This window comes from Falco cherrug (genome assembly GCF_023634085.1).
Source record: "Falco cherrug isolate bFalChe1 chromosome W unlocalized genomic scaffold, bFalChe1.pri SUPER_W_unloc_1, whole genome shotgun sequence".
Classification (NCBI taxonomy): Eukaryota; Metazoa; Chordata; class Aves; order Falconiformes; family Falconidae; genus Falco; species Falco cherrug.
The window spans coordinates 1,052,353-1,124,441 of NW_026599288.1; the positions used below are offsets into that span (position 1 = coordinate 1,052,353).

The 72,089-nt window shown below is 40.9% G+C and overlaps 1 protein-coding gene across 4 annotated transcripts; it reads left to right on the forward strand.

The window, feature by feature from the left end:
• Nucleotides 1–2,510: 2,510 nt before the first annotated feature.
• Nucleotides 2,511–41,282, forward strand: LOC129734835 (ubiquilin-1-like). 4 transcript variants are annotated; one of them, XM_055700129.1, is made up of 11 exons: nucleotides 2,511–2,755; nucleotides 16,974–17,125; nucleotides 20,810–20,925; nucleotides 22,086–22,348; nucleotides 23,161–23,319; nucleotides 24,291–24,531; nucleotides 25,068–25,210; nucleotides 26,233–26,316; nucleotides 30,510–30,625; nucleotides 30,966–31,134; nucleotides 33,568–34,739. In XM_055700129.1, the coding sequence occupies exons 1-11, from the start codon at nucleotides 2,597–2,599 to the stop codon at nucleotides 33,721–33,723; spliced, it is 1,758 nt and encodes a 585-aa protein (XP_055556104.1). In that variant the 5' UTR covers nucleotides 2,511–2,596; the 3' UTR covers nucleotides 33,724–34,739. The 4 variants fall into 4 exon arrangements, with proteins under 4 accessions (XP_055556104.1, XP_055556106.1, XP_055556105.1 ...); XM_055700131.1 differs by lacking the exon at nucleotides 33,568–34,739 and adding an exon at nucleotides 37,268–41,282 and having other exon boundaries at nucleotides 2,533–2,755; XM_055700130.1 differs by having other exon boundaries at nucleotides 2,533–2,755; nucleotides 33,571–34,739.
• The last annotated feature ends 30,807 nt before the right edge of the window (nucleotides 41,283–72,089 follow it).

Genomic DNA, 72,089 nt, shown 5'->3' on the forward strand with positions numbered 1-72,089 from the left:
TGATTCAGATGCGAGTGTAGGGGGAGAATTTGTTTCTGAGGATGTAGAGATAAAATCTATAGTTAAGAGAAAATCAGAACCAGGGCTGGACAGACAGCAAGTGAGACGTGATGTAATTGAGGATTATACCCAACATGAAATTAATGATGTGATTGAACAATTCCAGCAGAAACCAGGGGAATCTTTGCTCACTTGGATGGTGCGGATGTATGACTTAGGAGCATCTGGAATTGCATTGGATGCTGTGGATAGCAAGAAGTTTGTAATGTTGAGTTCTGATTCTTTTGTGCAAGATGTTTTTCAAAATCATTTTCAGGGAGACACTAATTTGTTAGCCTTGGCAGCTGTGGGTTGCAACTGCAAATACCCCATGGAGGGGGATTTTCCAGGAGGAGATTGCCCCTGGTACACATTATGAGATTGCATATAGTGTCTTAAAGAGGAAGGAATGAAAACTGCTATTTTTTTAGGAGATGCTGACATGATGATACAGACTGGGTTAACTGCACCTATTAGAAATAAAATAATCAAAACTGCTCCACCTGCATATAAGAATGTCATTATTACTCTTTTAATAAATGAGACTGGAAGCCACATAGTAGAAGTAATTGAGAAGGTACAACTGGGAGATTTAGGAGAATGGGGTCCAGAGCAAAATGCAGGGTGTGGTGACAGAAATGAAAATAAAGATGGAAATAATAGGATTTCAGGGAGAGGAATGTTTGCTGCCTTGTTAAAGGATGGGGTGACTCGAGATAAGATTGATGGAATTCCTACGAATGAGATGCGGAGGTTATATAAACAGCGAGGATCAGACAGACCAAATAAGAAACTAAATAGTTATAGCCAGCAAAGGTTTGTAGAGTCACCAGAGGATGCAGCTCAGCCTTCTGCACCACCTCTTGAACCTCGACAGGATGCCCCACTCCCCAGCTGGAGGGCCCCCCACTGGAGGGTCAAACATTCCAGGGGACAGGGAGGATTGGGGGCAGTTTGATGATCTGTATCCCTGGCATGGCGCTAAAACCCTCCGTCGACAATTAAAAGAGTTAAAGATGGATTGAAAGGAGGGCCAAGCTCCGATACAAGGGTGGGTTAAAAAAGACAGTCGCCCACATGTGGAGTTGCAAATTTATTGGAAAAATCAATCCCCCAACAAGTTAGAGCCCTTGTAGATACTGGAGCAGAGGCCTCTCTAATTTATGGAAATCCAAAGCAATTTAAAGGTCAAAAAGTTGTTATTACTGGATTAGGAGGGAAACAAATTGAAGCTGTTCAAACTAAAATTGAAATGAAAATAGGAAATTTGTGAAAAAGAACCTATCCAGTTACGATTGTCCCAATCCCTGAATATATTATTGGAATTGATATTTTAAAAGGGTTACCTTTACATTTACAAGGCGGACAATATTGATTTGGAGTGAAGCCATATATTATGGCTAGACCTGTACATATTGCATGCTATTTTTCCTTTATTATAGTGTAATATAATAAACTGCATTTATTCTTATATTTGATTTGGAATTCTTTTTTGCTTGGTATCCAGTCAATCAGCAAAACAGCCATTTTTCACTATTCCAGTTTTAAATGCTTTTAACACATTTTTAATTGGTTTAGTAAAAATTTACTGAACTAATTTAAATAGTTTCTGAGAAATTATCCCAATAGTAGACCAAGCCAACAAATCACTTGGTGAATCAGACTACACTAGGAAAGGGTAATTCCAGGATAACTTAAGGATAAGGAAGAAAAGACATTTGACTCTAGATTTTGAAGCCATCCATGTATTTGATATTAAAACAGGGATAGGATTCTGGAATTTCCTATCTGATGGATAGGAAAATCACTAATGTTTTGGGAAAGGGCCTAATATGGTGATACTAAATTTAATTATGGATTAAGGGAGGTGGTATAGTGTGTGTGTGTTTTCTCTTTTTTGGTCCAAGGTTGAGGAAAATCTGATTCCCAGCTATGAAATGCTTCCACTGTAATTCTATTTTTATAGTAAAAGGTTATTTGAGATATTAAAGTTTTACCTTACCCTTAAGCTGATGCTAAGCAAGTAACCTAGAAGCAAAAGGCAATTTTACAATCTCTCTTTACATAGGCTCAGAAGCTGTATATAATTTTTCTTCCTCCCTTTTTAACATGAAAGTCATACAGGTCATGGTACAGCTTTGTTACTTCATACAATATCATTGTGCATTATATTATATGCAGGTAATAACATCATTATATATAGGACATCAACAGTTTAATATTGTAAAACTCATAAAACTTTTAGTGTATTGTAACTTCAGAGTACTGAAGTCACCCGACTATATCTGAAAAGAAACTTAAAACTTCCGTATGACAGTTTAAGGAACTATTTGTCACTGTCGCTTTCTAAGATTTTAAATCTTCAAACTACCACTCGTAGCGCGCAAGCGCGCCGAAAACGAACCCACGCCCAGGGAGACAGCTTCCCCCTTTCTAGTAACTTCCCCGGTCCAGGACGTCATCAGTGCGTGCCGCGGGTGAGCTGGGTTGTTTTTGTCCGCCTCTGGGAGTGAGCCTGTGACGTGGAGGACTCGTTTGGAGTCAGGCTCCACCCGCCATGTCGGAGAGTGCGGAGAGTTCCGCGGGGGCTCACAGCTCCTCTGAGTCCTCCGCTCAGGGCTTCGCTGTTGCTGAGCCGCGGATCATCAAAATCACGGTGAAGACTCCCAAGGAGAAGGAAGAGTTCGCTGTGCCTGAGACTAGCAGCATCCAGCAGGTGAGGGGTTGGGGGTGAGGGGTTGGGGGTGGGGAGTGCAGCCAGGGGGAAGAGGCCTGGCCTGTGGTTTCCGTCTCCCACGCTGGAGGGTAAGGGCCCTTCGTGATGACAATGTAGTTTCCGCTTATCCGAGCTGTTCTCGGCGCTGTTGGGCGAGTATTAGGGCTGCCTTGGCTTTGTGGGGGGCTGCTGCTAACTGAGGCTATCGGGAGTGTTGAAGAAACCTGCATCGTCTCCTCCGCGGCTCCTCCCAGTTAGGATGCTGAGAGCCGGCCTGGGAGGTGGACGTAGCTCGTTTCGTAATTCTGAATTGCCCTGCCGAGCTGACTCAGTCTGACAGTAGGAGGCTTGCTGGCTAGCTAGTACAACTGTAGAAAGCATATGCAATCACCTACGTGGCAGTGCTATAGTGCCAATAATTATTTTAATCTAAAATTGGCTTTAGAAACAGCAAGTAGGCTATGGCAAAGATCTCTTAATTTTAGAAAAGCCACGTCTTTAGACTGTATAAAGTTTCCACTAAAAACAAAGTACAGCTTCTGCTGTGCTTCAGCGTACTAGTGTTTGATAACTGAATTGTTAGGGCCTTTGTTCTAAGACTTTATGAAAGTTAGTATCTCATTGTCTTTGGTTCAAGAGAAACAGTAGCACCTACTGAATCATTGACACGATTTCCTGCAGCACTTCAGGTTTTTTGGAGGCCTTCCACGTGAGTATTTTCCAGGACTTAATTTGTTTAGATTAGGAGGCTACAAATCATAGGAAAGGTGTGGTCAAAGCATAAGGTAGATATCTATAAAGCCAGTCTCTCCTACTTGTGAAGGATGTAGATATTGTTATGCTAAAATACTTGAAAAGGTGAAGTTCCCTGAAGGAGATTCAGAGCTTACTTCATTTTCTATAAAATTTCTCTGAAATGCAATGTATGCTACTTGTTATCATGTTATTTTTTTGTGCAGTTGGTAACTGCAAACCTCACCAAAAAAAGGTTACATGTTTAAGAGTACAACTGATGTATAGAAATGGAGCTTTAAATCATTAGTTGCTGATGTGTCTTCTGACTCATGTTTTCAGAGGGGAAATGCAAAACGTGAGTTAAAAAGCTCTGAGTGATCTAGCCAGGGTGCTCGCTCTATACATTTAACAGACTCTTGCGCCACCTAGTCGTAAAATTATTTGTATTTGCGTTTTGTTTTTTAAAAAACATGCTGGCTCTAATTTAAGGATCACATTTGTCCTGAAAAGCAGTTTGATTGCAATAATATTGGGGACTTCTGTAATTATAAGAAAACTCATTTAAGATGTGAATTTGTAATATATCTAACTTTTAACAACGTGATTTCAAATATGAGTCCTGATGGGAATATCAGATTTTTCTAGTAGATGGTTGTCTTAAAACCTGAAAGTTATACAAGCTAATAAACCCATAAATTTTTACTGAAAACAACCATAACAATTTAAGTGATTAATAGAACACACTGCTTTAAAATGTTGTCTTCATCTATAGATATTTTAAACTTTAAATATTGTCTTGGTATCCCTTTGAGCTGATGTTAACAGATTAGATTTGCAGTTGAATCTTCCTATGAAGTAAGGCTGCTGCTGCCCCCCCCCCCCCCCCCCCCCCTTGGGTCTGCCATTCTGCCATTTGCTTTGATTCCTGGACAAAGTTACAGCTAGTAGAAAAAACTATACCAGACTGTAGCGTGACTAGTATTGGCTGTTTTTCTTAAACTGTCAAAATTAGTTGTTAATAATAAGCATTATGTAACATAATAACAATAGATGTGATATTTTCAGGGCTGGCTCTAGAAATAGGTTAGCCTCAAATAAATGAAAAAAAGAGCATCTGTTCAAATGCATATGAGATCAGCAAGTGGGTGGTTCTGTTGGTATAGGCAAGTGGACAATGTCCCCCCTATTGAAGGGAGGGGAGGCCTGAAGTCCTAGGAGGGGAGGAATAGCTTTTATTTTGCTGTGTGTTCCTGTAGCTAATATTAGGACTTGGTTTTGTTTACAGTCAGTTCAGAATACAGCCAAAACAAAACCCTAAGACTTTTATCTAAATTTTTGTTTATTTGAGCTAAATTTAGGGCTATGCAAAGTGTATTTAATGTTGCTACATTGATGTAAGTCAGGTTTGCAACAATCCAAAGTTGAGGAAAATTTTTCTGTGTTAGAAGAGTTCAGTAACATAGGGTTTGTTATTGCTGATCCTATGTTGTGCCTCTAAGAACAGGCAGTATGTAGGTTAGAATGGAAAATAACCCTCAAGAACCAAACTGCTCTGGGAGGTGAGTTGACTGTGTCAACCATCTGTCTTTATTTTCCATGGAACTTATTTGATTATGCTGAGCACAGCTTGGCTCAGTATTAGGACAAGGATCAAATATTTGCTTTCTTGACTTTGTATGATACTGAACTTGCAGGCCCATACACTGGTGTACAAAGACTTCTTTCTATTCGTGGTAGGTAAAGATGAATACCTACAAGTTGGCTGATTTGAAATCCCAATACACCGGAGACTTTAGATCAGTTAGCTCTGTCTGGGGTTTTTTTGTTTGTTTTCCTTTATTTTGTGGGTTCTGTGGGCTTGAGTTAACAGTGCCTTTTGGTAGGACTTGTATACACAGAGTGAACAGTCATGTTACAGACTACTCATGCATTACTGTCTCTTTAGTGAATGACTTGAATTCTTTGAGTGATGAGATGTTGGAACAGGTTCCATTAAAAGCAATTTTACTTTCTTAATTTAGTCTGTTTACCCTGTAGGCATTCTTGGAATGCCAACATAGCAACATTAACAGAGTTCAAGATGTTATTGTAATTGATTCACAGTTACTATCCACCAGCATGTATGCAGACTTTAAGATATCAAATTATGTATTTTGTGAACACTGTAACTCTTAGAGAAAAACAGATTGCTTTATATTTTTAATTATTAGGCTAACTGGATATGGCAAATATGTGCTGTTAATTTTAAAAGCCTACCGTTCTTGCAGAGAATTATTGTCAGTTCTATGATTATCTGAAAATGTCAGGGTAATGTCTGTTTGGAAAAGTTAAGGAAATTAAGTTTAGTTCATATAACCATAGAAAACAGTTTATTTTTTTCTCTATTTTTATTTAAGGTCAACCTTTGGTCAGTGAAGAATATAGTTTTCAGTAGTAATAGATAATTAGTTTAAAAATATACATGCTGATAATATACCTGAAAGTTGTGCTTTCTGTACTACAGAATTATAAACAAACTCACCTACTTGTTACCGAAATCTCGGAATGAAGAACTTATCGACACCAATGTGATGTAGATAAGCAGACACTTCTTTATTAACGGCCGGGTGCGTGAGCGAGTCCTCTCACGATCAACGCGCGCCAGGTCCCAAAATCAGATTCCATATATAGAACTTATTCATACATATTCATTAAATATTCATGCATAATCATAACATTTCCCGTAAATCATTTAACATACTCTCCTCCTATATCCTATTATGCACAGTAGAGCTTAGAAAGGTCTAGAAATGGGTCTGGGGTACGATTTGGGTAGGTGGTATATGAGTCGGTGGTCGCGATCTCCCCCTGCCGGAATTACCTTTTATTAAAGTTCACGATTTCTTGGCAGGCAACTACAAGCTGTTCCAGTCGACTCTCCCCAGTTCCCATTAATCTCATATTCTGACATTTCAATACACCTCTACATACAGAAGACTGGTTAAATACAAAGAAACCTTTCAAACCCTAGAGTTATTACCTAAGTTTTAACAATGGTTCCAGCCCCTTCTTCTAGCCTTGGTACAGGATGTACAGAAGATCTCATAACAGCTTTTACTGTGCAGCTATAAGTTTCATTTAAAAATTTTTCTAATCCTTCTATATTTTAATTTTATTAAATGATTTTATAAAATCAATTAATCAAAGTCAATCAATCTTAACTTATTAACAAATCGATAACACACTGGATTGTGTTGGGATTCTGTTGGTTGACAAGTGGACATCTGGTTGGAGTTCTTTGTTTAAAATTTGAATAAATATTATTGTTGAAACTTTAAATCCATAAACCCAGTGTTTCAGATTTGTGCCTGGTTTTCACAATCACAAGTTGGCAGTGTTTGGCATATATGTATACATGTTAAGGAGAGCATTGGGTGATTTGATAGTGGAATGTCTTTCCTAACTTCTGTATGCTTTTAATATTTCTTATAATGCTCTATTTCATAAGGGCAGCTTAATTTCAGTTCTTTTAACATAACCAGTTCTGTCTTCCCTGTAGTCCAGGGATTATTAAACAGTATGATCAAAAGAGGTTGGAATTAATATAGTCCAATCTGTACTACTTTTTCAGTATTACGATCTAGCTTTCTGTTGGCACTAAAGGAACATAAGTGCATGAATTGTTTAATACCAAAGTTAAAGCATTGGTTTTTTCTCTGTCTTATGTCTCAGTGCACTGAAGCACATCATAGATACATCTGTGTGACTGTTTATGGAGTCAACCTTGTAATATGCTCTGATTATTCACACTTCTTTGAAATAAAGAAACCCTGTTTGATTAACTATTCAACACTTAAGTAATTTTCTTTTTCTCAGAGTTTGGAAACTCTATGAAAAGTTATTTAGAACAATGGTAATTTGCTGTTTGATAGCATAGAAACCTTCAGAAGAAAGTATGTTGACTTCCCTGACAGTTGACTTAGATGCATCTTGAAAATATCAGCTATCTAACAGAGGTACTTGGCAAATGTTTTCTGATTGGCAGGTATAATAAAATATGAATACTTTTATTTAAATAATACTCTAAAGTCTCTTTTTTGCAGATACTTTTATGCAGAGTGAGTTTCACTTTGATGTTTCAGTGTAAGGATTGTTGTAGTGGGTTGACCCTGGCTGGCTGTGAGGTGCCCACCAAGCCATTCCATCTCCCCTACTTAACTGCACATGAAAGAAAATATAACAAAAGGTTCATGGGTTGAGATAAGGACAGGGAGACCACTCAGCAGTTATCATTACAGGCAAAACAGACTTGACTTGGGGAAATTAATATCCTACTCCAATTTGATTTGTAATAAAATGAGAAATAAAACCAAATCTTAAAACATCTTCCCTCCACCCTTCCCTTCTTCCCAAGCTCAACTTCATTCCTGAATTCTCTGTCTCCTCCCCCCCCCCCCCCCCCCCAGCGGTGCAGGGGAAAGGGGGTTGCAGTCAGTTCATCACAGTTGCCTCTGCTGTTCCTTCCTCCTTACACTCTTCCCCTGCTCCAGCATGGGGTCCCACCCATGGGAGACAGTTCTCTGTGAGCTTTTCCAATATGGGCCCTTCTCATGGGCTGCAGTTCTTCATGAACTGCTCCAGTGTGGGTCTGTCCCACGGGGTGCAGTCCTTCAGGAATGGACTGCTCCAGTGTGGCTTCCCTTGCAGGGCCACAGGGCCTGCCAGGAGCCTGTTCCAGTATGGGCTCTCCACAGTGTCACAGCCTCCTTCGGGTGCATTCACCTGCGCTGGTGTGGGGTCCTCCATGGGCTGCAGGTGGCTATCTGCTCCACTGTTAACTTCCATGGGCTGCAGGGGACAGCCTGCCTCACCATGGTCCTCACCGCAGGCTGCAGGGGAATCTCTGCTCCAGGTTCTGGAACACCTCCTCCCCCTTCTTCACTGACGTTGGTGTCTGCATAGTTGTTGCTCTCACTTATTCTCACTCCTGTCTCCCAGCTGTTGTTGTGCAGCAGTTTTTACTCCTTAAGTATGTTGTCACAGAGGTGTTACCACTGTCACTGACTGGCTCAGCTTTGGCCAGCAGCAGGTCCATCTTGGAGCCAGCTGGCACTAGCTCTATTTGGCATAGGGGAAGCTTCTGGCATCTTCTCACAGAAGCCACCCCTGTAACTCCATCTGCTACCAAAACCTTGCCATGCAAACCCAATACAATAGTAGGTTATCAAAACACAGCTGTACTGCAAGAATTGCTATCTATACATAATCCTTTTTGTATCCCTTTCCAATCTAAATGAATTGTTCCAGATTAATTTGCTCAGTTTCTATCTGTAGTTTGTGAGGTTCTTTTACAGGGAAAGGAAGTGTTGCTAATTCCTCTTCTGAAGTCAAAGTATAGAGGACTGGAGTGGTTTGCTGAAGGTTGTCTGGAAGGAATAGAACTGGCTAGAACGTAAGTCCTCTTTTCACTAGAAAACACTACCTCAGTGTTTTCTTCTGGACTACTAGCTTTGTAAACTCATCAAGAATTTGAATTTGTTTTTTGAAATAACTTTTTATATAGAGAGATTTGTTTTGATTATGGAGATTTGAGGAAACAATTTGGTTGTGTGATTAGCGTGCATAATTGGCAAGGACTAACTTCTAAGCACAGGAAGATAGTAATTGACAAGTCATGAAAGACTGAAAAGGCTTTTATAGAAGCATTATCTGGGTGAGCTTTCTAGCTATGCTTCATTTGTTGTAAACCATAGGCAGTGTCTAAAGCCCTGTCCTGTGTTCAAAACAGTTTGGTTTGGAAAGCGTCAACAATCTTGTTGCTTGTTTTTGTCACCTAGATAATATTTTTCAAAGCAGTCACAGTTTTAGGAGCCTGTTTTACATTGGTTTTCAGTTGGAGTTGGATGTTTAATTCCTTGAGGCCTCTTTAGGACTGTTAATATAACTTTTTTTTAAAATGTGTTTTATATTAAACCAAGGTTGAGAGGAATTGGAAAGTATCTCTTACTTTTGTTTTCTTTCACAGCACTGTGTCATGTGAATGGGCATTAATACTAGTATAGTTGCTGTTTTTGTTGGCATGCTTTGAGTTAGTACTAAGATCTTGAATCATTATATGGCGGTAACGTCAAAAGATGACAGTTTGGATTTTAAGATTTTCTACTTTACCTAGGATAACTTTTTTTTTAATGGGACCTTCCTGTGCCAACTTATCAGATGGTAACAAGTTAACATTAACTAAATGGAAGGCATATCCTATGAGGAGAAGCTAAGGACTCTGGGTTTGTCTGGTTTAGAGAAAAGGAGGCTGAAGGGCAACCTCATTGCTCTCTACAGCTTCTTGAGGAGGGGAAGTGGAGTGGGAGGTGCTGATCCCTGGTATCCAGCGACAGAACACGTAGGAATGGTTCAAAGTTGTATCAGGGGAGGTTCAGACTTGATATTAGGAAACATTTATTTAAAAAGAAGGTGGCCAAATGTTGCAACGGAGGGAAGACACAGTCACTCAATATGAGTGATCAGCAGACTTCGTTTATTGTCTCTTACAGTCACCTTTTATGCCTTGTTATAATTAGCTCATACATATTACAAAAGTTAAGCTCATTATTGGTTAGTTGCCTAAATACCAAGCCCGCCCCTAGTTTCTCTTCTGTAGTTATCTGTTCCCACCTGCAACATTCTTTTCCCACCAAAATCTTCCTGTTATTGTGTAACAAGGACAGCCAAAGACAGTGTATTTTGCTTTACTTCAGATAAGCTGAGAGGGATGTGCATTTTTGTTCAGCCAGCTGGACTATGTCTATGTGACCCTTTTCAGCTAGCCAGTTATCCACAATTCCCCCGTTTTTATTTTGGGCGACATAGGCCTGGTTGACCATTTTCAATAACAGCATTTTAACACAGGAAAATATACAGCCAACTTATAAAATCTCAGTTCAGAAGTATAATTCCTGAAATACTTGAAAAATAAAGTTAGCTTGAAGCTTTAATTTAGATGCTCTTTCTGTTCCAGTGATATAAAAAGTTTAAAAAATTCAAAGGTAATTTTAAAGTTCTGAACATGGACTAATGCAAGCTCAAAACCCGAAAAGAAACCAAACTGATGTTTGACTAGGAATATTTGCAAATATTTTAGTGGAAAGTCCCTGACCATTAACAATTTTCTGTCCAAATAACAACTGCCCTTAGGCAACCGACCAGTCCATACATTTTCTGAAGAATACCTCATTGATATCAAAGAATTAACAAAGGGAAAAAATTAGTTCTGAGCTATATACATTCATAAGGGGATTTTTCAATAGTTACATACAGATTTACACACTAAGCCATAATGGCTTGTAGGTGATACACACAAGAAGAGTACGTTGCTTATCTGTCTGAATGTCTATGCTAAATTTGACAACTGTGCCACAAGCCAAGCCTACATGGGTGCTGTGTGTTATGCACTTTCCTTAACAAACAGAAGTATAATAGACAAATTCCCAAGATCTAGTCCCCAACCTAATTATATTATTTTGTAGCCAATTAAGGAAAATAACACAAATGTGCATATCTACATGTGCACACACCTTTTAGTTCAGAACCGATCTGTGATAAAAGGCCTTAGCCTTATGGCATCATCGAATCTTAACGAGTACAGTAATTAAAAATGCAGTCTTACTGTAAGTGCGATTTATGCTGACATTCCCTCAAATGCTACACGTGAGTATTTCTCACTCAACTGCCTCAAGGTAAAATAGTAGTATTTGTTAATATGTATTAAAAAATCATTAATTCTCTACAATAGCAGTTGACTTCCATAACACTATGTAAGCAAAAGAGGCTTAAGATGGGTTTTCTGAATACTAACAATTTATTTTAGACTGTCTAAACTCAGGTCTTGAAAGATTTCACTCTGCCAGACATAGAAACACTGTTGCACTCCAGTTGTGATATCCCTTTTCCCAAGTTGTCACATGCACATCTCGCTCAAGCAACATTATTGTCAAAGTTTCTCTCTGCTACATAAAAGCATGTTGCACTTGTAGATATAAAAGACAGCACTCTTACTTAGATTATTACCTCATAATTCTTAGTATACCTTGTATCTCTGATTTCATCACTTCAAAAATTCACCAGAAGCAGATAAAACCACAGCATCAGACTAAACTACACCTTAACTGCTGATTCAAATAAAGGCATTCTCTTCCAGATATGCCTAATGCTTACAAATAATTTTGGCTGGTTTTGATCAAAAAACTATTATTACAATAATGATCAAAAATAATAATCCCGTTTGCAAAATGCCTTTAAGCCAGCCTCCTAGTCCCAACCAATTTCCACATTCAGAATACAGCATAAATACAGAATACAGAATAAATTATCTCCATCAAGGCAAAAAGGCTTCTCTTTAAGCACAGAGATGTTTGCTAGTTCAAGGCAGAAACCCATTTCTTGTAGGGGACATCTGAAGCACTTTTTTTGGTGGGTTCGTAATCAATTCCGTATTTTTCCTTGAGGAGCTTAAGCTGTTCCTCTTGTTTCAGGAGTGTTTCCAACTCTGAGTTGTCGAATAGGTGCGTATTTCCCAAAAATATCATACATTTCCTCCGCTGTGATTTTATACGGCAGGTTCCGAATATAAAGGACCCGATTGACCTCTGGGGGCAGCCAGATGTCAGCTCGCTTGGCCGCTTGCATCGCCATGGCGCCGATCGGAGGGGGGGGGGTGTGGGGGGGTGCCGCCTTGGAGAGAAACCGCGGCCGGGACGGGGCCTGCCGGGCTGCGCGCCGCCGCTCGCCGCTGCCGCGGGGGACCCGGACGCTATCCCATACGCTAATAACCCGGGTAATGCCTTTTTACAATCTATGTCCCGAACGCTCCGCTTTTCTAAAAAGCATATGAGCGAATCGTACGTCGCTTGTCTCTCCATACCTTCGTCAGCGCTGTTGCAGCCTTTGCGAGACTCCGGCGACGCGTGGCCGGCGGGACCCTCTGTAGGCGCTCCCGGGCGCGGGGACTGTGCCCTTCCGCCTCCTGCGCTGCTTTCAGGACCGGTACCCGAATCTCCGTCGAACCGTGGCTCGCAGGTTCAGCCCTCTCTAGGGTCCCTGTTCGGGCGCCATTTGTCGCGACGGAGGGAAGACACAGTCACTCAATATGAGTGATCAGCAGACTTCGTTTATTGTCTCTTATGCCTTGTTATAATTAGCTCATACATATTACAAAAGTTAAGCTCATTATTGGTTAGTTGCCTAAATACCAAGCCCGCCCCTAGTTTCTCTTCTGTAGTTATCTGTTCCCACCTGCAACATTCTTTTCCCACCAAAATCTTCCTGTTATTGTGTAACAAGGACAGCCAAAGACAGTGTATTTTGCTTTACTTCAGATAAGCTGAGAGCGATGTGCATTTTTGTTCAGCCAGCTGGACTATGTCTATGTGACCCTTTTCAGCTAGCCAGTTATCCACAGCCGAACACTGGAACAGGCTTCCTAGAGAGGTGATTCATGCCCCATGCCTGTCGGTGTTTGAGAGGCATTTGGGCAACACCCTTAATAGCATGCTTTAACTTTTGGTCAGGCAGTTGGACTAGATGATCATTGTAGGTCACTTCCAACTGAACTCTTCTAATGTTTAAAGTATGGATCTGCTCTGCAAAGTGACTGTACAGAAGTGTCTCCTTTTTAGTCAGCTGTTCTACTTCATGTGTATACAAAGATATTGGCTTTGTTCATGACAAAATGTTTACTAGAATTCTCAGCTACGAGTGCAAGTTGGATTCTCTTTGTTCCTTCCCCCCCCCCCCCCCCCCCCCCAACTAGGCATTGACAGACTGAATCACCTATGCATGTCAAAAACCTTCGGGGTGGTCAAGTTGAGCAGATGTAATAAGTTCTAACTTGACTTGTGGTGCCTGTTCTGTTACTGTGGAACAAAAGAGCAGAGTTCTGTTAAGAGTATTGGGTTTTAAGATCATGTGAACTTGAGGATATTTGGTATGGAGATCATTGAGTGTGTAAACAAGTGGTGGAGTGCTGCTAAAAACATTCTCAGGGTAAAAACCCTATACTGTTCCTGTCCTTAAAAACAAAAAAACCAAACTCCAACAAACCAACACCATGCAAAGAAACCCAAAAATGGGGAGGGGGGCGAGTTCTTAATAGAAAGAAGTTAACTGAAGGTGAAATGGTAATGCAGGCAAGGGCCTTCAAGACTAGTTTGAGATCTGTTCTAATTCATGTGAAATTGACAAGTTTTTATGCTTTTAGGAGACTATGACCTTGAATTAATTCATTTCAGTTAATGTTTTTTTTTTTTTTCATAGGGAAACTAGGCCTCTGTCCATCTACATGATAATCTTGTGTTTCTGTCTTAATGCCCCTGTGTTTTATTCCCACTGATGCCCCAAACTATTATGTCTAAAATTGATGTGACTTTTTACATTATTGTTATTGTATTCAGTTACTAGAGCAGTACAATCAACTGGCTTCTGTGAACATTAGGTGCTAGGTATGGAGAAACATTACTTTTCTAGAATTTCAAACCCTTTTTAATGTTTCAATAAAACTGAACATGTTTGTGATATTGTAATGGCTACTACTATTGCAATGAAGTCAAGCTTGAATTTTTGAACAGTAAAACAAATTGGCTAAAAGCATTGTAGTATCTACATGTTAATAAAAAGGGAAGAGTTAGTGCAGTAGGAGAATTAGATGGAAATGTTCATCATTCCCAGCCAGCTGCAAGACTTTGAAATTGACCTGCTTCTTGTTTCCTTAAGTGCCAAGCCATTATAAAGCATTATATCTAATTTACTGGTAGTGTTATCTAGTTCAGTTGTACAAATTGAAGATTTAACTACTCCAAAGATTCTTTTCTCACAACTGCCTTAATGTGTATGAATTTGCATTGTTGTCTCCTTTCCCTTCATTTGCTGTCAATTGCATAAGTTTAATTTGGACACTGAGATGATGCGTACAGGTTTGACACTTAAAGTTCCATTTAGGGTAAAGAAAATTGAGCTAGTTGTCTTCACTGCTCACATCTAACAGTTTCCAGAGTCTATGCCGTTTTCATTGCCATGGCACTGGAGCACCTCATTCCCTGAACTCTTTGTTACCAGTAAAAATGGTGGAGTCCTATAAAAGCTACACAGATAAGACCTGGGGGAATAAGAATATAATTGGTAGTCATTACTCTTGTCCTTATGCTGTTTGAATTTAAATAAAGATTTGGGGTGTGTTCCCCCCCCCCCCCATTTGCTACAGGGGAATGATCTTGCATTTTAGTTAAGGTTAACAGTGAGAGATGAAGAATAATGAAGAGGAATCTTTGCCCACAGAGGATGATAAAAAGTCTTCTCTTCCATCCTCCCCAACTTTATTTTGCAATACAACCACTAGTGATTTGTGTCAAACTTCAGCATAGGGCTAATATTTTTCCAGTATTGGCAGAGATTGGATGATGCTGAAGACTGAATTGTATTCTTTTTTTGGTATTTTCTTTTTTCAGAAGCATCATATTAGATACTGACAATTTAAAACAAAAAAACCCCACACTTGTATTGAAAATGGTTTTCAGAATTCTTTTGGACAGATACATAAATGATTCTCTAACCTCCGCCTCAGCAAAAAGTGTGCTGTAGATGTGTGTTCTGGTTTCAGCTGGGATGGAGTTAATTTTCTTCTTAGTAGCTGGTGCAGTGCTGTGTTTTGGATTTGGTGTGAGAACAATGTTGATAGCACACTGATGGTTTTAGTTGTTGCTGGGTAATGTTTATACTAAGTCAAGGACTTCTCAGTTTCTCAGGCCTTGCCAGCAAGATGGCTAGAGGGGTACAAGAAATTGGGAGGGAATACAAGTTAGAACAGCTGACCTGAACTAGCCAAAGAGGTATTCTGTACCATGAGACATCATGCTGAATATATAAACTGGGAGGGGGGGATTGGCCTGGGCAGGAGGATTGCTGCTAGGGGGACTGGCTGGGCATTGGTCAGTGGGTGGTGAGCAGTTGTATTGTGCATCACTTGTTTTTTCTTTTCCCTTTGGGTTTTATGCCTCTCTCCTTCTCCCTTCTTTTTGTTACAATTATTATTATTTACTTTATTTCAATTAGTAAATTGTTCTTATCTCAACCCACAAGTTTTACCTTTTTTCCCTGATTCTCCTCCCCATCCCTCTGAGGGGGGGGGAGGGGGAGGGGGGGAGGGAGCGAGTGGCTGCATGGTACTTGGTTGCCGGCTGAGGTTAAACCGTGAGAAATGGCTTCCTAAAATGGTTGCAAGTCTAAATGTTACTAGTATAAAGGTTGACTTAAAAGATGTTTCTCTGGGAACTGGAACCAACTCTGTGTGAGCAGACTTCTAACTGACCAAATATTACCTTTACCCAGGCACAAAGTTTTGTTACCTCTGTTGTGTCTCAGGCTCGTGGTTTTTTTTTCCTGTGTTATTTCTTTCTATACTATAAACCTTTTTGGTTAGGGACTCGCTTTCAGAGTATAATATAGTGACTGACTCATAATCTTGCAATTACTTACTATTAAATAATTAATAATTGGGGTTCCTCTATGAAAGTTCACGAAGATGTTTGGAATAGGATTTTTTAAAAAATTAAGTTGATCATGCTACTTGAAAAATGTTAAATACTGTGAACTTCTGGAGGGATTCCCAACTGCCTGAGATCCTTTCAGAAATGTTTAGTCTACTGACTAGTCATGTTGAATAAATTGATTCAGTTTTCTTATATTAGCCTTTTTACATTTTGTGAGCTAATTGTTTCTTCTGTGAGAGTACTTTTTTGACTGAGATTCATTATTTTATAGAAGTCAGTCAAAGCATAATGTGCTGGTTATTGGTTAAGAAGGAAGGAAGAAATAAAATTGCTTTTCCAGGTTCAGTTGTTCTAATGAAGGTTTGATTTCACAGTCAACTGAAATGCCATGGGCTGGAAGGACATTTCATGTAGCTGTTGTGAGTTGGATGAGAGAGCAGAGCCACCTAAGAAATAATTTTTGACTGTATGGAAAGGATTGTTCATTTTGACATGTGAAAGGTAGCAGTAATATGTCCAAGAAGAAAGGATTCTGCTCCTTTCAGTGCCTGCACAAATGTGGACTGAATTAACATGTGTTGTTGTATCCTCAGCATGTCAGCAACAGATGGTTTCAATGGCATGTGTACTACTACATATTTATTGCATCATGGGTATGTGCCTGGCTGAAATGAAGGTGTAGTCTTTAAGCAGATGCCAATTTTTTTTTATTGCCAGCTATATACTTAGTGATCTAGATATGAAACATTTTAATTGTACAGAAAAAGAATTACTTGATTTCCTATCTTCCTTTGGATAAAAAGAAAGTTGAGATAACTTAGTGAAGTGTTTCTAGGTTGTATAAAGTGAAACATATTGTGCAAGTGGATTAATATAATAAATATGAGCAAAATAGTTCTTCCTGAAATTATAAAAAACCTAATAGTTCAGTATTCAATTACATAACTATATAATATTAAACTTTTGTTTAGTTCAAGGAAGAAATCTCTAAGCGTTTCAAGTCCCACGCTGATCAGCTTGTTTTGATATTTGCTGGAAAAATTTTAAAAGATCAAGATACTTTGATTCAGCATGGGATTCACGATGGACTTACTGTTCACCTGGTCATCAAAACACAAAACAGGTAACCTGACTGATGAGCAGTTGTCTCATCTCTTAAGTAGTAAAAACCTTCTTAATTCCTAGTGTGTTAGCTTTCTGTTGGGCAAACCTAGGTTTGACTAAAATGTATTCAAAAGCAGTACAAATACCCCTGCTATTGAACAAGAGAAGCAACCCAAATTCTGTAAGATTGTGTCTCTGGATATCATACGTATGCCTTTTGAAAGTTAATGTTATCCTCTAAAATGAGCCATTACTGTTAAATCACTTGAATCTGCTCCTTAGTTACAGTAGGTGCAGAATAAATCTGAAGATAATCTGAACAGTCCCTGATCTGTTTCACTGCGTGGTAGCACCCATGCTTATGCCCCTGCAGTAAACAGGTGTGGCGAGCATATGAATTGTGCAAGCAGCCTTTAGTGCTTGTGCTAGTTTATGATGGCGTTAACTTTGTGTAACTAAATTGTTACCATACTCTTACAGTCTTAAAGAACATTGAAATTCTGAAATTAGTCTTGTGATGAAATAAGACTTTAACTTAATTTTATGTTCAGTGGGGTGTCCTACTAAAAGTGTGGTATGGAATAAATCCTGTATTACAGATCTTGATAGCCTTCTCTTCTTTAAGCCCCAGCATGGAATTAGTAATATTTGAGGGGGTAGGAGTACATCAGGATCCCTAAAGCAACGTAAGGACTGAAAAAACAATTCATTGACAGGCATTCCAGGAATAGGATGAAAAGGTGGTAATGGTTACAGCAATGCCCATCAGTTTTCTTAATGTTAGAAACTATTGTTCTGAAGAAGTGATGAGATTATAGATGTCTGAGAATCGCAGGTTGGTTGAGGTTGGAAGGGACCTCTGGAGGTCATCTGGTCCAACACCCCTGCTCAAGCAGGGCCGCCTAGAGCCAGTTACCGAGGACTATGTCCAGATGGATTGTGAATATCTCCAAGGAGGGAGACTCCACAAGCTCCCTGGGCAACCTGTTCCAGTGCTCAGTCACCCTCACGGTAAAAAAAATCTTTCCTTATGATCAGACAAGAACCTCCTGTGTTTCACTGTGTGCCAGTTACCTCTGATCCTGTCACTGGGCACCACTGACAAGAGCCTGGCTCCGTCATCTTTGCGCCCTCCCTTCAGGTATTTATATACATTAATAATATCCCTGCCCTTAGCCTTCTCTTCTCTAGGCTAACCAGTTTCAGCATTCTCAGTCTTTCCTCATATGAGAGATGCTCCAGTCCTTTCATCATCTTTGTGGCCCTTCATTTGACTCTCTTCGGTATGTCCACATCTTGCATGTACTGGGTAGCCTGGAACTGGACACAGGACTCCAGGTGTGGCCTCAACAGTGCTGAGTAGAGGGGAAGGATCACCTCCCTTGATCTGCTGGCAACATTCTTCTTAATGCAGCCCAGTATACCATTCACCTTTGCTGTGAGGGCACGTTGCTAGCTCATGTTCAACTTGGTGTCCACCGGGACCCCCAGGGCCTTTTCTGCCAAGGTGCTTTCCAACTGGGTGGCACCCATCATATATTAGTGCATGGGATCATTCCTACTCAGGTGTAGGACTTTTCACCACTTCCTCTTGTTGAAATGCACGAGGTTCCTGTCATCCCATTTCTGCAGCCTATTGAGGTCCCTCTGGATGGCAGCATGGTTGTCTGGCCAGACTCCTCCCAGTTCTGAGACATCAGCAATCTCGCTGAGGGGTATACTCTACCCCATCATCCAGATACGGCCCCCCAGGGTCCTCAATCCGGCCCCCAGTATTTACAGGCGCACACACACACACACCCCTGCTGGGGGTTGGGGGGGGAAACCAAGCAGCTGCAGATGACTTCCTGTTACTACATCCGCATGCCGGCCCCCTCTTTAAAAAGTTTGAGGACCCCTGATCCAGATCATTAATGAAGTTAAACAGGACTGGACCCAGTATTGACCCCTGGGGTACTCTGCTAGTTCCTGACTTTCAACTAGACTTTGTGCCACTAGTCATCCCCCTCTGTATCTGGCCATTCAGCCAGTTTTCATTTTGCTCCAGTCCCTACTTCATCAGCTTCTCTAGGAGGATCTTATGGGAGACAGCGTCAAAGGCCTTCCTGAAGTCCAGGTAGAAATTATCTGCTGTTCTCCCCTCATCTACAGGGCAAGTCATTTGATCACAAAAGTTTATCAAGTTGGTCAAGCATGACTTCCCCTTGGTGAATCCATGCTGCCTTCCCAATGGCTTTCATGTCCTTCCTGTGCCTGGAAATAGTTTCCAGGATTAGCTGCTGTGTTACCTTCTTAGGAAAGAAGGTGAGGCTGGATGGTCTGTAGTTCCCTGGGTTTTCCTCCTTGCCCTTCTTGAAGATAGGAGTGACATTTGCTTTTCTCCAGTCCTTGGACACTTCTTCCAGTCACTATGATGAATCAAAGATTATTAAGAGTGGCCTCATGATGGTATCTGCTGGTTCCCTCAGCCCTCCTGGGTGCATTCTATCCAGGCCTATGGACTTATGTATGTACAGTTTGCTTAAGTATTCCCTGATCTGATCCTTTTCTACAAAGGGTATGTCTTCCTTGCTCCAGACTTTTCCCCTGGTCTCAGGGGCCTAGTATTCCTGAAAAAGTCTTGCTAGTAAAGACTGAGGCAAAGAAGGCATTCAGTATTTCAGCCTTTTTGGTTTCCTGTGTACCCAGGTCCCCTGTCTCATTAAGCAGCAGTCCCACATTTTCCCCGAGTTGTCTTTTTGTCTCCTATTTACTTATAGAAGCCCTTCTTATTATCTTTGACATCCTTGGCCAAATTCAATTCAATTTGGGCTTTGTCTTTCCTAACTCTGTATAAGAAAGAGAGACTCGGACAATGTCTTTGTATTCCTCCCAGTTTACCTGTCCTTGTTTCCACTTTCTGTATACTTTCTGTTTGAGTTTGGTCAGGAAGATATCTAGAGATAATAGTTTAATTTTTATTTATTTTTAGAAATAATAAAAATGTAAATTAAGATTCTGAAGTATGATACTGTTCCTGTATTAAATATCATTATTACATTACATTAAATGCCATACCTTGTGCACTGGGTCTGGCTTGTAGGGGGTTTTACTTTCTTCATAGCAGTGTGTATGGTGCAGTGTTTTGGATTTTTCACCTAACAGTGTTGATAACACACAGATGTTTTAACTATTGTTGGATGAACAGTGCTCGCACAGTATCAAGGCCTTCCTCCTCTCTTTCTTGCTTTGTGCCCATTTCCCCCCCCCCCCCTCCCCCCCCAAGAAGGCTAGGGTTGGGAAGGGGACACAGCTGGGACAATTGAAACAAGCTGACCAAAGATATTGCATACCATATCATGTCATGCTAATCAATAAAACTGGGGGGGGGGGGATGACACGGGGATGGACGACAACACATGACACTTTTCCAAAGTAGCTGGTGTCACTTGGAGACTGACTGGACATTGGTCTGCTGGTGGGAGGTGGTAGGCAATTGCCTTTGTGTCACTTGTTTGGTTTGGTTGTTTGTTTTTTTCCTTACCTATTAAACTGTCTTTATCTCAACCCATGAGTTTTTCTTACCTTTGCCCTTCTAGTTCTCTCTCCCATCCTGCCTGGGGTGGGGGGAAAAGACATTGTAACTGGGTGGGCTTTTAACTGGCTGGGGTCAACTTGCCACACCTTGTTCAACTTGTATATTTTTTTAACTTGCTTTTTATAGATTACAAGATCATCCAGGTCAACAAACACACACCACTGGCAGTATTGCTACCACATCAATATCAAGCAATAATACCTCAACACCAACTTCAACAAACAGTAACTCTTTTGGCTTGGGTAAGAATATTTGTGAGGTAATATGGTGGGTATCTTGGTTTCAGGTAAGCATCCCTGGAGCTTTATTCTAATGTAAATGGGACTAAAAAAAAATAATTACTGATTACAGAAATCAGTGGTATTGGTTATAATTTTCTGATCAGTAAGTTATCAGAGGTAAGTTATTTCCTTAATTTTTATGTACAGAACTTCAGGCTTGTGCTGTTTCATCTTCAATAGTAAGGTGCCACTGATCTCATATTCTGGCACTACAGGTAATTAAACTTCCAGTCTCCTCCTCTTCCTTAACAGTGCATTTGAACTGGCCTGAAGAGAGTATTGAAGTTGGACCCATAGCATTATGACTTGGAACGGAAGTAACAAAGTTACTCTTATTCTACAAACCAGTATTTCTCAGGTTCTGAGTCTGATTGCATTATCAGTCCTCTCTTTCAGAAATAGACACAGAAGTCTATTGATTTAAAAATATTCTCTTTCCATAGTTACTGGGGTTTTTTATTCATGCTCTTTAATTATTTGCTTGCTTTTTAAAAAAAAAAAAAACAAAAAAAAACCTGGAAAAACTATATTAAGCAATTGCTTTTTTAAGTTGTAAACAGTTCTCCAGACTGACTAGTACCTTCTAAAAATGTGAAACTTTTGTGTCTTCTGAACTCTGCAAAGGAGGGGAATGTAAAGCATTATTAGTTCTTGTATCAGCAAAAAGAAGAGCTCTCTTCTTTGTTTAGAAATGAGGGTATGCAACATGTTAAGAGATTCCTCATGGCAGTGGTTTGTCTGCCTTGTAATTTATAGACAGACCACTGCCACAAATGTATTGGAAAGTGTTGGGAATTAACCTGCGGCCCCAAAATTCAAACATCCCTTGTACCTCAGCTATAGTAAAGTAGACGAAAAGCTGTTAGAATTGTAACAAGTTATATTTCAGAATGCAGTTTGAATTTCTAGGTGTCTTGTTATGTAAAGCAAACTCTTAGTGGATGACTCAATAGCCTTGCAAAGACAGAATTTCCATTGAGTTTCATTATTTTGAAGTGTGGGTTATGTTTATGTATGTTGTACTTAAAAAGAACCTGGATGTGTTCAGAAATATACTAGAAGCTGAAAGTTTAATTTTTTTTTTTTTCTTCTTCTTCTTCTTTTTTTTTTTCTTCTTAAAGGTGACCTTGGTAGTTTGGCAGGCCTGGGTAGCCTGGGCTTAAATGCATCAAACTTTTCAGAGTTACAAAGTCAGATGCAACGACAACTTATGTCCAACCCAGAAATGATGGTTCAGATAATGGAAAATCCATTTGTTCAGAGCATGCTTTCAAACCCTGACCTGATGAGGCAGTTAATTATGGCTAACCCTCAAATGCAGCAACTGATACAGAGAAATCCAGAAATCAGTCACATGCTGAATAATCCAGATATAATGAGACAGGTATGTAGACAGATCTCTAAGTTTGTGACCTTTGATTATATTGTAACTGAACAAAAGAGCAAGAATTGGATATGCTTAGATGAGTGCCAAAATATTGTTGAGGAATTTAGGCTTGTTAGACAATCTGTAAAAGGTCACTATAGGAAACTGATTTTTTTTTTTATTTCTAGCTGCTGGGGTCTGAAATAAGCTAATTTATTTTAAAAATGCAGTACAGTTTTGAAAGATGCTGAAGACTGTATAATCATATCTTCCAAATTTAGAGTTGGATGCCACTTGGAATCTTCTGTTTAGTCAACAGTGAGTTTACTATAAAGCAATAATTCTCAAAAATACTGCTTATTTCTAGTTTATGTAACTGTGGGTACTTTTGCTTCTAAAGTTATGTGTTATGTAAGGTATGCCTTATGTGGTAGAAGGCATCAAGAAACAAATGGAGGCTTTAGAAAATTAACACGATCTTAAAAAATAAATATCTTATAAACTGAATGCTGTACTGTAGAAATAGTAGTAATATATTGTGTTGAGAAGAGAAAAGAAAGAACAGGATGGTACATTCAAGGGTTTTTTTCTTCTGTTTAGTTAAAGCTTTCTGACTCAGCCAGCATACTGACAGTTGTGGCAGAATGTTGGCTAAATATCAAATTCTATTGACTCCCCTCCCACTAGGCTGACATCTTGACTTGGCTTTAATCCTAACTTCAAATGGAGTTAGACATTATTAACTGAGATACTGTTAAATGCTGATGCTTTCACTTTAGAATGGAATTTTTTTTTTCTAATAATACAAATTAAATGTTCTACTTCATTAGACACTGGAACTTGCTAGAAACCCTGCAATGATGCAGGAAATGATGCGAAACCAAGACCGAGCCTTGAGCAACCTTGAAAGTATACCAGGTGGCTACAATGCTTTGCGACGTATGTACACAGATATTCAGGAGCCAATGTTGAATGCAGCACAGGAACAGGTGAGAAATGGTTGTAGGGGCCACTGAAAGTAAATGTTCTTTGGTTGGTTGGTTTTTTGTTTGATTTTGGTGGGGTTTGAATTTTTTGCATATGTGTACTTGACAAAACTTAATTTCTTGAAGTCAGTGTGGCTTGTTCCTATGCTCTTTTAAATTTGAAGGAATAAAGATTGTTTTGTGAGTTTGATAAGCTATGTTAATGTTATTTTTTTGTTATATTGTGGCAATTGAGGCATGGATTTTGCAAGGATGGTGAAGCAAAGACCTTTATTGTTAGTTAGTTACAGCTTTTATAAGTTTATACTCTGCACATGTGCTTTATTATTGGTCAAACTCTACTGTCCACACGCCCAGCCGTTGTTCACTATAGGCTACTCTCTGCTGTTCATGCTGTTTCCTTATCTTCTAGAGGTGAGATCACATTCCTCTTTTGTCTCTGTTTCATCCAGGTTTCTTCTCATACTCCCTCAAAGTTATTTACTACTTTGCTGCAGGATCACAGCTGCACATTATCAATGTCAAACAACCCACTGTCTCCATACTCTATATTATATATATTCTAAATTGATGTATAATTCTTGGATTTATAAAATTCCTGAGGTCCAGGAAAATTTAGTGTGTTTAGTAACTTGGAACCTAAGGTGGGAAGAAAAAAGGCTTTGAAATTTTTCTAAGTTGGAAACCACTATGCGCGATATCTTACTGTGCTCAAAGTGCTAGTGTAGTAGCAAACGCTGTGTTTAAAATGAGGGGTGATTATCTCCAAGAACAACAAAATAAGTTAATATCTCTTTCAATGTTGGTATTTTTTCAGAATATTAACAATGGCTTATTTTAAGACAGGGATCATAATTGATTAAGAGCCATCAACATTTATCTTCATGTATAATTTTGGAAATGTACTTGCCATTTGTAGCAGACTTAAAAATAGTTGACTAACAGATGATATGTGTTTGTTTCTCCTTCTGTAGTTTGGAGGTAACCCATTTGCCTCCTTAGTAAGCAATGCATCATCAGGAGGGGACAGTCATCCATCTCGTACAGAAAATAGAGATCCTCTACCAAATCCCTGGGCTCCTCAGTCCAGCTCTCAGAGTTCCACAAGTACCAGCACCAGTGATGAGAGCAGTGGCAGTAGTGATGTTGGAAATAGCACCTCTGCTAGTATGGGACAGAGCTCAACTATACCAAATTTGGGATCTGGACTAGGAGGTGTGGCTTTTATTGCAATTGTATATATTTGCAAATATTCAGGAGTTTGCTGAAATGATTCTCTTATTAGAAAGAGATATTTTGATTCAAAGTTTGTATTGCTGTTTATTTCCATTGATATTAGTCAAATGTTCCAAGTCGTCCATAGAAGAACAAACATGAAACGTAAACCAAGAGTACTAACAATACTTGTGTACTGCCTTAAAATAACAGAAGTAGGGAATCTGTAGGTGAATGATGACGATACTTTTTTTTCTGTCTGGAGACAAACAGGAAAACAGCTAATGTAGATACTTAGTGGGACTGCTTATTGGATATGACCTCTGGCTTAACTTGTTTCTAGGGCAGATGCATCTGTGTGAGCAGAACCACGCTGAGATATATTTAAGGGGCTAAAGCTCGTTAAAAAACCCCAAAACCCAACAACACCCTCCCCCAAACCACACATTTGTATCCCAGTTCTAGGCAGTCTAATTACTTTAGTAACAATCTTGACTATAATCAAAGTGACCTTGTGACCTTTTACTTTTTTAAAGTTGGTATGTTCAACACACCAGGAATGCAGAGCTTGTTACAGCAGATAACGGAAAATCCACAACTTATGCAAAATATGTTGTCTGCACCATATATGAGAAGCATGATGCAGTCATTGAGCCAGAATCCTGATCTTGCAGTACAGGTAAATGCTTTTGGTGTAGCAATGTGTTGTGTGCACTGAAGTGAAAAAAGGAGTTGAATTTATGATACAGTTATATTTACAATACAGAGTAATTGTGTTTGTCTGTTGTGAATAGTCCAGTTTTTAAAGTATGTTAATGCCTGACTTATTGAAATTATTACCATAGTTACCTTTAGCAATCTGTTGCAGTAAGTTTCAATTTCTAGTTGGACATCATGTCAGGCATTCTCTTGTAACAACTTGTAAGTTTGTGTATGTTTCATATAGCCCTATAATTTTGTGGCCTAGCATAAGAACCAAATAAATAAATGCTTTGATTATAAATTAAGGTAGATGTGCTAGTAAATAAATACCCACCCTAGCTTGGGAGGACAGAAGTGGTAGGGAAGGAGTTGATGCCATATCTAGCTGTTATTCTGGCTTTCATTTTTCATCTGTGATCCTTGCTCACAATAAAAGTGCTGATACTTAATGCCGTTTTATAAATGGTATTGTAGAAGTGCTTTCCAATTTTACTTACAGCAATAATATCCAAAGTCAAATCTTGAACTGAGATAATAAGTGTTTAATATACAAAGATAATATTAACTGGAAAATATCCCAGGCTTTTTGCAGATGATGTTTACAGGGAAACCATCACACCTGTAGTGGAGGTTGACCAGAAAAGGCTTTTCATGTTGCATAAATGAGGTTGCTTTGGTGAGGATCTGGCAAGGATAAACTTCAAAAGTTTAACACACACCCCCAAAACCCACAACAAAAAATACACCCAAAAATACCAAACAAAAAAAACCCCAACTCCGCACCACCAATTATTTCAGTCAGTTTTCAGGCTGGTGGTTTGTTGTTTCAGAACAAGTTTTGGCCGAAGGAGAAGTGGGAGATAATAGTCTATGATAACCTCAGAGAAATTATCTTGTTATTTGATTCATATATGGTAAAGAGTTGTCTTAAAATCCACTCTAGTATTTTCTTTTTGATCTACTGCTTAATCTATGATGATAAATGTTTTTGTTCCATAGATGATGTTGAATAATCCTTTATTTGCTGGAAATCCTCAACTTCAAGAGCAAATGAGACAACAGCTTCCTACTTTCCTTCAACAAGTAAGATGAGATACTAAGTGTTGTTAATAAACGTCCGTCATTCAGCAAGCAATTTTTGCAATAAACTGGTGCCTTTCCTTGATTCGCAATAAACTGGTGCCTTAAAGCTAGACTCTGTTATGTGTATTCTCATTAGCTTTAGACACTGAGTTGCATTATCCCTTGATTTATCTCCTCATCCCTTTCAAAAATTAAATCTGGCTTTTAGTGGATTTTTTTTGTCTGTGACTAGCACGACTGCTTTGATTTGCTGTTGTGTCTTTGCTTAGAAGAAATGACTTGTTCTTACTGTGCAACAGCCAGAGAACACCTATTTCCTACATGATTTCTTTTTACAAATTAAAGAAAGATTATTACTTATCCCACTACTAACATAAGCTTTTACGGTACTTTTCTTGTACCTCCTCCACCCTGCCCTGGTTGTTCGGGGTAAAGAAATCTTAGACATGCCTTAAAAGAGGCAAGTCATAAGCTAATTCAAAAGTAGTGGAGTGGGTTCTGAAGATATTTAACTGTAAACATTGCCTTACCACCAGCTTTCCCTCTTACACCGCTGTGGTTGTAACCCCGGTATTTGCTTTATCTTAACCATCACAGTGTATACTGGGACTGTGTCCTTTAAATAGGACTAAGAAAAATTTTTAGGAATTTAAAAATTTAATCCAGTGCATGAGTTCCATCATTAGGCACTCCTTAAAAATCAAAGTAAATATGTGTGTTTCCAGGATCTCATTGCAAGTAGACAGTGTTATGAGTAAATAAATAACAAGATGGATTCTATGCCATTGAAAATTGCCAAATGCTCTAATCTACCTAGATCCCTCTGCAAGGCCTCTTGTCCCTCAAGAGAGTCACCAGCACCTCCCACCTCAGTATCATTGGCAAACTTGCTAATGGTGCATTCAACTCCTGCATCCAGATCACTGATAAAAATATTGAACAGAACTGGCCCTAGAATTGAGCCCTGAGGAACATTGCTGGTGACGGGTCACCAGCCAGATGTAGCCCCATTCACTACAACACTTTGAGCCCTGCCCTTCAGCCAATTCTTCACCCAGTGCATCATGTACCTGCTCATCTCACAGTTGGACAACTTGTCCAGAAGGATGCTGTGAGGGACAATATCAAAAGCCTTCCTAAAATCCAGAAAAACTACATCCACTGCCTTCACTTCATCCACTAAGGTGACCATATCATAGAAGGATATCCAATTAGTTAGACACACTTTCCCTTTGTGAACCCATGTTGACTGTGCCTGATAATTGCATTGTCCTTTAAATGCCTTTCAGTAGTACTCAGTATGATATTCTCCATAATCTTTCCATGAAGTGAGCTTAGACTAACAGGTCTCTAGTTTCCTGGGTGTTCCCTCATGCCCTTCTTGCAAATTGGAGTAATGTTGGCTAGCTTCCAGTCAGCAGGGACCTCCCCAGGCTCCCCAGACCTTTGGTAGATGATCGAGAGGGGTCCTGCCATAACATCTGCTAGCTCCTTTGGTACTCTGGGATGAATCCCATCAGGCCCCGTGGAGTTGTGAACATTCAGCTAATACAACTAGTCCCTTACAATTTCAGTGTCCACAAATAGAAAGTCACTGTTGCCATGGTCGTGGTCCTCCGACTCGGAGGACCACTGGGCAGCCCAAGGTCTGTCATTTTAATATTAAAGGCTGATGCAAAATAAGCATTGACTGCCTCTGCTTTTTCTTAATCCCTATTAGTCAGGTGACCATCTTCAACAAGTATCGGTCCAATGTTTTCTTTAGACCAACTCTTTCTATTAACATACTTAAAAAAGCCCTTGTTAGGTATCTGACACAACGCTGGCCAGTTTCAACTCTACTTGAGCTTTGGCCTTTTGTTTCTTCTCCCTGCGTATATGAACCATGCCTCTGTTATCTTCCTGCGGAGCCTGACCTTGCTTCCAGATATCATACAATTTCTTTTTTTCTCTTTTGCTCCATGAAGAGTTTCCTGTTCAGCCAAGCTGGTCTTCTGCCCAGCTTGCTTGACTTATGACACAGTGGCATTGTCTCTGCCTGTGCTTTTAAAAGGTGGTTCTTAAAGACTGACCAGCACTCATGGGCTCCCTCAAAAACAGATCCCCTGGGTACTCTACTAAGTAGCTCCCTGAATATCTTAAAGTTTGCTCTCCTGAAGACTAGGGTAGCAACTCTGCTGTCCTTTTTTCTCATTACAGTGAAAATTTTAAATTCAGCCATTTTGTGATCACTGTGGTCAAGACAGCCACCTACCATCACACCTCCCACGAGTCCTTCTCTATTCACAAACAACAAGTCTAGGAGGGCATCTTTCCTAGTTGGCTCACTGAATACTTATGATAAGAAGTTATCTTCCACAAACTTGAAGAATTTCCCAGACTTGCTTATCACAGCAGTATGGTATTCCCAAGTTGATGTCTGGGAAGTTGAAATCTCCCATAAGGACAAGGGCTTCTGTTCCTGAAATTTCTCCTAATTGCCTATAGCATAACTCATCAGTACTATCATCCTGGCTGAGTGATCGGTAGTGGACACCTGCTGCTATGACATCAGCTTTGTTTTCCATCCCCCTAATCTTTACCCAGGTGCTCTTAATGCTTTTGTATCTCTTTCCATTAATATCACCTTGGGGTTTATCTGTATAGCTAGATTTCTGCTGTCTTCCCCATGTTAGGTCAGATGATCGACAACATTAACAGATTAAGTAAACTGGAGAAATACCTGGATGTTCTCAGAATGTTGGCAGTATCACAGCCCATACTTCCTCGTTCATCTGTTGCCATTATATTATGGGATTGGGTGATGGAAACTATGGAATGTTCCTCAGTATAATGGAAAGCACTTGCAATAAATGGCCAGTTGCTCAGTACAACTAGGAAAAACACATCTGTGAGCTACTCTTTCTACTCTTTTTTATATAAGTTTTACCCAGAATTGCTGCTACTTTACAGCTGGAATTAAAAACATTAATAGAGATCCAAGTCATCTAAGTGTTCAGATGATCGTGGGGGTCAGTTTTCTGTAAAAACAACTCTAAATATCAGACAGTAAAACATGGCTTAAAGGCTATTTTTTTAAACAAAGTAACTACAGTAGCTTACTTCAGTGAATCTGGTATGCTTTTCTCCTTTAAAGATTTGGATTCATTTCACCAGCTATACATCGTTACTCTCTTCTGACTTCTATCATGAAGGTACAAATCCAAGAGACCAATGGAAAGTATTTAAAAACTTGCTGTGCTCAGGTCTCATTACACACCCACGTTTCAGGACAGAATCAATACTTGATCTTTGTGCCCTGTTCTGCTCTTCTGTTTTGTACTAGAGGAAGCTTAACCTTAATTTGTGCAGTTCTTTGAATCAAAAAATGTTTTTGCAGCAGAAGGAATTTGGTCTAATTACCAAGTGAAGGCTGCTGAGATTAATCAGCCTGTCTGCTATTTGAAGCAGGTCTGGCTACCAAGACTTATAACTGAAACAAAGAACTTGTCACTTACATGTGGCATCTATAAGCAGAGGTGAGCATAAGCCATTAGTTTTGGTTTTGTATCTTAAAATAGCCTGGTTTTTAGACACTTAATTTCACAAATCAAAAGTATGCCTTTTTATCTGTGGGTGCAAAAGCCAGTTTTTGGTTGAATTTGCAGTAGAATGAGGGTCCTCAAATATATGTTTGCTAGTATGTTTTGCAGACTATTTATGTGTCTGTAGGTGTTGATTGTACTACAGATATGAACACATGCACAAATTATCGTGATCAAATCGCTGTAGTCTGAATTTAGCTAGAAAAAGGTGTTTTATAACTTTCTGTATTAGATATCCACTAGTTAGGTTTCACTGTATTCAGACCTGTTGCTTACCAGGAGTGTGATATAGGAGACTAATTTAGAATTATGTTGAACTAATATACTCCTGTGGCTTTGGAAGATGATAAAGTCTATTAGAAGAAATAATAAAAAATAATTTTCCTTATGTTCTTCTTATTTGAAAGGAGTCTAGAGAGCTTATTGATCACTTCCTGTGAAAGTTTTCTCAAAAAAAATTATCTGAAGGAATTAATGTAAACATTCAAATATACAGTTGAGAAACAGCAAGTTCTGAAAGGATATCAGATTCTATAAAACATCTAGTGATAAAGACCAACTTTGAATGTCTGTATATTATTCAATTATGAGTTTCTCTCCTGTTTTTAGATGCAGAATCCTGACACGTTATCAGCTATGTCAAACCCTAGAGCAATGCAGGCTTTGCTACAGATTCAGCAGGGCTTGCAGACACTAGCAACAGAAGCACCAGGACTTATACCAGGGTAAGAATTGGTCATACAAATTTATACAAAACTTTTCTATTGTGTTGGGGGTTTTTCAGCTTTTTGTTTTCAGCATGTAGTGGTTTATCTGTTTTTTACAGACTATGCCTCTTGCATTTTTTTAGCTTCACTAAACTTGTTTTAGAATCTGTCACACTTTTGTCTGCAACATACTTCTAAGTAATGATGGCTATGGTCTGTGTTTTGGTGCTTTACTTAAGTTATCATCCATTTTTTATTTGACAGAATTTTTACTTAGTAATTACATATAATGGGAAGAGACATTACAATTAAGCCATTTTCTATGTTAGCGATGTATTACCCTTTGTCATTTGTGCAGATTCAGTCCTGGTTTAGGTGGATTGGGAAGCACTGGAGCTCCTATAGGGTCCGTTGTACCTAGTTCTGTTCCCAGTGAAAATACAAGTCTAACATCAGGGGCTGCTGAACCTGATCACCAGCAGTTTGTCCAACAAATGTTGCAGGTGCTTGCTGGTGCAAATGCTCAGGTAAAGTAGATAACTATTCTAGTGTGTGGGGGGTGTTTGTTGGTTTTGGGTGGTTGTTTTGTTGTTGTGGGGTGGTTGGGTTTTTTTGGTTCTTTTTGGTTTGTTTCTTTTTTTTAATATCTAGCTCCCCCCCCGTGTAAACCAATAGGATGCTTCTGGTCAAAGGAGAGCAGAGGAAGTTTAAAAGTGATGTTCTAAATGTGCAAATAAATGCTGGAAAAACATCACGTTTGAGTAAAAGTGTCCTCTGAATGGTTGATTGCTGTACACCTATCTTTGTACTCTTGAGTTTCTGAAATGCCCGGAAAGAAGCAGATTAAAGTGTTAAAGGGAAAACTGGTTCCCTGGCAAGTGAAATGTGGGCTCAGACAAGAACTTAAGTGTACTGAACATCATTATCTCTGTACCTTGTATCTGTGTTGCTGGTTGTTGCTCTGTAGCTGTGACAGCTCAGGTCATTTGGGGCCTGAATTTGTAGCATCCTTCCCTGATATCCTGCAGGTCCAGACTGCACAGTGTACATTGTGTTAACATACCAATTGTGATTCAGGCTTTCTGGATAGCTCCAGAAGTCAAGCAAAGGTGGCAGCTTTGTAGGTAAATGTAGGGTGGTGAGCAAGACCGGCTTTAAAGGGGACACACCCGTAACAGTGAAGAGGTATCTCAAAAGCGCTGTGTGAAACAGCACCATTACAGTGTGGTACATATCCAGTGGTAATGGTAGGCTGCTGGTAAAAGGGACAGTCCTGCTCTTACCTCCTCTGCTGCCACAGAATAAAGCAGTTCAGCTTGCTGATCTGACAGAAAAATGTTATTTTATGTAACCATGAGAAAGTGGTGGTAGGCATAGCTATAGGAAGCCATGTTCCCATAGATATTTTTATGCTACCAATTCAGTATTCTGTTTGGTTTTGCTTGGGGGAAGAAGGAATGCTTAAATTTCAGCCAGTATATTTGCATTTTATTGGTTTGGAAGTATATACAGTTTTTAAATACTGGTAGGAATTTCTTAATGGATGAAACTTTAAGTAGAACAAAAGGAAAATTAGCAGTAGCTGCCAAAATCTTGTGCTGATATGTAAACTGTCTTACTCATTTAAAAAAAGTGGCTTTTCAGTATTACTCTGACCCCATATACCTAAAGCATATTATTTTCCTATAATTGTTCTGTTTCAAAAATGACTCTTGAGTTGAAGATCACAGGATCATTTAGGTTGGAAAAGACCTTTGAGATCATCAAGTCCAACCATTAACCCAGGACTGCCAAGTCCACCACTAAACCATGTCCCTAAGCACTGCATCTACGCATTTTTTTAAACACTTCCAGGGATGGTGATTCTAGCACCTCCCTGGGCAGCCTGTTCCAATGCTTGACCACCCTTTCAGTGAAGAAATTTTTCCTAATATCCAATCTAAACCTCCCATGGCATAACTTGAGGCCTTTTCCTCTTGCCTTGTCACTTGTTATCTGGGAGAAGAGACCTACCCCCACCTGCCTACAACCTCCTTTCAGGTAGTTGTAGAGAGCAATAAGGTCCCCCTGAGTCTATTCCTCTCCAGGCTAAACACCCCCAGTTCCCTCAGCCGTTCCTCATAAGAATTGTTTTCTGGACACTTCACCAGCTTTGTTGCCCTTCTCTGGACATGCTCCAGCACCTCAATGTCTTTTTTGTAGTGAGGGGCCCAAAAGTGAACACAGTATTCGAGGTGCAGCCTCACCAGTGCTGAGTACAAAGGGATAATCGCTTCTCTTGTCCTGCTGACCACACTGTTTTGGATACAAGCCAGGATGCTGTTGGCCTTTTTGGCCACCTGGGCACACTGCTGTCTCATGTTCAGCTGGCTTGTCAACCAGCACTCCCAGGTCCTTTTCCACCAGGCAGCTTTCCAGCCACTCTTGCCCAAGCCTATAGCGTTGCATGAGGTTGTTGTGACCCAAGTGCAGGACCTACAATATGCATCGTACAACTGAGATTGAGAGTTTTGCCAAAAACAAATACTTGGAGCATTAAATAGGTAGCTTATGTCAAGGGGAAAAAAGTCTACCGTATTTGCTGTTGCTAACAGTGAAATTCTCAAAATCCTGCTGTCCCACATTACTAGATTAGACTCTTTCATTAAAAAAAAGTCTGTATGCACGTCTTTAAGAAACTGTTCTTGGGACACATTTATCAGATTTAACTGTTCCTTTTTTATCAAACAAGCAGCCACTCTTGTAGTTCAAAAATGTCACATAAGTGAAGATACTCTTAAAATTGTTTGATCAGTAATTCAGTTGTGAATGAAATTTGTCATAGTCTAGTTTGGGGAACTTTAAAAAGATGCATTCAAAAATTAGTAAAGACAAGAAGTGGTTCATAACCAACTATGTTTAAAACCTGTACTTTGCCAAATGTGTATTATGCTTTCATAGCTTGAGATTTTTCTTCTTAGCAGTTACAAAATCCAGAAGTTAGATTTCAGCAACAACTGGAGCAGCTGAGTGCAATGGGCTTTTTGAACCATGAAGCAAACTTACAAGCTTTAATAGCAACAGGAGGAGATATCAGTGCAGCTATTGAAAGGCTGCTTGGTGCTCAGCCTTCATAGCAGTGTTTCTTTAACTTGAAAAAATGTAATTTATTTTTGATAACAGCTCTTAAATCTTTAAAATAGTTGCTTTATTTCATTCTGATTCTTGGGATTGTCTTGTTATAACTAAAATCAGTCATGCATTTTAAGGTCAAGTGCAGTATTTTCTTCAAATGGGGAATTGATGCTTTTTTTGCTCTGTTGCATGCATCACTCTTGTTCATTCTTTCTTTTTTTTTTTTTTTTTAAACAATATCAGCTTTCAGAGTTGGTTGAGCAGGCTTTATCTGACTTCCAACTGTCCAATTTATCTACTACTAAACCATTAGCCTTCAGTAGTAATTTATGTAGAATATAAATTAAAAAGGAAACAACTGAAGGTGGTAATTTGTGGGTGCCAGTGCTGCTTATGGTAATTTCAGCATGTATTTTTTTGCTAGCAAAATGCTGTAAGATTTATACTGCTTGAGTAATCTACTATTTTTGCTTTTATTTGTATGATATATAAACACAATATATACAATGGAGACAGCTCATTTCTAGAAATTTAATTTCATTCTATTGCAATGTATATAAGTAACCAAAAATGGTCAGGGGGAAAAAAAGTAGTAAGACATAGTTTTTAGTGTAGAATCTTCCAGCAACTTTGATAAACATCTCAGAAAAATTGCTTAGGCAAGGTAATTTAAAATATACTAGAATTGCTGTACTAGTTATATCTTCACATCTAGCCATAAAGAAACTTGCACTGTAACATTGTCTCGTTACAGTTAATCTGTAACAGTGTTGCAAATTACCTTTGTGCAAATTAAAGGAGTGCTGCATTGTGCTCTGAAACTGCTTTGAAGGCATTTTGGCTTGTTCCATTGAGGTTCTAACATGCATTATGATTTGTAATTGGAAACATTACATTCAGCCATTATCATGTGATATTCTAATTACTTTTAATCACCATGTAAAAAAATACTGTATATGTCTTGAGTTTTTATTGGTAATTACCTCTTGTGCGCAGATAATAAATTAATTAAAAAGTATTTAAGCATTTTGTTTCAGTGTGTTTGCAATTGGTGCCTATCCAGGATTTGAGATGACTGACCTTTCAGTGTTAGCTCTGGGACTATTTACAGACTTTGGGCTAAGATTAACAAACAATACTTGGAGTATAAAGTGGAAGACAGAGGGAGGGTTATATAATACTGAGGAATATTTAGATAAAGTGAAAGTAGTGAAATAAAGAATTTTGCTGTGTGTTACTGAATAGCATTTACTTTTTATTGGTCTTTGGTGTCAGTGTAATTGTGAACATTCTGATTTAATTCCTGTATGCATTAAACACTTCATCTGAACAATCTTTTTTTTTTTTTTGGTACAAATATAAAGCCAGTTTGCTCTATAAAAAACATTGCTTGCAAATGGTTTAAACTTACTGGCCTTGACTCAAAATTGCTAATGAGTTAAATGAAACAATTTTATAACAGGATATAAAGGAGGATGTTGAGCACGCTTTCTTTTACATACAATGAAATTAATAAAACTAGGCAAAGCCAAGCATGCACATTTTACAGGGAGTAACTTGTATTCTTCTCTGAGAAGTTTTTGCTGTCCAGTAATCTTGTCTCGTACTTCAGCAGTAACTAAATAGATCAAATACTGCTGATGTATAGTATTGGGTAAAGTTCAAGAAAATGTCTTAGTTGGCAAGCCTCTCTGGATCAAAGTCTCATAGATACAGCAACATAGATTATTAAATAAATAAAAATAGAATCTCCTGGTGATTTGAGTTTTATATGATCAAAGCCTTTTAAAATACTTAAAGTTTGGGTACGAAATTATTATTACTCTTCTTTCCTAGCCAATGATAGTAAACCTGCAAGGGACTAGACCTTCATAAAGCCTTCTGTTTGGGTAGGTAGCTTTCACTTTCCCATCACAGCCTCATACTCAGTGCAGTGATAGCAGGTAGTTTCTGTAGAATAATCACTACTTTTTCACAATTAGTCTTAGGATCATCGAAGTAACTAATTTGACTTGACCTTATAGTATGCATTATAGGGATTTTGCTTTAAAAAGGTGAGACCTCCAGTCATTCAGAAGGTATATCATTCTAAGAATACAATCCATAACTTGCAAAAAGGCCACTGTCGAATGGAAAGGGCAGAGCTGAAGTAGGGGAGGGGAGTGATTTTTGCCAAGCTTTACTAAGATGCCAAAGCACTGAATCTGAACTCCATGAACATTCTTTGACACAGGATCTAGTTCACTTATGTAAGTAAAATGGATATGTGATATTTGAAGTCAGATTCTATTAGAATGTAAGAAAAAGTAGAATTTAGCCTAAACTGTACAATGAACTGTTGAGCTAATTTTACTACTTGAGGTACTATTGTCAGCTATTAATAACAATTAGTAACTGAGTAGCGGTAAAACACTGAGATATCTTTAGTGTATGAGGAATTTTGGTTTTGTTTGATGAGACCTTAATTGTTAAAAGTGGCAGTAGGCAGAACGAGGTTTGTAGTAGGGGTAAAAATTTACTGGTTTTAATAATAAAAGATACATCACACTTGTTTGGTTTAATGGCATAGTAGAATCTTTGCACACACTCTCTCCACTGTCTCTCTGGCCTTTTAGGCACTTGCTTTTGAAAACATCCAATTCCTTTTGGGTATAAAGGTTTGAAATTTAATATTACTGTTTGGTAATATGTCATGCAGCTTCTTTCCTATCAATGTGTAATTTCCCGAATTATTTAGTTTTATTGTGTCTGAAAAAAAATTAAGCATAAATCTGCATTTAATAGTGGGTATATTAGAAAAGCTCTTTGCTTGTAAAGTTATACTGGGAAATATGAAGATTTCATTAAAAGCCAAGGTACCACAAGAGGGTGCCATTTCCTTAATTTTCATAGTGACTAAATTTGCATGGCAATGTTAAAAATAATCCATGTGCAACTGCATATGGGGATGTTTCTATTCAGGTCTGACTTGTAGAATCTTACAGAAACTATCTGCAGAGTTTTCATGAAGTTAAGCAAAAGAAGCATCTCTTCTGTAACAAGGACTTTGTAAAAAAAACCCCAACATTTTAGCAATTGAAAAGAGGATTTTAACCTAAAATTCTGTGAGTTATGTAGCTGACTGTTCAGAATTTTTTTATCACAAAAAGTTGAAATACATATTCGAAGTTGTTTGATCTTAGGTTTTAAAGCAGCTGCATGAAAACTTCTCCGTAAGTATATATTGGACTGGGTATAGGCTGAGATGGAAGAGTAAAGAAACATAGGAAAGGGAAGTAAAGGGGAAGGTCCAACTCTGAAAAGAATGAGAATGAGTTTGTGTTATGGGCTTTTTGAGTGTTTTTGTTTGTTTTAAAGAAGGAAATATCCATCAGTCCTGTACTAGCTGATTTGCTCTCCACTGCATTTCATCAATGGGTATGCTTTATATGTGAAAGATGCTAATTCAAAGCCAATATGATGCCCCTTTACACTAAGCTTTCCAGAGAGTCGTATTTTGTATATTGTCTCACTCCCTCCCACCCCCCACCCCTTTTTTTTTTCCAGCTTGGTCTCCAGTGCATATAACAAAAGTTCATAAAGTCTTAGCACCCAGGTGAAGTTGGCAAAGACAAATACAGAAGTTACAACTTTTCAAAATCTGTTAGTGAGCCAGCAGTAGTGTCAGGAACAGAACTTCATCATTCAAGCTCCTGCCTTTTATACTTGCAGAAAAAGAAATATATTGCTTTTTACAAAGCAGTAAAATATTTAATCACTGTGCCCCTCTCTGTGTTTGACAGAATGAAAATTAAAACTTAAGAATTTCAATTCCTGTGTGAACCTTGATGGGATTTTCAAAAGCAGGCTTGGCTCAGATACAAATGGCAATTTTAACTTCATAGGGAGAAGTGTTTAAACAATGGTGATAGTTTTTGAAAACTTCATCTTGCGTGTCCTTTACAGTCATGATAGAAATATTAAGAGTAATAAACCAGCTCCTAATATTGTAATTTATTTAAATGTTGTGAAAAATAAGTTGTTTTGATTAACCTGAAAAATGTCTTAATGAATGCTTATTTTCTTTAGACTGACTGGGGGGGGAAGTATGGAGTTTTGGGTTTTTTGACGGAGTTTTGGGTTTTTTGACAGAGTTTTGAAATCAAATTTATAATGCAGGTAAAGATGTGATTTGAAAGTGAAATCAAGATAGATTTTAGCAGGAGACGGGCTATCTTGGAGTTTCTATATTAGCCACCATTCTTTCACTCCAATTAAATTCTAATATAGCATAAGGAAGTGCCATGAGCACTTCCTTAATTCCTGAGAACAGAAGTAACTAAATATCTTTAGAAACTCTGATCCATCATCTATAGAATTTTTATATTGAACTGTCTAGAGAATGTCTGCTGTACAGTAGAGTTCTGTTATTAAAAGTATACTTTCAACACCTGTTGAGATTTAACTGTAATGTTAAATGTCGTGTTTGTTATGTCTGCTCTAACCCTGTGCAGTGGCAGTACTGCACTGTGCTCATTCAAGTTATACAAGGGATCGAATGTAGTTAAACTAATGGCCTGTGTGTATATTTATTTATTTTTACTGGCAAGGTTTCCTAAAATAAAGAAATAAAAGCATTAAAACTGTGGATGTGGTGTGTTACACCAAAAAGCAGATCTGGAATTAGTTGTCATCATAAATAAGTGACTGAAATGTCTGTAGTCAAATTAAAATTAGGTATAAACCTATTCAAGAATCATAACACATTTCTCATGTTTTGACTCACAAGGAAATGAGAACATGTCATAATTAGTGTTATCATCTATGTGAGCCAGTCAGCCTCAGCTACTTATCAGTAATTAAACCTTGTAATTAGGCACTGTTAATGTATACTTGATTTTTGCAAAATTTATGGAGATGGGCAGTGACCTTGGGCGGCAGACATGTTACAAGAAGCAATGGATCGTGTTCCAACATAATCTAAATTTCTCAGTAAATTAACCCCCACTCCACCAAGGTATGATCACCTGATGTGCACATGCAATGGCCATGGTGTGAAGCCAGACTAAGGAGAGCTTTGGGGGAGCAAGAGATGCAGAGCAAGCTGGGTCTATTGGGTTTATAGGGCAAGGTTTTGGTAGTAGCTGCAGGGGTGGCTTCTGAGAGAAGAGAACATGTTGGATAGAGCCAGTTTCAGCTGATTCCAAGATGGACCTGCTAGTGGCCAAAGCTGAGCCCATCAGTGAAGTTGGTGGTGCCTCTGTGATAACATTTAAGAAAGGGTTAAAAAAGGAGGAAAAAACCCCAAACCTGTGCAGCAGCTATAAGAGGGAGAAATGAGAGAAACCACTGCAGGACACCAAGGTCAGTGAAGAAGGGAGAGGAGGTGTTCCAGGTGCCAGAGCAGAGATTCCCCTGCTGCCAATGGTGAAGCAGGTTGTTGCCCTGCAACCCATGGAGGACTATGTTGAAGCAGATATCTACACTCCAGCCTGTGGCCAGAGCAGGTGGATGTGCCCTGAAGGAAGCTGTGACCCCATGGAGAGCCCATGCTGGAGCAGGTTTTTCTGTGATGGTGTGGGGGACCTACGCTGGAGCAGTCTGTTCCTGAAGGACTGCACCCTGTGGAAAAAAACCCATGCTGGAGCAGTTGAGCAGTTTGTGAAGAACTGCAGCCTGTGGGAAGAATCCATGTTGGAGCAGTTTGTGAAGGACTGTTTCCCATGGAAAGGACCCCACACCTGGAGCAGGAGAAAAAGTATGAGGAAAGGAGAGGCAGAGATGAAGAGATGAAGTGTTATGAACTGACAGCAACCCTCACTCCCCATCCACATGCACTGCCTGGGTAGGGGGAGTTAGAGTTGAGAATAAATGAGCCTGTGAAGAAGGGGGGGAAGATGTTTTTAGTTTTGTTTTTGTTTCTTACTGTCCTACTCTATTTTTAATTGGCAATAATTTGAATTAATTTTCCCTAAGTCTGTTTTGACTGTGACAGCAATTGGTGAGTGATCTCTCTGTCTTTATCTGGAGACATGAGCTTTTTTTCCATTATTTTTCTCCTCCTGTCCTGTTGAGAAGGGGAGTGATAGAGCAGCTTGATGGGCACCTAGCAGCTAGCCAAGATGAACCCACCACACTGGGCTAGACATGAAGTTTTGGTAGAATAACTTTTAATATTATTTGTGTAAGCAGGGTAGACCTATATGCTATGGGAGATAAGTGGTTGATGGTATGTAGGATAGGTGGTTTGCTTCCCCTTCTATCTACTCCCCAAAAATGGATCCCAGGATCCAAGAAGTGACACAGCATGCTTGTAGCAGGCTAAAAGGAAAGGGCATCTGGTTGTAATGCTCTTTCTATTTGCAGTAAAGGTACAAACAAGTGAAATGAAGCATCACAGAAATGTAGTTCTGACCAGAGAAACTTCATGGATGAATCTTAGCTTTAGCTAGCTGTGTCAAGTGCCATTTTCCATGGCTTTCAGTAGGTATCTTGTCAAGCAGTCTTTCCCCTTCTCAATCTGACTTTCAAATCCTAGACACTTCTGAATAGGAATTAAATTCCCCCAAAGGCTGAGCCCCAATAGTTCAGCATATTCCTGCCACATGAAACTCACAAAATTTATTCTTCTGTCTCCTGGCCTGTTGAAACATCAAGAGGAAAGCTAATATTGGAGATAATCTAAAAAGATGTGGACAAGTATGGATAACACAAATTCAGCATTATGAAGATGCTAGAGCTATTTGGAACTTGCTTCTGATTCCTCTTTACAGAGAAGGCTTGTTACGTGTTTAGTATAACATACTAAATTAAAGCGGAGTGAAAAATAAAATATTTGAGTTTATAGCTGCATATTTTGCTATTACTTTCAAGTTTCAAAAAACTTCTTTTGAATTATCTTTGGTTTTGTCTGAACAGTTGTCCTGGTTTTGGCTGGGATAGAGTTAATTTTCTTCCTAGTAGCTGGTACAGTGCTGTGTTTGGATTTAATATGAGAATAATATTGATAACACACTGATGTTTTAGTTGTTGCTAAGTAGTGCTTACTCTAAATCAAGGACTTTTCAGTTTCCCATGCTCTGCCAGAGAGCAGGTGCACAAGAAGCTGGGAGGGAGCAGAGCCAGGACAGCTGACCTGAACTAGGCAAGGGATATTCCATATACCATAGAATGCCATGCTCAGTATATAAACTGGGAGGAGTTGGCTGGGGCCTGCTGATCGCTGCTCGGGGACTGGCTGGGCATTGGTCAGCAGGTGGTGAGCAACTGTTTTGTGCATCACTTGTGGGTTTTGGGTCTTTTTTTCCTCTGGGGTTTAATTCCTCTCTCATTCTCTTTCCTTTTCATTACAATTGTTGTCCTTCCTGTTGTTGTTATAATTATTTACTTTATTTCAATTATTAAATTGTTCTTATCTCAACCCACAATTTTTTCCTATTCTCCTCATCGCACTGGGGGAGGGGGAGTGAGCAAGTAGCTGCATGGTACTTCATTGCCAGCTGGGGTTAAACTACAACAACAGTTGAAGTAGGACTATGTGAGCTTAGGAAATGTGTAATAAATAAAATTCAAGTTTGAATAATGAATTGGTCGGCTGATTTAATTTTTTTAAGATCAATATTTCTAAAGAGATTCAATCATGATTGTCAAATGCCTAATCATTTTGGGCTGTATTGAAACTAATATTTTAGAAAACATTATATTGTAGTCATTATTAGTATATTCTGTGGTTATGCTGTCTGGTAGTAGCTAATGTTACGTTTATTACTGAACCGGATCCTTGAAATAATCTTTATATAGACAGTAGAAAAACAGCTATCATTTGCAGCATTTTTCCCTACACTGTTATTCAGGGGTTAGCTTACTGTTAGCGATTATTATGATATCTTAGATTAGTGAAAACATAATGGCTTTACTAATTGCAGAATATTATACTACTGCATACATTTCTGTTTTGGAATGCAATGGGGAAAACAATTTTTTTTTGTCCTTAGCACAAATTCATTAAAGATAGAGGTTTTTTTACCTGTTCAATATATCATGCAGTGCACAAGGTCAGGGAATCCTGTTCTAGAAACAAAACAAGTTAGTTCAGAAATGTTTGTGAAATGTATTTGAAACAATCACTTCTAAAGCATTTGACTGGAAATGAAAATTAGTATTATAATGCCCACCAAGTTCAGTTTTGTGTCTGTCTTCCTAATGTAGATTTGCTACTGCTGCCTGAAGGCTAACAAGAAGTGCTAGACACTTTATCAATAAAAGGGTTTTAGTGAAATAGTACTTTTTGATATAACAAATACCTAGAAGTATCTGTTAGAAGCCACAATTGTGCAACACCTTTGCTCAGTAGTTTAGCAAATGCAATGTGATTGATCAGTTTTTCAATATAAACTAATTTTAAGTGTTAAGCTCCCAGCAACTTTTGTCATACCTACCAAGCATTAAACTACTGCTCCTATTTCATTGTTCAACACAGTTATTGCTGGGTAAGTGCAGCAAATGACAATGTGGACAAATAAATGCAATTGATAGTCATTATTGATATTGTCACAACTTCCCCCTGGTATTCAAGGCCCTCACAATTTTGCATGACTGATGTTTCAGGAGAGATATTTCCCTCTTGCTTAGCATCATATGCCAATGGTTTATTCATTCAATTTTGCAATGCTGCCATACATGAGATACTGGCTTATATGAACTTCCAACCATTAATGAAAGATGTCTTTAGTAAGAATTGTACTGGGTCTGGCTGAGATGAAGTTATCACAGAATCGCAGGTTGGTTGAGGTTGGAAGGGACCTCTGGAGGTCATCTGGTCCAACACCCCTGCTCAAGCAGGGCCGCCTAGAGCCAGTTACCGAGGACTATGTCCAGATGGATTGTGAATATCTCCAAGGAGGGAGACTCCACAAGCTCCCTGGGCAACCTGTTCCAGTGCTCAGTCACCCTCACGGTAAAAAAAATCTTTCCTTATGATCAGACAAGAACCTCCTGTGTTTCACTGTGTGCCAGTTACCTCTGATCCTGTCACTGGGCACCACTGACAAGAGCCTGGCTCCGTCATCTTTGCGCCCTCCCTTCAGGTATTTATATACATTTGTCGCGACGGAGGGAAGACACAGTCACTCAATATGAGTGATCAGCAGACTTCGTTTATTGTCTCTTACAGTCACCTTTTATGCCTTGTTATAATTAGCTCATACATATTACAAAAGTTAAGCTCATTATTGGTTAGTTGCCTAAATACCAAGCCCACCCCTAGTTTCTCTTCTGTAGTTTTCTGTTCCCACCTGCAACATTCTTTTCCCACCAAAATCTTCCTGTTATTGTGTAACAAGAACAGCCAAGGACAGTGTATTTTTGCTTTACTTCAGATAAGCTGAGAGCGATGTGCATTTTTGTCCAGCCAGCTGGACTATGTCTATGTGACCCTTTTCAGCTAGCCAGTTATCCACAATTCCCCCGTTTTTATTTTGGGCGACATAGGCTTGGTTGACAATCTTCAATAACAGCGTTTTAACACAAGAAAACTACATATCTAAGCACTACTAAAACTATTACCATAATGATCAAAAAAAAGAATAATAATAATCCCGTTTGCTATGAGATTGTATCTTTGCTGTCAAAAGTTCGAGTTTTTCATGCATGGTCCTCTGTGTGTGGGATTGGAACAGATGTCGAATAGATTCCAGAACAGGGCCCATCGCAAAGTGCTGGCAAAGCAGCGTTCTCGCATCGAGCTCCTCCAGCGTGCTCTACAGCAGGTTTTACCCAACGGCTGGGAACCCAAATAGTGCCTGAATTGGTAGAAATACAGACATAACCACGCCCCACATAAATCACCTCCACAGGACCTACCCATTGTCCTGTTTTTGCATCCTTATACAGTACTTTCATGTGTGGTGGCCTGGGGGGTTCTGAGCCAGCATGGTGCCTTATTATAGGCGGCTCATTACTGTCCCCAAACACACACAAATGATTAAGCACAAAAAGGGCTTTCACCACCCTTTCTCTTACATCCTGAATCTCTTTGAACTTTTCTATATAGCGTTTTAGCGTCCCGTTAGCCCGCTCTACAATTGCTTGTCCAGTTGGAGAATGAGGGATTGCAGTAACATGTTTAATATTCCACATTTGCATAAAGCGTTTGAGCAGTCCGCTACCATATGCAGGACCGTTATCAGTTTTAATAGTAATAGGCACCCCTAAAACAGCAAAGCAACTAGTTAAATGCCGGCGCACGTCCCGGACCTTTTCCCCGGGCTGTGGTGTGGCCCATAACATATGGCTATAGGTGTCTATAGTAACATGCACATATTTCAATCGACCGAATGCAGGAACATGAGTAACATCCATCTGCCAAACATCATTAGACTGTAGTCCTCGCGGGTTGACCCCGCAACCGAGCCCTAAGCCTGAGTTATGGTGACTACATATAGGGCAAGCCTTCACAATGGCCCGAGCCTCCTCCATAGACAGTTTGTAGGCTCGTGCCAATCCCTTCGCATTTTGATGGAAGATCGAATGGGCTTCTCGGGCTCGACAATGTGGTGCTAATGGGGGTTCAGTAGTGATTGCGACGAGACGATCAGCTTGAGCATTGCCCTCTCCGAGGCCTTCTTCCCACTGGTGGCTTCGGATATGGATCACCGCATACGATTCCGATCTCTGTGCGATTGCAAGCTGCAAGCTCACAAGTAGTTCTGTCAAGCGTTGATTCTTTAATTCACGCACGCTTGCATCTTCAATCCGGCTGACTATGCCGGCAACATAGAGAGAATCTGTGACTACATTCAGTGGGACATCTCTCCATCTAATAAATGTCCAGACCACTGCATAGAGTTCTAGCGTCTGTAGAGAATCCTTTGGCTGCGCTTGTAGAATTTGGTGTTGCCACCCTTGCTTATCTTTCCATGTTATGGCAGCGGTCCTAGAGCGTCGACCCGCATCAGTAAAGGCCGTGAGAGCGTGTGGGATAGGCTGGCTGGATCGCTTCGGCTTAACAATCCAGCCCATGTTCTCCATCCACGACAGGATGGGCGATGGGAGTGGTTTCACTATTATTGCTGCTCCATCGTGGAGTAATGCAGCCTGCAGTTCCTCGGAGTTCTGCAAGTACCACTCCAAGTCGATCTGTCTCATCGGCACCCATATCGTGCCAGGAGGAGTGCCATCCACCTGTAAAATACGACAGCGACCTTTCTTGATCAGCTCCGTCAGCGTCGAGATCTTGTCTTGTATTGTGCGTCGTGGTTGCAGTGGGGGAGCTATCCATTCCAATACGATGGTGGAGTACTCCCCTTTCTCCCCCGTTTTTATTTTTTTCTGTGTTAGAGCACCCATGAGGTACTGAGTGCCACACAAGATAGTCAAATCGATGGGTAACCCTACAACACGCCGATGCATGGAGCGCGCAGTCACCATTGAAGCTATTTGTTATAACGTTTGTTCTTGCTGTTCAGTAAGCTGTACTGGGGTTGAAGGATCTGTCCCTCTCAACAGGGGGCGTAGTTGATTTAACAGTTCATTGGGGATGCCCACTACAGGCCGGAGCCATTGCAGATCACCGAGCAGTTGTTGGGCGTCGTGAAGGGTTTGGATATCCAAGTGGAGTGACAACTTTTGAGGCTGAATTGTTGTATCAGTAATGCGCCACCCCAGATACTTCCAGGGGCTTGATTCTTGCACCTTTTCGGGTGCTACTACCAATCCCCTAAGCTTGAGTTGTTCAGTTAAAACCTGTTTTTGTCGTAAAGAGAAGGGTGTTGGCTGGGCTAACAAGATGTCATCCATATAATGGTAGATTAAAGTCTTAGCCCAGCGTTGTCGCAAAGGTTGTAGTGTGGCAGCAACATAGAGTTGACACAAGGTGGGCGAATTTCTCATTCCTTGTGGGAGGACCGTCCATTCAAAGCGTTGGTCCGGTCCCTCCCGGTTGATCGCGGGTAAGGTAAAGGCAAATCTGCGCTGATCATCTTCATGTAAAGCAATTGTGAAAAAGCAGTCTTTCAAATCTACAATGAGTAAATGCCACCCTTCCGGTATCATAGCTGGGTTGGGTAATCCGGGTTGTAAGGCCCCCATATCATGCATCTGTTTGTTTACCGCTCGCAGATCATGAAGCAATCGATATTTTCCAGACTTTTTCTTGATAACAAAGATGGGGGTATTCCAGGGGCTCGTTGACAGACGCAAATGACCTTGTTGATACTGCTCTTTAACCAGTTCATGCGCCTGTTCTAGACTTTCCCTTTTTAACGGCCACTGCTCTATCCACACTGGTTCCTCTGTCTTCCATCGGAGTGGGATCGGGAAAGTCCAAGCAATGGCCGCTCCTAGAAAGGGAGGTCTGAAGTGAGGACCATCCCCATTTGGGCCAAGATATCGCGGCCAATCAAAGCATGCACCCCCTCAGGCAACGGAATAATTGAGACACAACAGTTTATAACTTTGTCAGCTATAGTCCATCGCAGAAGGGGGGATTTGCGAGCGAGGGTCAATCCCCCCACTCCTGCAACTGTAGCATTGGTCGTACAGGTTGGCCAATGCGCCGGCCATTTGTGTGCACTGATTATAGAGACATCAGCGCCAGTATCCAACAGCGCAGTAATCGAGAGAGTCTGGTCTCCATACTGCACTGTGACCGATCGCCGTGGTCGTTGTTGCAAGCCAATAGTCAATAAAGCCATTTGCCCTGTAGACCCAAAGTTACCTTGTCCTCGAGGTTGTTCTTGCAGTGGTTGGAGGGTGCCTGCAAGATGCGGTAGTGGAATCAGCTGGGCTATCTTGGTCCCGTTAGGTATAAAGAGTGGGGGAAACAGCGTCTGAGCCATAATATGAATTTCTCCGTGAAAGCCCTTATAATCAGTCCCACCAAAACATTGAGTCCCAACATGGTGGCTGATGAACACCCGATGAGTAATGCTCCAACAGCTTGTCCGCCTATACAAACTGGGCCTTGTATGCCAGTAGCAAGTTTTGTAGGCTTTGAGTCCAAGAGGGTACAATCTACTGTTGTTGCCAGGTCCAAGCCGAGGCTTCCGCTGGTTGCAGGTCGGAGAGGAAAGGATTTTGTGCTGCTGGGCAGGCAGCCGCTTTTTGTGTCAGCGCGGGGCGGCTCTTCCCGCTGGGTTGCCCGTTTCCCGATCGACGACAAGCAGCTTCATTGTGAGTGTCCGAGCGGCAGTTTCGGCACCATACGGAGTTGGCATTGCAGTCCCGTCTCACGTGTCCGGTGGCACCGCAACGGAAGCACCGTAGACGAGATGGGCCGCGGTCATTTGATCGCCCAGCAAAGGCTTGCAAAGGAGCAAGGGCTGCTAAGACCTGACTCTGGGTAGACTGCGCCTGCTCTTTTAAAGCACTCCCTAGTTCTTTTATTGCCTCGACTAACATAGCCTGGGGCCCGACTGGCACTTGTGCCATTCTTTCCAAAGCTTCTTCTATGGTCCATGTCCCTGGTAGCGTAGCTAGGATGTTACGTGTGGCTGGGTTACAATTCTGTATGGCACACTGCTTTAAAATGGAGCCTTTGAGATAGTCTTGCACCCCAGCCACCTGTATGGCGTTTGCTACCCGATCAATAAATAACCCAAATGGCTCCTCTCTTCCCTGTTTGATTCCCATATAGGAAGGGATTCCCCCGGGCTCCTTTATACGGTCAAGCGCTAGTCTAGCTAGCCTCATCGCTTCCTTTGCCTTATCCGGTCCCATCAGTGCCTGCGCTTCGGTTCTAAAATAGGGTCCTAAACCCATCAGCTCCTGTAGAGTAACCCCATGCAGTGGGTCCCCTGGCTGTCTAACCACTGCTACCGATTCCTGACAAGCAGCCTGCCAATGAGCGTTAAACAGAAGCTGCTGATGTTGGCTCAAGATTAACTTCATTATACTGCGTATGTCACTCGGGAGTAAGATATTAGTTCCCCAAAGATAATCTAACATTTGCCTGGTGGGTTCCCCTTTTAAACCTGACTCACTCACCGTAGCCCGTAGCTGAGTTAATAATTTCCAATCTAAGTTAGTGAGAGAAACCGTGATATTCCCCTGCGCATCTGGCTGTGAATACGTGACCGGGAAAGCCTCATGCACGATTCCCGCGGCAAAATCGCGTTCACCCTCAAGCATAGCACTGTCTGCTATCTGCTTCCAGACCTTTTGCCTATTTTGGGCAACCTGAAGGCATTCTGCAGAAGGATTCGTACATTCCCTACTCTCTACGGGGTTTTTACGGTCTATCTCTTCGCTTACGTCATCATTCCCCGACGGGGGGGGGGCTGAGGGATTCAACGAGGGCGGCGACGGGAAGGGCGACTGGTCCCAGCTTCCCGCAGCCCCCTGCTGAACCGTCAGCGTACGCACCGAGGGAGGCAGCGGGCAATCGGGGGGGGAAGCCGATTCCCCCTGCCGTGCGGCTACTGCAGTCCCGCTTGCAACTCCCAGCCGCCCAGAGGCAGCAGCAGCCGCTCTCTGTTCGGCTCGATGTTGCAAAAGGGCATTAGTGACAGCCTGCCACGGTTTCATCAGTTTTTTGGCAGTTTTATTGTCGGCTATTACTTCGGCAAACAGTGTGTCCCCATAATTACGCCACTCTGCATGCTCGAAAACCGTATCTGGATTCCCAAAATGACCCCTCGCTACCCCATAAGCTAATAACCCTGGTAATTCCTTTTTACAATCTATGCCCCGAATGCTCCGCTTTTCTAAAAAGCCTTTGAGCAAATCATACGTCGCTTGTCTCTCCATACCGTCGTCAGCGCTTTTGCAGCCTTTGCGAGACTCCGGCGACGCGTGGCCGGCGGGACCCTCTGTAGGTGCTCCCGGGCGCGGGGACTGTGCCCTTCCGCCTCCTGCGCTGCTTTCAGGACCGGTACCCGAATCTCCGTCGAACCGTGGCTCGCAGGTTCAGCCCTCTCTAGGGTCCCTGTTCGGGCGCCATTTGTCGCGACGGAGGGAAGACACAGTCACTCAATATGAGTGATCAGCAGACTTCGTTTATTGTCTCTTACAGTCACCTTTTATGCCTTCTTATAATTAGCTCATACATATTACAAAAGTTAAGCTCATTATTGGTTAGTTGCCTAAATACCAAGCCCACTCCTAGTTTCTCTTCTGTAGTTTTCTGTTCCCACCTGCAACATTCTTTTCCCACCAAAATCTTCCTGTTATTGTGTAACAAGGACAGCCAAAGACAGTGTATTTTGCTTTACTTCAGATAAGCTGAGAGCGATGTGCATTTTTGTCCAGCCAGCTGGACTATGTCTATGTGACCCTTTTCAGCTAGCCAGTTATCCACATACATTAATAATATCCCTGCCCTTAGCCTTCTCTTCTCTAGGCTAACCAGTTTCAGCATTCTCAGTCTTTCCTCATATGAGAGATGCTCCAGTCCTTTCATCATCTTTGTGGCCCTTCATTTGACTCTCTTCGGTATGTCCACGTCTTGCATGTACTGGGTAGCCTGGAACTGGACACAGGACTCCAGGTGTGGCCTCAACAGTGCTGAGTAGAGGGGAAGGATCACCTCCCTTGATCTGCTGGCAACATTCTTCTTAATGCAGCCCAGTATACCATTCACCTTTGCTGTGAGGGCACGTTGCTAGCTCATGTTCAACTTGGTGTCCACCAACTCGTTTCTCCAACCTGTTGAGGTCCAAGTTTTGTGTCATCAGCAGATTAGCTAATCAAGATCCCAGAATTTGTCAATACCTAAAAAATTACAGGCCTCTTGCACCACAGTATGAATCCTGGGCTGCATAAAAAAAAAAAAAAAAAAAGCGTGGCCAGCAGGTTGAGGGAGGGGATTCTCCCCCTCTGCTCTCAAGTGAACCCACCTGGAGTACTGCATCCAGCTCTGGAGTCCTCAGCACAGGAAAGACATGGACCTGTTAGAGTAGGTCCAGAGGAGGGCCATGAAAATGATCATAGGGCTGGAACACCATCTCCTATGAAGACAGGCTGAGAGAGTTGGGCTTGTTCAGCCTGGAGAAGAGAAGGCTCCAGGGAGGCCTTATTGCAGCCTTTCAGTACTTAAAGGTGGCCTATAAGAAAGATGGAGAAAGACTTTTTACCAGGGTCTGAAATGACAGAAGTGGCAATGGTTTTAAACTGAGAGAGGGTATGTTTAGATTGGAAAGAAGGAAGCATTTGTTATGATGAGGGTGGTGAGACACTAGAACAGGTTTCCCAGAGAAGCTGTGCGTGCTCCATCATTGGAGGTGTTCAAAGTCAGGTTGGATGGGGCTTTGAGCAACCTGGTCTAGTTAAAGTTGTCCCTGCCCATGGCAGGGGAATTGGTCTAGATGATCTTTAAAGGTCTGTCCTGGTTTCAGCTGGGATGGAGTTAATTTTCTTCTTAGTAGCTAGTACAGTGCTGTGTTTTGGATTTGGTGTGAGAACAATGTTGATAACACACTGATGGTTTTAGTTGTTGCTGGGTAATGTTTATACTAAGTCAAGGACTTCTCAGTTTCTTGGGCCCTGCCAATGAGAAGGCTGGAGTGGCACAGGAAATTGGGAGGGGACACAGCCAGGTCAACTGACCTGAACTAGCCAAAGAAGTATTCCATACCATGGGATGTCGTGCTTGGTATAAAAACTTGGGGGGGTTAGTTGGGACCTGCCAATCATTGCTAGGGACCTGGCTGAGCATCGGTCAGCGGGTGGTGAGCAGCTGTACTGAGCATCACTTGTTTTCCTTTCTCTCTTTTCCTTTGGATTTTATCCTTTCCCCAACCTTTCCATTATTAACTATTATTATTGTTCTTTCATTTTTATTCTATTTCAATTATTAAATTGTTCTTATCTAAACCCTCAAGTTTTACACTCCTTTCTGATTCTCCTCCCCACCTGTGGGAGAGGAAGATAGAGAATGTCTGATTATTACTGACAAGAGGTAAGATAGATGTATGAGAGGAGGATGGAGAATGTCTGATCTGACAGGAGATAAGAGAACAACTGGGTCTTATGAAGGAAAGTAAGAAAGATAAACATGGTTATCTAGCCAAAAGTTCTTTGCATGCTTGTAATGATATATAGCTATGTAACTGCATGAACAGTTTCCGCCCTGAGCCTGGTGGTACCTACAACTGGAATTTGTATCCTGGCTCAGAGATATAAATATGACCTTCTCTGTGCAATACAGTGTCTCTGGTTGCACCACAACCTGAGTCTGTGCCTTCATACACCACACCCACCCCTCTGGGGAGGGAGTGAACAAGCGGCTGCGTGGTGCTTGGTTGCCGGCCAGGGTTAAACCACAACAAGGTCTCTTCCAACCCAAACCATTCTATGATTCTATGCATGTAATGATGCTTAATCATAACTACAAAGTAAGCTTAATAAGAAACAGCAACAATTGATGTGTAATGGTTGTTCTTTCAGTCAATTTAGAGTATACAGCACTGGTGATAGGCACCCAAATTCAATTTAATGAGGACACAGACTGAACTGTTAAATTGTAATTGTTATGCTATGATGTGGTGACGCAGGTCGAGGTGGACTGAAAAAACACTATGTCTGTGTGGCTGGGTTCGGACAAAATGACAAAATGGCCTTTATTGTTTATACAAATTACTTAGTACATGTGTCAGACCCTAATAGGCTTTCTGTGTTCTTCTTCTTGCTTGCTATTTGCTGTTGCTGTAGGTGCCCGTATGCTGCGTTTCTAAGTTCCGGTTCTTCACATCCTGTTTACATACCTGACAATTTGTGGCTGTCTTAAAGGTACACGACTAAGACTTTGAAGTCAACTAACTACTCTGCAGACCTGCTGCAGACCCCAACAATTCCCCCTTTTTGTTTTTGAACAGCTAGTACCAGGTTTGCCATGTGCTGCGGGGCCCTTGCAAACACGACAGCAACCAAGGCAATAGCAAACAAACAATACTGCCAATTGAGTGAATCGATGCCAAAAAGGCTGACATTTTCTCAGATTTTGATAACATGTTGCTTCAATGGGGCGCCTAAAATCCACGCAGCACATACCATCCAAATCCTCACAGCCATGTCCTTGAGCCAACAACAAAACCCCAATAGTTGCTCTGTTTTGTATGTACTAGTGGCAAATCATCAGCTAACAATCCCAAAACACTAGAGGTTTGACTCACATTCTTGACTGCCTAACAAACAAGGTGATTTAACTCTTTAATACTTTCCCTGCTGCTGCTCCAGATAAGAGAAGAATGGCTGCAATATGTTCCCATCAGTTCCATAAATCAACTACATCATTACACGCTTCATCCAAAATTATATTGCTTTTAATCGCATTATGCTCATCAACATGTTCACGTGTTGATTTATGTGGGTGTCATGGTCCCATCATAGCCTCCTACTACATTAGCATCTACATAAAGACAATTATCAACATTCAAAGTGCCAACAATATCAACTTCTTGTGGGTTAACATTATACAGAGGCAACCAATTATCCCAAATATCAAGGCTTTCAGTAAGATCCTTCGAAGAGGGTCCCCCGTGGAGAGTCGGCCAAGTCACGACAATCATACCAATATGCCTACATGCCGTGCTCACTTTATTAAACAAACAGGTCATGCTTATAACTTAAACTGACCGCTCACTCGACTTTACACACAGCTGATTGGATAAAAGTCTCTAGGCCACGTGGGGTCCATGTTGCTGACTGGTGGGCATGCTGCAGGCGCCTGATCAGAGTGTGCTGATGAGAGTGTGTTGATTTTGCGGTTCCTAGGACTTGCTCTGCACCTGGCTTCTTGTTTGTACATAGCTTGTTTTCCTTCTCCCACTGCTTGTTCCCAGGACTAATTAAAACTGCTCTGCAGCTTCAACTAACAGGCCTGGGTTGTCCAACCCAGACAATGGTAACATATGTCCTTGGGCCTTTAAAAATCCTTCTACAGGGACAGAGCGTGGCCAGGGATTCCTTTGTATCCTGTCAGTGGGCCATGTTATTTAGGGCATTTGACTTTGCTCCACATATGAAAGACAGACTCCACAATCTCATAGATCACGGAGGGCACTGCGCACCTTTGATGAAACATGTAATGACCGAGTTGACCTACAGTCTGTAACAGCAAATGTCCTGGCCTCCATATTTATGCCGGGGGCAATGCCTGCATTAAATGCTAAGAATATACGAAGGTTAGCGTGCTGGGGAGAGAAACAATTTAATCTTACATCGCAGATTTTAAGTTCGTTATTGCTTGATGTAGATAGTGTTAGGCATGCTATGTTACAAAATAGAGCTGCAATAAATTTTTTGTTATTAGCACATGGCCATGGTTGTGAGGATTTTGAAGGGATGTGTTGTATGAACCTTTCCAATCATTCCATATCTATGCACAAGAAGTTGTCACAACTGCAGGGAAACACGAAGCATATTCTTGCTGATGATAATCCCTTTGATGAATGGTTGAGAGGATTGGGGATAACAGGTTGGTTAAAGACATTGTTGATGGAAGGAATATGCTTTGTTATAATCATTGTTGTAATGTTTTTAGTTTTTAGCTGTTTATTTTCTTGTGTGAAGAAAGTGTTAACATCTATTGTGAAAAAGACATGGGTTGTCCAAAAAGAAAAAGGGGGATATATAGAGGAATTTTTAAATGACTGAGGACATATGTTACCATTGTCTGGGTTGGACAACCCAGGCCTGTTAGTTGAAGCTGCAGAGCAACTTTAAATTGTCCTTGAAACAAGCAGTGTGAGAAAGAAAACAAGCTATGCACAAACAAGAAGCCAGGTGCAGAGCAAGTCCTGGGAACTGCGAAATCAACACACTCTCATCGGCACACTCTGGTGAGCATGCTGCAGGCACCTGATCAATCAGCGACACGGACGCCCGCGTGACCAGAAACTTTTATCTAATCACCTGTGTGTAAAGTCGTGTGAGCGGTCGGTTTAAGTTATAAATATGACCTGTTTGTTTAATAAAGTGAGCACGGCATGTAGCCATATTGGTGTGATTGTCGTGACTTGGCCGACTCTCCACGGGGGACCCTCTTCGAGTAATATATTAATATATAGGAGAATTGACAAAATGTCATACCCTCTCAAGCCCCTGGAGAGGAGCTGGTACTAGTGCCTGTCCATCGTGTAAACGCTGTTGTTTATTTTTAAGGGTTAAGTGTTCTAAATGTTTTAAGTATATTACTTCCCCAGGAGGAGGATAGGAACACTATCTAAATAACAGCTTAGTTTTGGTGTATTCGATGCAGAGCCACCACCCCCTTATATAACCTACCCTGGGTAAGGTTTTATTGTTGTCAATTTAATCAAGAAGCATTTTTAGGAAATAAGAGACAGTAATAAGCTATCCACAATATATACCAAAATTTTTGGGACATAGCATACAAATTATCTCATCTGGCTGTTTAAAAGAGACCATCCCTTAAGATTAAAGAAGAGGGCAAGACCGGATAGGGAACCAGTGCTGTGGCTTGGAAGGTCTGCTAAGGGCTGCAACCCCTTCGGGCTGTGACCGCCGATCACTGTGGCCCTTACTGGACCTCTTTTAGTCCTACTTGGGGTGAGTTCCTTAACCCAGGCTACGACAAACAACTGCAATCAATGTATAGTAACTACTAGAAGGGGATGGGTAAGTTCCCAAATCTTGGTGTATCATATAGTCTATGACTGTAAAGACCAAAAAATAGGAAGCTGCATTCATAACGAAACCCAGTATGCTCTATGCAGAAAATATAACAGGACCGTATGCTATGATCCAAAAGAACTCCCTTATCAATATTGGGTGGAAATGAAGACAAATTCGGAAGTAGGTAGATTAATTGTAACAAGTGAGGTTATAACCAATTTGAACACATCGGTGTCAGTAATCTTTCATGCATGTGATATTATAGATGATGATCTAGACACTAATTGTGGGAGTTTAGAGTGGACACGGTACTATAGTAATCAACCAAAATACATCTGCCCTGGCGGATGTCAATGTCAAATAAATCCTGATTATGTACCTATTCAAACACCGAGGTATCAATCGGCACACCTATGTGGAAGAAGGGGATGGTCCTGTGTAAGGATACTGCAGGCTGGGGATATGATAATCAATGTGGAAATTTACAAGCTTCGATGACAAGGGTACAAACAGACAGTAACTGTACAACCCGTACCTGCAATCTAGTAAATTTAACTCTTATAAATTTAGAAATTTGGAAACAGAAGAAAGTAACCAAAATTGGACTTAAGATATATGGACCTGGAGAAGACCCGGGTATAGTTATTAATATTGAAATCAAAGAAAGGATAAAAGAGTCAGTGCAACATAGACTGTTATTCAACTCATTTTATCATGAAATAGAAACAGGAGTAAAATATGAAATTCCCACAGTTGCTAAAAATTTATTTATAAATCTTGCTGAAAACATTGCCAAGTCATTGAATATAACTAATTGTTATGTTTGTGGTGGAACAAATTGAGGTGAACGATGGCCATGGGAGGCTATGGAGAGCAACATAAGCAATCCCCAAGTATGGGAAACAATGAGAAAGGGTAATAGAAAACAACAAGGGGTACTCCAAATGAGTATAATTGGAAGGAGTTGTTGGCAAAATATAAAAAACGAAGGAAGCCAAGTAGGTAACCTGGAGTGTGAAGGAGGTTACTTATGGAACGAAACTCAGAATAGCTGGGATAAATGGTGAAACCCACTGGAAATGAATAATCAATTTAAGAATTGGACCAATGGAAAAAACATACCAAATGGTTGGCCAACTCCTGAAGGACATTATTGGATTTGTGGCAAACTAGCCTATGCATATTTACCAAAGAATTGGACAGAATCCTGTGTATTAAGAACTATAAGACCCATTTTTTTCCTGTTACCCATAAATCGGGGAGAGCGATTAGGAGTCCCAGTATATGCTGAAGCTGATGAGCTAAGAAAAAGGCGCCATAAATGAAGCTTACAAATAGGAAATTGGAAAGATAATGAATGGCCTCCTGAGAGAATCATTGCCTATTATGATCCAGCTATGTGGGCAGAAGATGGATCCTGGGGTTATAGGACCCCAATATATATGCTTAATAGAATAATTAGGCTACAAGTTGTAGTAGAAATAGTTGTAAATAAAACTGGAGATGCACTGGGATTAATTGCAAAGCAAAATACCAAGATGAGAACCGCTTTTTATCAAAATTGCTTAGCTTTGGGTTATTTGTTAGCACAAGAAGGAGTCGTCTGCGGAAAATTTAACCTTAGTAATTGTTGTTTAGAGATTGATGATGAAGGAAAAGCTGTAAATGAGCTGATAAAAGAAATGAAGAAAACTGCACATGTCCCAGTTCAAACTTGGAATGGAATCAATCTAGGAGGATTATGGGGAAGCTTTATGGGTGGTGATTGGCTTACTAAAATCGGGATAATTGTATTTGGGATATGTGGAGGATTGTTAATTATTCCATGTTTAATACCTTGTTTTACCAGATTAATATACTCGGTTATACAAGGGATGCAAATATCTGCGGTACCTGTTGACCCAGAACCAGGGAAAGAGAAAACCCATTCCCTGATGATAATAAAAACAAAAGAAGATCCAAAATTGATACCAATTCGACAAGTGTTGACTTGATTGGAAATGAAAACACGAATCAATACCATAAAAAAGATGGGGAATTGTGAAATGTGTTCATTTGATTCGTGTCAATATAGAACAATGCTAGGACCACATGATGAAATGTAACCTTCTGTCTTACATACCCTTGTATAACCACACGCTTAAGAAAAACAGAGTGATCAATATATATAGTTCCTGTATCTTACAAAGAACATCTGGCTACATAGCTAGTTCCTGTATCTTACAAAGGACATCTGGTTACACACCCTGATATGCTGGCTAAAACTGGCTTGACTGCTAACCGAATAGTGTTAAGTAAGTTACAGGGCGCATGCGTAAAATCTAGGGTCATCCTAAGGGTGAGCCGAGGAAGACTGCTGACTTCATCCACCGACCACCAGATAGGAGTTAAGAAGACCCTTGGAGATAGAAAGAGAATGCGCCATGAAGTACACACCTATTCCAAGGATCCATTTACATAAACCAACCCTTTCTTAGAAAAAGCTATGAATATGTATTAGTTTAGGAAATGTAAACCTAAAATAAATTTTGTATGGTGCGCATCTTGGTGGAACAGAGACTCACAGTGCACCCAGCGCTGTTTGCTTGCCTCTATTTGCTTAATAAATTGCAAACTTTGATTGTAATCCTATTTTGGGACTAAGTCATTTATCACAGCAAGCAAGAAGAACACAAAAAGCCTATCAGGGTCTGACACATGTACTGTCTAAGATACATATATAATTTGTATAAACAATAAAGGCCATTTTGTCATTTTGTCTGAACCCAGCCACGCAGACATAGTGTTTTTCAGTCTGCCTCGACCTGTGTCACCACATTTGGTGACTGCGACGTGCCAATGTGATCCCAGTAAAGGGTATCAAAAAGAGACCCTGAGACTGTGCCGATGTGACCCCGGTAAGGGGTGTCAGGAGCAGATCCTGAGACTGACCAGCGAGTTGCTGGGGAGGCGGAGCCTGGTGAAGAGGAATAGCGCAGTGAGCAGCTGCAAGGCCCCAGGAGAACTGACACCGGTAAGGTGAGCCACCAGGGACAACATGGGGAGTAAGTTATCTAAAGAAGATACCATGGTGCTATCAATGTGGAAATTAGTATTAGAGAAGCGTGGAATTACTTTAGATGGGCTTTGGTTAAAAAATATGTTATTGTGGGCCAAAACACATGGAGTGGAAGCGTCCCCCGTGACTGCTCTTAGTGTGTTGACCTGGGACAATTTAGGATCAACACTGTCAGAAGCTCTGGAGAAAGGGGACAAAGAGGCGTCAGAGCTTTTGCCTACATGGGGACTGCTTAGACATGCTGTAGGGGGCTTCAAAAATCATCAAGGCATGAGTGGGGGCTTGCAAAGTCCGCAAGACACAAGTAGGGGCTTGAAAAGTCAGCAAGATGTGAGTGGGAGCTTGAAAAGTCAGCAAAATGCGAATGGGGGTGTATCATTCAAACCTCCCCTGTACCCCCCTCCAGAATACAGACAAGAGGATGAGGGGGTGGGGGAGGGGGAGAGTCTGTGTCCCTTACCAGATGCCACTCCCCAATGCCCCGAATCCCCTAAATCTGATACCGAGGACGAGGACTACAAGCAGAAACCTCGGCGGACTGATCCCAGCCCCTCTGACTCCCCCCGACATTTGTGCCAGCCCACACTCCTTCCTCCTCCGGCTGCTCCGCCCCTCCCGCCCGCCCCCTCTGCTCCACCCCTGCCTGCGCAGGATGGAAATGCCGAAAACCCGGATTCGGATCCAGCTACGACAACGTTACCAGTCACAGGCAATGAAGAAGGTGGAGGTGGTAGAAATCCAGTTTCCAGTGTCACGGTAATGCCGCGCGACCCTCGGCAATTTTGGCAGGCTATAAGAGATGGGGCATTAAAAGAGGGAAACTGGAATTTAGCAGAACAGATAGGCGGACCGCTCCTTGATCTTATTACTCCTTCCACCGCTGCGCCGCATGCATATCCTATTGTACTGGGTAATGTGGCTGCTGGTAATCCTCACGTTCATGCACCATTTGCTTGGAAAGTAGTGCAGGACTTGGAAAAAACTGTTTCTAAGTACGGGGTGACTGTGTTCTGTCACGCAGAAAAGCTGTTTATAATCTACTGTATTACAACGATTGAAATGTATTTTGCTATTAAAAAAAAAAAAGGAAAAAAGAAAGAAAAAAAAAGGGGGGGGGGGGGGAGGGAATGGGGAATGAAGGGAATGACCCCAGAAGCACGATTAGAGAAAGCATGTTATGTTTTGAACTTTCTGAAAATCTCTGCCGACCATGCAGTGCCTCCCATTGTGCAGCACTTTGTGTCAATTGGTGACAAGCAGCAAAAGTACGAAGGTGTCTTAGTACACATGAAAGACTCTCGTACTGGGCATTGGTTGGGACCGCATGAATTGTTAACTCAGGGGAGAGATTATGCTCGTGTTTCTACAGATGAAGGTCCGCGATGGATACCTGCTCGCTGTATGCAGCCTGAGCTTAGTGTGCCAGACTGTGGGAGCACTGCTGCCGCCAGTCAACCCAACAACTAATGTGTGGTCTCCTTACTGAACCAGTCCTTGTTTGGTGTGCCCTTCCTCAAAACTGACTTGCAGACATTATTTCAAAAAAGCGAATGTACAATCTTTACAAAGAGTTTGGGGAATGAAGGATTGTAGAGGGATTTTTAAAGGACCGAGGACATATGTTACCATTGTCAGGGCTGGACAACCCAGGCCTGTTAGTTGAAGCTGCAGAGCAACGTTAAATTGTCCTGGGAACAAGCAGTGTGAGAAAGAAAACAAGCTGTGCACAAACAAGAAGCCAGGTGCAGAGCAAGTCCTGGGAAACACAAAATCAACACACTCTCATCGGCACACTCTGGTCAGGCACCTGCAGCATGCTCACCGATCAGCCACACGGATGCCCGCGTGACCAGAAACTTTTATCCAATCACCTGTGTGTAAAGTCAGGTGAGCAGTTGGTTTAAGTTATAAATATAACCTGTTTGTTTAATAAAGTGAGCACGGCATGTAGCTATATTGGTGTGATTGTCGTGACTTGGCCGACTCTCTACGGGGGACCCTCTTCGTCTGGCGCCCAAACAGGGACCCATTTATTCGCTTAAATGTGGTTCGCTTAAATGCGGTTTAGCTTAAACGCTGAATTCTCTGTGCATCGGACCCGAAGGGAAGTTGTCCGATTAGGGAGCTGGAGGTCGGAGGCGGGCGGAACCTGGAAGGCGAAAAGCGGAGTCCAGAGTTTGGTGTAGAGCTGCAGATCGCACCCCTGCCGGAGGTAAGACCACGTCAAGTAAATTGTGGCAGGGCTCCCCGCTGATTTCCTCTCTGAGAGATGGGGGGGCACTACGGAAGACCGCAACGAGTGTGGCGGGGCTCCCCGTTTATATCCTTTCTGTGAGAGGGGGGAACTCTGAGGAAGACTGCGATGGAATTAGTCGCGGCAATTAAACTGTTAACTAGCATCCTCTTTAAGAGAGGAGAGAGCCTTAAAGAAACAGAAGTGGAGACCTTAGTTCACTGGGCAACGAAAAAAGAATAAGATCCCCGAGCCCGTGTTATTGTTTAGCATTATGGAATGGAGAGAAGTTGGAAATTGCCTCTGGGATACTACGATCGAGGGAGGTAAAGAAGGTAAAGAAGCTAAAGCGTTAGGAGCTACATGGCAGTCTATAATTAACACTCTGGAAACTAGGAAGGCGGAAAAAAAAAGTAACGGCAGCAGCTATAGAAGCGTTGGGAGGAGATGTGGTAGAAAAATCAACAGAACAGAAGGGTGATTCACCTAAGACATCTCTTTTGGCTACATTTTTCGGAGTTCAGACTTATTTGAAGCTGATACAAGAATATAATCCATATAATGATAACAATATACTTGTGGAAATTGTTCCCATACAGGTGACAATGCCTTTGCTACATACCATTGACATATAGCAGGACTGTTTTTTATACCCTGCGGCAACACCGTCTATTGGTATCACCTACAAGGAGTCATTGTTTCTGCTAGGTATCAAAAAAGCAAATTTACATTTATCAGCTTCATGTAAAGGAAAGAACAAACAGGACATTGAAGGACTATCTGCAGAAATTTGCGGACATTCCAGATCCAAAGGAGCGTCTACACAGAACCTTGTTTGTTCTCAATCACTTGTGTGTGTTTGGGGACGATTCAGAACCCCCAGCTATCATTCATGCTACTTGTGTAAATACTGCAGCCCCAAGAACTGAATTATCTGTTTATTATAGAAATCCGTGGTCAGGGGAATGGGAAGGTCCTGCCCCTGTTTTGTTTAATGGTCGAGGTTATATGTGTGTTTCCACCCCTACAGGTCCAGTATGGGCACCCAGTAAATGGACACATGCTGATATCACTAATCATAAAACTGGTACTGGAAGCTTGCCAGCGGGAGCTACATCGGCGGCATCTAGCCACACAGCCTCCGGTGTTGGAGGCATCGCTGCTGTTACAGAAGAGGACAATCTGGGCCTCCCCGAGGAATGCATGTGACCAGCTACAGGCAGAACTAGAGAACAGAACTCTGCACTATTCCTTACATGCCTGTGACTGTGGACAAAGGGAATGTGGCTGGGTTCTATTACTTTGTGGCTTATGTAAACTTGTATGGTGGGTCTGTGTATATACCTTGCAAACGGATTTAGGGTGTTTACAGTGTAAATGGAAAATTAGAGAGAGGAATCCTTTTTGGGAATTGCAAGAAGGCATTAGAGGAGACCACCGGTTTGCTCAAGATCTGTTTGCCCTGTTTGAAGCTACTGAAAGCGCAAATCGAGCACAGTGGCAGCGGCGGGTTTGCAGATATTTGGACGGCCTTGGGCTGCTACATTAGACTAAAATTATAAGTAGGGAGTGTGGTAAAGATATTTTTATACCCCAAAAATATGCTGCCCCTGCCAAAAGGTGGGGGAAGGCTCAGAATGAAGGCAAGGAGAGCTCACAGAAAGTAACGTTTCATTTAAGCATGCTCAAATGGTGGATTTGGTTTATGGTCTTGATGAATGTGTTACCCGTTGGCCAAAGTATTTTTAACATCTTGCCTAGAACAAACATATGGGTGACATGGGCAAATATCACAGGGGTAACAGACTTTTGTTTAGGTTTGCAGCAAGCAGACAACCCCTTTAGAACTTGCTTAATTGGTATTCCCCTGCAGGAGAATGAAGCGGACTTTGATGGTTTTCGGAATGTCAAAACAGTGAATCTGACTTCCAATGAAAAGGGAACATGCCTGAGTCCGAATGGGCAATTTGTTTGGCCTTCTATGCGTAATGCAGCGTGGCAGAAAACGGTTATTGAAAATTTGAATCGACCATATCATTTGCCATTGCAGGAGTTAGACCTATTGGGTAGCATTACGCCTGTTAAGTACGTTAACGTGACTGCAACGGGAATGCCAGAATGCGAGGACACGGTACCACCACTTCAACCTGCAAATGGCACTGGAGTAATTTGGTTTGGTGAACCGTGGCAATTGTGGCTAGCATGACAAGGTGAATGGGAGTTTGATACATAGTTTCAAAATTTAACCGGTTCACCTAACTGGGGTGAACTGAAAGCTGGAGGGTTACATGTAAATGTATCAGGGGGCTATCAGTTGCCACCGGGAGTCTTTTTGATATGTGGAGATAGAGCATGGCCAGGGATTCCTTTGAATCCTGTCGGTGGACCATGTTATTTAGGGTGTTTAACTTTGTTTGCTCCACATATGAAAGACTTATTGAAAATGACTCCACAATTTCATAGATCACGGAGGGCACTGCGCACCTTTGATGAAACATGTAATGACCGAGTCGATCTGCAGTCTGTAACAACAAATGTCCTAGCCTCCATATTTATGCCAGGAGCAATGACTGCATTAAACGCTAAGAATATACGAAGGTTAGCGTGTTGGGGAGAGAAGCAATTTAATCTTACATCGTAGATTTTAAGTTCATTACCGCTTGACGTAGATAGTGTTAGGCATGCTACATTACAAAATAGAGCTGCAATAGATTTTTTGTTATTAGCACATGGACACGGTTGTGAGGATTTTGAAGGGATGTGTTGTGTGAACCTTTCCGATCATTCCATATCTATCCACAAGAAGTTGTCACAACTGCAGGGAAACATGAAGCATATTCTTGCTGATGATAATCCCTTTGATGAATGGTTGAGAGGATTGGGCATAACAGGTTGGTTAAAGACATTATTGATGGAAGGAATACGCTTTGTTATAATCATTATAGTAATGCTTTTAGTTTTTAGCTGTGTTTTTTCTTTATTAAAGAGATTAGTTTTTAACATAACCAATCAGGCCTGGCTTGTGCAAAAGAAAAAAGGGGGAATTGCAGAAGAATGGCTGCAGAAGCATGGCTTTAGAATCTCTGAAGATCTGCACAATCCAGGCCTGGTATTACAATAGGCCTGTAATCAGAATTGTACTGAAGTTGCTGTGCTGAAGTTAACAAGAAAGGTAGCCTTGAGCTATTCTTGAATCCTGAGACCAAGTAATTATGTTATGCCAACAGGCCGTGGCTGTAACAAGATACAGCTGCTGGGAAAGCAGGTGCAGGGCCAAGAAAGATAGGGACCGGTATAGGAAAATAGGGAGTAACAAACTACAAGGCTGAAGCACAGCAACTCAATTAGCTACATGGATAGAATGCTTATTTTAGTCATGATAATTAGGGGTGTGAGAACCGCGCGTGTTTATAGACTACTAACCAATTATATTTTTGCTTTACGAATATGCATGTGTATTGGTTCTATATAAGTAGTGTTAGAAACTAATAAAGTTGAGCAAGATGCATAACTCATATTGAGCGTCTTCTTGACTTTGGCGAACCCTTCTTCCAACATTTATCAGCTTCATGTAAAGGAATACTGAAAAAACAATCTTTTAAACCTATTACCAAAATGTCCCAGTTTCACAGGATCATTGTCGGGGAAGGCATGCCCGATTGCAGGGCTCCCATTCCCTCCATTACATCATTTGCTTTCCTTAAATCTTGTAACAAGCGCCATTTGCCCTATTTCTTTTTTATCACAAACACAGGGGTATTCCAAGGACTATGGGAAGGTTCTTAGGTGACCTTGTGCTAATTGTTCTTTGACTAATTGCTGGAGGGCTACACATTTTTCCTCAGGGAGGGGCCACTGTTCCACCCAAACAGGGGTATCTGTCTTCCAAGTCAAAGGCAGAGTAGGTCTTTGTACACCCTCCATCACAATGGCCCCTATTAAAAATCCTTCTGGGTACCAATGATGAATCCCCACTGTCCCAAAATGTCCCATCCCCACAAATTCATAGGGACAGATTGTTGCTGTCTGGCCCTCAGGGTTTTGAACCTGCACCATATACTGATTTTGGACACTCTGTGTCACACCACCCACTCCCGCGAATATGGAACCTGCCAAACAGACAGGCCGAGAACAAGGCCAGATGCACACAGATATAATAGTTACATCTGCTCCCATGTCAATCATTCCAGTCACCCATATTGCGGAAGGGGTCCCTTTGGCAAAGGTGATTTTACAGGTTAGAGTTGGTCAAGCATTTTATACACTCAGAGTCCAGAAAATTTGTGGTGTTCCTGTCAAACCAAACCCTTCTTTGCCCTGGACTTTGTCATGGGCATAATTAACTTGCACCCAGAAAGGAATTAATTGTGCAATCCAACTACCTTCAGGAATTGACACCGGGGGGGTGTTGGTGGTGGTGTGTGTGTGTGTCCACACCATTGCTTCAATCTGACCCATATAATCAGCATCAATGACTCCTGGCAAGACAAACAAACTTTGTAACGTTACACTACAGCATCCAAGCAACAGCACACTCAATTTATTGCTGATGGGTCCCACAGCATTTAGTGGGACCTTACGTACTTTATCATCCTCTATTGTGATGGCGGCTGCTGTGGTAACATCCAATCCAGCGCTCCCTGAAGTTCGGGCTGCGAGTTGACTGCATAAGCCTGGAATTGTTGTGGAGGATTCACTTGTATCATCACACTGTTTCCACCCCCCCACATTCCTCCCCCTGTTTCCCTACTTGCAGGTGGCAACAGAATGCAACTGTCCTTGAGTGTTAAATTTAGATCTACAGTATTTTGCAAAACGCCCTGGTTTGTTACATCAACAGCATACCAAACCAGAGCCATCAGTCCTTCCCAGCCTCGATCTCTTTAGGTGACCTTCTTGCCCACATGTGTAACAACGGCAGACAACCCTGACTGCATCAGCAAAGGTCTTTGCCAGACGCTCCATTCGGAAGACAGCAGTTCCCACCTTCCCACATACATCCATTAATTCTATTAAAGTGGGATTACGATTCGCCATGCCTGCAATCATCTTTCTACAATCCTCATTTGCATTGTCCTTAGCTAATTGAACTAACAATGCTTCCTTAGCTGCCCCATTCTGTATTTGCTTGTCCAAGGTGTCTCTCAACCTATCCAGGAATGACACATATCCCTCGTTTGGGCCTTGTTTTATTGTGGTCCATGACTGTTGTGGAGCACCATGATCCGGGACCTGCAATAAATCTTGGAGAGCTAACTTTTCCCTGCTGCAGGACTAAAGGATGTAAGCGAGCTTGTAACTGAGGAGAATTAACTGGAGCCTCCCCCATCAATTGTGGAATCCCCGTCCCAAAACGTGGATCATCCTGGAGGTATTCTAAATTCATCAGTGATTGCTCATTTGCAAAGTGCCTCCAATTTGACTCAAACATTAACATTTGCATAGGGGTCAATATAATTTGCACAATTGAACGGCAATCATGAGCAGTAATCTCTGCTGTGAAAATACTACGTAACAACAACTGAGCATAAGGTGAGCCTATTCCACACTGTATACAGGTTGGTCTTAAGTCTTTTATCACTCCCCAGTTAAAAGGTTCCCTGCTCGGGGGGGGAATCTTTACCATCCTTTCAAAGCACTGGGCAGGCTAACACCCTGCCCCCCATGGCAGTTGAACACAGATATCCCCTTCCACAAGTGTTTGCTCCCGCATCTTTTTCAAGAATTTGGCAGGATCTGGTCCCGATGCTGTAATTTGGGCTGGTTGTTGAACACGACCCAAGGTCTCCTCCGATAAATCTATCACAGATGGCTTGGGATCACAGTCAGGCAATGGGACAATGACCAGATCTCCCTGCCACTCCAAAGGGAACCAACTCTGTCCACTTGACCCGGCACCGCTCTGCTCCTCCTGCCGGCCTTGACTGCGTGAATCAGGTGATGGCAGAGAATCCGATGGTGCCGAAAGTACCTTATTGGGCATCATCTCTGCAACCAGGGATGTGGCTATTTCAACCGCAGCCTTTGTCTCCTTGTCTGCTTCTGATTGTTCTAGTAAATTGAAGACCAACCTCCATGATGCCAATGACACTGTAGCAATTTGTCCCCTCTCGTGGCAGCCCCCAAAAGTAACAATCCAGTACTTTGCTATACCTGAATGCTGGAGACATTTTTTACTCCAATGGACAAATTATTCCTTTTACACCACCCTAGCAGAGTTCTTATTACAATCTCATCATACTTTATGCCTTTACCTACAGATATGTCTACTAGCATTGTTAATACAGGGTTTGTCTCACTGTCCACATCTGATTGTTCTAGCGAATCTATGATCAGTCTCCATGCTGTTAACAAAGCTGTAGCAATTTTGTCTCCTCTCAAAGCAGCCTCAAGAAGTACCTTTCCAATGCTTTGCCATGTCTGAATGCTGAAAACCTTTTTCACTGTAACTGGCAAATCATACTTTTTACACCATACTAGCAGAATTCTTATTGCCATTTTGTCATATTTTACACCTCTTTTTTCAAATATATCCATAAGCATTGCAAATATAGAATTTGTCTCCCTGTCCACATTTAATTGTTCTAGTAGCTCTAAGACTAATCTCCATGTTGTTAGCAATGTTATTGCAATTTTATCACCCCTCGAGGCAGCCTCAAAAAGAGATTTTCCAGCATTTTGCCATGTCTGAACACTGGAGACATTTTTTTGGCATAATTAACACATCATTTACTTTGCACCATGCTAGCAAAGTTCTTATTGCCTTCTTGTTATACTTTACACTTCTTTTTTCAATTATGTCTCTAAGCATTGTTAACATAGCATTTTCTTTTTCTGCACCCATATCAATTAGTCCCCATCTACATTGAGCACCAAAAGTTGCTGTTTGAGTTAAGATAGACAACAAATATTACAATACACCCACATCAATGTTGTCAACAGCTCTCCTATCACAGTGTCTGTTACGGGTCACAGGTTCTCCCACTTGTCTCAGCTATGCTGGGCACCAGTTGTTGTAGTCTGAATCCAACTCAGCCTCACACAGAGCACCAATTGCTGCAGCACAAACTAGTAGGCTGCAACAAGGCTTTCATCACCAGTCAGATTCTACTGCCCATGCTGTAGCTCTTTCCTCCAAAGGCCAGACCACACTGCTGCTCTCCCTCAATCTGACACCACCCCCATCCTCAGGGCTATTTAACCACTTAGTGGAATGAGCTACACCTGCTCATCATCCATGTCAATCAACCCACTGCCGCTGAGGCAAGGCCACAGCTGCATGTTATCAATGCTGATCAACCCACTGCCTTCATTCCGCTACAAAAACCAACTCTAGTTTAGACAAAGGTCAGGGAACAACTGAGTTTGCTCAAAGACAGAAGGCAAAAAAGTTCAGAGTGAGGGAGACTACCAAGCCTTCCTCCCCGTGGCCCCCACCAAGAGGGCACTACACATGCACAGTTGGGAGGGACTTATGGAAATGACTTCTGGGAGCTAGTTTTAATATGAAGTGAGGCTAGGTTATGTATATGTATAGGCATATTTGGAAATCTTGTGTATATGTAACATTTGTTTGTATAAAATTAGGCAAGTTGCTGTGGCTTTGGTGGGACTAACACACCCCACCCCTCCCCACGTGCTCAGTGCATATATACTTATTTTGCAATCTGATAGGGTTGTGGAGTGTGATCCTGCATGCCAATAGGGGTTCCAATATTTGTGAGTATATACGTGCTAACTCAATGTGTGTGAAGACATTGTTTTATCTTGGGTGGGCCAACTAATGACAAGTTGAGTCTAATATAAAGGAAAAATATAAATTCTTCCCTTACACAGTCTCAAAGGGGGGATTTGATGCAAGAACTATTTTCTTTAAAGAAATGCATAAATATCTATAATGAAAAAAAAGTCAAAGGAATTTAAAAAACAGACGATGCTAATTAACCCTTACAAACAGTTAACAAGAGATGGCCTTGGGAGAGAGAATAGATATCATAAATACCTCAAGCTAAGAAATAACAGGATGAGTTTAAGGAGAACCAAATGGTTAATAAGGCCAAACAGAAAATTATTTGACCTATGTGTGAACTATTCTAATTAGCATACTAAAAGATACACCCTGGAGCAAAAAAAGCCGACAATAACAAAGCCCCCTCCCCGCAGAACATGCCTAGTGAAAAGAAAGAATACCTTACCTTTAAAGAACAATGAGGCTCATAAGAACTAATGAGAATTTAGTGTGACTAAATGTAATTGTAAACAATTGTTTAAAGCGTATAAAACATTTTGCCGTGTGTTAAGTGGTGTGCTAGCTTTGTGGATTTACAACCTAGCACCTATCTCTGCGCAGACATGAAAAAATTCTGTGTGTGGATGGGCTCTTGCACACTGGGTGAAGAACCCAGATTTGGGATAACAGTATGATGAAAAGTGGGAGGATCATAAAGTGTGTCTTTAAATATATGTCAGTAAACACTTCAACAGAAAAATAAGTGATAATTTGATAGCAAGAAATATAAACAAGGAAATAAATTAATGTTAGAAAAGAGAAGTCTGATTAAGTTGGTAATGTATTGGGGGGAGAAAGGGTACTTTAGTACTGTGGTTTTTTTCCAGAAAGCCAATATTGTATCACAATCTCCATTTTTTAAAAAAATTATGTTTTCACTTAAGTGATGGCACTGTCTTGTTTAAAAACAGACCTTCCAACTGGGATTAGAGACACATCAAATTAACTGAGCTAATGTTACAAGTTTTTAGGTAATTGCAAAGCTGGCTAATTCTACCTCTGTTGGTAATACAAATACAGCAGTTCCCTGGGTATTTAAATGATGAAATATAAATAACATTGAATTATGTTTTTATTTTGCACAAAGTTGTCCTTAACATATTTATTAACGTTTTTTAATATTGAGTGCATTGAATTGGGAGTATTAGCTGTATCAGGTACCAGAACTACACTAGGAATAGGAACTGGTCTGACTTCATTTGTGCAACTTGACTATAGCAGAAAACATCACCTTGTAATCTAAAGATACCCTGCTTATTTGCCTCTCACAGAAAACTGAAGATAAATTTATAGCATCAAATGACTTAGTTTAAACCAACTTGAAGTCTTTTTGTTGTACAATCTCAGTAATTATGGAAGTGTTGGTACATATCAAAGGGGTGGTTATGCTTCCAATCCTAAGACTTTAAAGAAATAACATTCCGTGGCCTTAGATGAGGTAAATTAGTGTCTCCCTTGTCCTTTTTACCGATATATTTTAATTTTAGGGGGATTCCCTCCGTTCTCCCCAATAAAGTGTTCTGCTATTTAAAGGCAATGGAAAAACACTGCTTCCATGCCACCAGAAGGGGAAGAAATTTGTTTTAAAAAAGAAATTACCTATTTTAAATTTTCTTTTAAAGTTCAGATTATGGGGAGGGGAAGTACCAACCAGCAATTCCCACTGTCAACTCCACACCATCATATTTTTAGAGCTTCTGTATCTCTAGCACTTTAATTTTATCAAATGAAAAAAATGTAATGTTGTAGGTTTTTCCAACAGAAGTAATCTCTGCCCTTCATCAGGATTTTTTTCTACTGCTATGAAAGGAAGAAATCTGAAATGCTTTTAGCAAGGGGGCTAAGCTGTTTCTAAGGACAGTAAATGATCCCTTTTTCCTCCAGGTTATAGACAAAGAAGATCAGGGTAGAAGAAAAATTAATTTACATGGTTTTGACTACAATTTTACTTTTAAAATGGGAAAAACGTTGGTTTCATCCTTCTTTTTTTTTTTTTTTTTTCCATAGAAAAAGATTGGTTCTCTTTAATAATTAAAAAAGGTTAATGTTTCACAAATATGTTACTGGTATCTCATTTTGCTAACTGGGACAATGCATTTCAGTGGCAGTGTATTTTAACATATGTTTATTAAGTTTTCTCATTTTCACAAAATTTAAGCAATGTTAATATATAATGTGGATCATTTATTACCTATAGTTTGTGCTATTTGTGTGTAAAAGAAGCCTTGGTTGTTTGACTCTGGCCAACAGTCAAACCTCCACACAGATGCTTGTCTACTCCCCTCTCCCACAGGATGGGGAGAAAATGGAAGGAAAGCAAGAAGACTTGTGGATCAGTATAATGACAGGGGGAAAAAAAGCTGTGCATGCAAACAAAGAAAATTAAGGAATTAATTCACGTCTTCCCATTGCCAGGCGGATGGTTAGCAATTTCCAAGAAAGCAGGGTTCAATCATGTGTAATGGTTGCTTGAGAAGACAAATGCCATAACTCTGAATGTTGTTGTTGTTTCCCTCTCTCCCCCCCCCCCCCTTTCTTCCCCCAGATTTTATTGCTGAGCATGATGTCATATGGTATGGAATATCCCTTTGGTCAGTTGGGGTCAGCTGTCCTGGTTGTGTCCCCTCCCAGTCTCTTGCCCACCCCCAGCCTACTTGCTTTGGCAGGGCCCAAGTGGGAAAGAGACAAAGCCTTGATGCTGTACAAGCACTGTTCAGCAGTAGCCATAATATTGGTGTGTCATCAACATTGTTTTAAACATAAATGCAAAGCAGAGCACCATACAGACTACTATGAAGAAAGTTAACCTCATCTCAGCCAGACTGAGCACAGCTAGTAACATAAAATCTAGTTAACATGCATAGGGAAGAGAAAATAACTTTCAAAAAATATGCTTTCAATTTGAAACATATTGACTTAGTTAATACAATATTATCTATAGCAGTGAACTGAACTAATTGGTTTGTATTATCATGGGCTTCAAGATTTTAAAACTAGAATCACAGCCTTTCACCTATTTTCTTTTTCATGAATTGTAACAGGAAAATAAGGTTTCCAGTCTTTTAAAATCCTAGTTGTTTTTCAGCTTTGAATGAAGTAGCTGAAATTTTAAATGAAGCAAATATTCACTATGCACCTGTGGAACAATCTGTTCCTGTCAAAAACTGGTATAGCATTTCAATATATCCTGGCTTCAGCTGCTTTGTCTTTGACTTCTCTTTCAGAGATTTGATTTTTCTTTAACACTTCAAATACTACTGAATATTTTTGTAGTTTAAATTAACTGTTTACTAGATTACTACTTTGCACAGAATGTCAGATTTCATATTTAAGTATAAATGGATTGATTTAAAACAAAAATGTCTTTAAATAAAGCAAGATTCAAAAGCAAGTTGTTTTTTTAAATTCTTCTATTTTTATCCACCCTGTATATATCCCTATGGAGATCTGAGAGCCTGGCTCTCTGAAGAAAGAAATTTGATAGCAAGTATAGATACATATAGATATATATTTAAGATGTACAAATTATTCCCCTTTAATTTTTTTTCTTAAATCTGCTAAAGACATTTCCAAGACTCTTTCACTTTTTTTATATGTGAGAGTGAGGTTAGAGTAGTTTAGGATACACAAACCAAAAGTGGATGCTTAGGTGATGTGGTTAAAGGAGATAGATTACAGTTATACTAGACAGATGAGTAGATACTCTACTGAGAATGTCACTTACTAGCTGGCATCCTGCTGTCTCCCCAGTGGGAACTCTCCTCTCTCTGCACACATATCACTATTTATATGTTTTTCTCCTATAGTCGTGCAATCCCTCCATATCTCTTGGCTCCTTATTCTCTTCTGAAGACCTCTCCAGACTTCCCCAGGTCCCCTGTGTCTCCTTGGCCTTCCTGCCTTTCCTTTTATTCATCTCCATATGGAAGTTCTCCCCCTTGTTATTGGTTTGGTTGGTTTGGTTCATCAGAGTGAAGTTGCACCACATGCAAGTGTCACAGAAATAACCATAATTACAATTTAGATCAGGTCAGAACAGAAGCAGTTTATTACTATAACCATAGCAGAGAACACAGAACAGCAGTGTGACAGACTCTGCTAATATGATCTCTGCGCAAATAAGGCCGTTATTTGTGATTGGGCAGGGAGGGGGGAGGAGGAGGACAGGGAGAAGGAGGGAGAAGAGAGGGAGGAGAAGAAAAAGGAGAGGAAGGGAGAGGAGAGGGAGGAGGGGGGAAGGGAGAGGAGAGGGGGGAGGAGGGGGACAGGGAGGAAAGGGGGGAGGAGGGGGAGAGGCAGGAAGTGGAGAGGGAGAGGAGGAGAAGGTAGAGAGGGAGGAGAAGGAGAGGGAGAATAAGAGGGAGAGGGAGGAGAAGGAGAAAGAGGGAGAAAAAGGAGAGGTAGAGGAAGGAGAAAGAGAACAACAGGAAGAGGGAGAAGGAAAAGGACAGAGAGAGGGAGAAGGAGGAGGAGAGGGATAAGGAGAAGGAGAGGGCAAAGAAGAAGGGGAAGGAGAGGGCAAAGAGGAAGGGGAAGGAGAGGACGAAGAGGAAGGGGAAAGAGAGGGCAGATTAGACAGAGAAGGGGAAGAAGAAGGAGTGTGAGAAGAAGGAGAAGGAGAGGCAGAAGAAGGAGAAGGGTAGGGAAAAGAAGGAGAGGGAGAGTTAGAAGTAGAGGGAGAGAAAAGAATGAGAAAGAGGCGAAGGAGAAGGTGAATAAGAAGTGGGAGGAGAATGAG

Excerpts from the sequence above, each read along its gene's own strand:
- LOC129734835 (XM_055700129.1), top strand. The coding sequence starts at position 2,597 with ATGTCGGAGAGTGCGGAGAGTTCCGCGGGGGCTCACAGCTCCTCTGAG. Across the intron at positions 2,756-16,973 it reads AGACTAGCAGCATCCAGCAG|TTCAAGGAAGAAATCTCTAA; the intron begins GTGAGGGGTTGG and ends ACTTTTGTTTAG. Across the intron at positions 17,126-20,809 it reads GTCATCAAAACACAAAACAG|ATTACAAGATCATCCAGGTC; the intron begins GTAACCTGACTG and ends TGCTTTTTATAG.